Source organism: Gopherus evgoodei, chromosome 3 (genome assembly GCF_007399415.2).
Source record: "Gopherus evgoodei ecotype Sinaloan lineage chromosome 3, rGopEvg1_v1.p, whole genome shotgun sequence".
NCBI lineage: Eukaryota > Metazoa > Chordata > Testudines > Testudinidae > Gopherus > Gopherus evgoodei.
In genome coordinates this window covers 159,406,661-159,458,092 of record NC_044324.1, presented here as the reverse complement: position 1 = coordinate 159,458,092, position 51,432 = coordinate 159,406,661, and the positions used below count along the sequence as shown (strand labels likewise).

At 44.5% G+C, this 51,432-nt stretch overlaps 1 protein-coding gene and 1 long non-coding RNA gene across 3 annotated transcripts; one reads left to right on the top strand and one right to left on the bottom strand.

Moving 5' to 3' along the window:
• Positions 1-8,710: 8,710 nt before the first annotated feature.
• LOC115648883 lies at positions 8,711-11,064 on the bottom strand. The gene is made up of 2 exons (XR_003999683.1): positions 10,754-11,064; positions 8,711-8,783 (listed from the first exon to the last, which is right to left on the bottom strand). It is a non-coding gene; the product is annotated as an uncharacterized LOC115648883 (long non-coding RNA).
• Positions 11,065-11,154: 90 nt separating this feature from the next.
• Positions 11,155-31,448, top strand: FAM98A (family with sequence similarity 98 member A). Of its 2 annotated transcripts, none has more exons than XM_030557149.1 (9): positions 11,155-11,173; positions 11,502-11,607; positions 14,329-14,477; positions 16,777-16,911; positions 19,861-20,045; positions 23,009-23,089; positions 23,950-24,066; positions 28,166-28,333; positions 29,524-31,448. In XM_030557149.1, exons 2-9 carry the CDS (start codon positions 11,555-11,557, stop codon positions 30,274-30,276), a joined length of 1,641 nt encoding a protein of 546 aa, XP_030413009.1. In that variant the 5' UTR covers positions 11,155-11,173; positions 11,502-11,554; the 3' UTR covers positions 30,277-31,448. The 2 variants fall into 2 exon arrangements, with proteins under 2 accessions (XP_030413009.1, XP_030413008.1); XM_030557148.1 differs by lacking the exon at positions 11,155-11,173 and adding an exon at positions 11,220-11,297.
• Positions 31,449-51,432: the final 19,984 nt, after the last annotated feature.

Below are 51,432 nucleotides of genomic sequence, written 5' to 3'. Positions count from 1 at the left end.
GGTTAGCTACTGTACTAGTCTCTGCTTGTAGGGCTCTAGTGCTCCGACTTGGAAGTCCTAGGCTGACTTTGGATTCTTGACTCTAGAATTTCAGGAGTAGGGTTTAGCTTGAGAGGATTTGTTTGTGGTGACTGAGTGGTGCCATACTCGATTACTTCTCCCTGAGATGGCTGTTTGAACATTTTATATGAAGTAGGAAGTTGCCTTTCATGTCATCTTATAAAGTTGTTGGTTCTATTCATCTGCTGATAAGGTGGAATAAGTAAAGCTCTCTGGAGTGAATAATATTGAATACACAAGCTTCTTGTAAATTCAAAGAGCAATGTTTGATACAAGAAGCTGCATGTTTCATTGTGCTATACTGGAGTGCAGCAGAAATGAAGAGCCCTTATCGCAGTGAATTTAGATCAAGCTTACTGCAAAATCGATGGGGCCTTACTAAGCTGCAATGTAACAAGGGAATTCCATGTGAAACCTGCTGGCTTTATTCCTAGCGCTTATCAATGAGCCTAGTATTGGACATATATAACATCTAGCAACGCATGTGGGAAGAGCTAACCCCTTTCAAATAATCTGAAATGACTTGGATTATATTGTTAAATTTAAGTTTGACTTTCTTGATATAACACAATGCAAGAGGACAAACCAGTACATCTCTTCTAAGGATAAATCTTGTCTCTAACCTCTTGCAGTTCTTTGAAAAGGTTAACTAAATAATGACAAAATTATTTAAACTTTTAAAAAGCTATTGAAAAAATGCCTGTTAACCATCTTCAGACGTGAATTCTTCCTGACTACATTTGTGTTTAAGAGATAAAGGTAGGTAGCAGAGAGCTGAGACATAAGGTTTTGGTATAGATTAAAAAATAGGGGTTAAGCAAATAGAGGGAATGTTGTCTGGTTTTAGGCATGGAAAGGGCTTAAAGGAAATCTCACTGATAAGTTGTAGGACTGATGTTTAATATATTAATTATTTGGAAATTAAGGGTGAATAGAGAGGGCAAGATACGCCAGTGAGATACTAGTTAGGTTCCTCAAGCCTAAGGAGTGTTGAGAAACTTCAGAAGTACCAATCAAAGCCAGATAATCTGGCAACCCATGAAATGTCATGTAGACCAGTGCAACATAAAGCATGTTAAAAGAAACAATTTAAACTTCTCATATACACTGAGTTCTGAATTAATGATAATCTCACCAAAAAAACTAGGTGTACTTTAGCAAATATGTATACTTAGCACATCATAATTAATTTAGTGTTTTGCCCTGGGGAGAGAAAAGGCAAAAGAAAGAAGCATGGAATAGGTACTAGACCAGCACTTACCGCACTGCTGCAATGGTGTCCAGTGTTTTCATCTTGAGGGCCAAACTTTTAAAAAAGGTGAAGGCTAAAACCAGTACTCTGAGGCAGCATCTTTGTCACGTGCCACCCTCTTTGCATTACTCAGAAGCACAAAGGCAGCAGAAACCACCCATGAGAACCCAGCAGCCCCAGAGATGACATAGCTCTTTTCTGGGCCTCATGTTGAATTCCAGCTATCTCTATTGTGGCTTGTAGCTGGCGCAAGTTAGAGCAGCCCTCAAGCTGCTGTAACCTGCACTAGAGCTGCAGCACAGAATCCAGAAGCCATATTTGGTGGCTGGTTCAGTCCCCACCTCCACCCATCTCTCCTCAGCTGCCCTGGTGCTTTTGTGGGAGATGGGTGCTGTCCTGTGCTAGGCAGTCCCCTAGACTCAGATAAAGCTAGTCAAGCTGCTCTACTGCTCTTGGAGGTCCCGTAGTCATCAGGGAAACAGGTAATGGAGCAGCCAGATTTGTGGTGTTCCTCTGGGATGCAGCAGGTAGCTAGTGGGGAGCTGCTGAGTAGCAGTAACAAGAAAAACATGCATCAGAGCTGCTTCAGGGGAAGTGATGAGAAGTAGTCACCCTAACCTATTCCCCTTAGTGATGGGCTGATTCAAGACACTTTGGATTGAAAGTTGCACACCGTAGCTCAGAGAACACATTTTAATGTCTTTTTAAATGCAAATTTTCTCCTTAAAGCAGCTCCCTTTGAGAGCCATGGAGTAGACACAGTGCACTGGAAGTCACTTAGATATTATGATGAGTGGGGTATAAGAACCTGAACAGAACAAAATACACAGTCATGCAGTAATAGCCTAACATCTTATTCTCTATTATGAGATAGAGATAATGGCAAAACCGTATTGCAGCTGTTACATAAATAGATGGTGCTGGTGTCATCTTGATATCTGTTGGTTCTGGTTATCTAAACTCAAATGGGGAAGAGCAGAAATTGAAAGCCAAACTGATTGGAGAGGATTCCCAGGGGAGGAGAGCTGAGGTATAGGTGATTAGGACTGTTTAATTTGGAAAATAAAAGATCAGTACTCTCCAGCCAGTTCATTTATAGTTAAATGTTCTTATTGCCATTTTCCACTATACAAGAACTGTTGCCCTTAAGTAATTAAATAGCAGCATTTAAAATTGATTTTAATATTTATACATTGTATAATTAACCTGTGGAGCTTGCTGCCACAGAGTATTATTTCATCAAATGTCTTTGCAAACTCCAAACAAATGTGTTCTTGATTGCATCCGTAGTCACATCATCTAGGAGAAGATTACAAAGGTCAGTCTGTATGCTTCATGACATAAACTGGTCCACTGAGGTCAGGAAGGAATCCTACACCCCATCTGCTATAGTATGTCATAATTTGATGTGTTATGTGGGGATTACACCTTCCTTGGAAGCATGACACATTGGCTACTTGGAATAAGGATACATGACTAGACAACTGGTCTATTCTAACATAACAATTCTTTATAAGAGCTAGATGTTGTTATTGTGTTCTTAGGTACAAAATGACCCCCTACAGCTCCTGTCGCTGCTGATCCCCATTCCAGATCCCCGGAAGGACCCAAGGGACTATATCCTGTCTCAGGTTTGTAAAGTGACCCGAGGGTTAGCATTCCAGATTAAGTAGCATAAGGGACGAGTCCAGAGATTCTTGTTTTCCCTAGTGACACTTATCCCAGTGGTCACCCAGTTGCCTGTTTACTGACGTTAGCACAATCCATGATTGTGTCTAGATCAATTTGTTCGGCTGTTTTCATTCTGCCCTGAGCCCACCTGCCTTTTTCCAAATGGCATCAAGAGAACTGTATGCCAGACGGTTTTGATGTGGCTGGGAAGAAAAGTAAAGGGTGCCACAGGGTTGTGACTGGTATAGACTTAAGTACTCAGCACAAATGTCTGGGATGACAACCCAGTTTGCACTTCTCTGGCTTTTCCCCTTTCCCCTTCCTAGCTTTTGGTTAATTTCCACAGGAGTGATACAAATGTTATCCGGAGCTGTTTGACTGTTGGAATCCTACTCTGAGAAGGTGGGTATAGAACTGCATGCTTTATACAGTTCCTTTTCTTATTTTCCCTTTCTCTCTGATGAGAGTTCACATTGGGGCACAGGGTCTCAGGCTGGCTTAAAGCATTGCTGTAAAAACAGAGCCTATTAATCAGCACTGAGGCTTTTACCCCCAAGTCTTCAGATGTGCTGTCCATGACCTACTTGTGTGTATGTATGTTCTTTTGATGGCACCCTAGAATGGTGTGTATATGTGGACACTGCTCTTTCTGCTATTAAGTAATATATTAAACAGTTAATGTGACATGACTCTGGACCTTGGGTGGTGTTTATTAAATCCTATTTTCAGTGAAGGATTTTTAATTTTTTTTAATTTCATGCAGGTTATTTTATAGGAATATTAAAAACTGTGTCTGTTTTAGGGACTGGAATATGCAAAAGCTGCCTCATTCCTATTGCCTTCCAGCACCTTTGCTTGTGTGCTGAACAGAATTTGACAATGGTGTGTATGTATTCTGTGGAACAACTGGTGGTGGCAGGGGGCAGGGTATTTTAAATTCTTACCTTTCCCTACTTCTTGAGTATTTTCCATGCAGCATGAATCTGACAACTACTCTTAAATGCCTTTGTAAGTTGCCTCTTTTATGTGCTCAAAGCACTTGCAAGAGGTTATTTCACCTGCTTCTGAAGGGGATGCTGCTGCTTTCCACCAAGAAAAATGTCTTGTAATGAAAGCATCATAATCTGTGGCTGGCAAGCACATAAAAGAACAGAAACAAACCCAGGGAGAGGAGTTTTTTATTAAGTAGATTTATCATAGGTGTTAATTATCCCAGAAAATATTGCATGGGAGCTTGCCTTATATCATGTGTATATATAATGCAAGTTGGGCTAGTCCTGCTGAGAGAAGAAATAGCTGATCTCACTTGCCTTTGCTGCATGGGAGAAATTATACAGCTTATTAAGTATCAGAGGGTAGCCGTGTTAGTCTGGATCTGTAAAAGCAGCAAAGAATCCTGTGGCACCTTATAGACTAACAGACGTTTTGGAGCATGAGCTTTCGTGGGTGAATACCCACTTCCTCAGATGCATGTCCTCTGACCACCCCTATCCACAGAGGACATGCATCTGAGGAAGTGGGTATTCACCCACGAAAGCTCATGCTCCAAAACGTCTGTTAGTCTATAAGGTGCCACAGGATTCTTTGCTGCTTTTACAGCTTATTAACAGTCCCAACTCTCCTGCAAACTGACCATCTGAGTTTATGCTACTTCCAGAAGGAATAGTGTTGTAGGGCAATGGATGTTACTTAAGAGGGTAAGAGCTATAGGACAAAAACCAAATTGTAGTAGTAAACCACCAGGCAGATACTGTAGAAATAACCTTGGCTAATCCCATACAAATGCTATAGGCTCAAAGGACAGATCAGAAATAGTATCTGTGCTGCCGCATCCTTGTGCTCGTAGACTGAAACAGCATGCTGCTACCACCCAGTCATTGAAACAATTGAACAGCAGTAACCAAAGAAATCTCAAAACAGGCACCCAAATTAGTATTTGGACTATAGGGGTCAGCTCAGTTCTTGGAGTTGTTTTGCTGGCACCAGTTAGACCAATAGAGAGACTTTCTATCAGTTCACTAACCTTGGATCCTTTATAGAAGCCAAACCTTCCTTCTCCAGGCCAAACAGATATTTGAGCAAAATGATTATACGTTTGGGTGTGTTTAAACTTGTATAAATGGTGAGCGTGGTGTAGCAGGAAAAGGAACTCCCAACAGTAAGAACAGTCTCTCCTCTACTTTTTTGTATTCACTCTTAATTGCTTTTCCTACTGTAGTACCTCCTGTCTCCTCAACATATGAGTTACCCGTATTTCCAGCTGTGTACATTACATCTCCTTTGTCTTTATTCTGCATACTGTATAGGTCTGAACCTCAATTCTCAGACATATGAAGTGTCCCAGTCCAGCCCGAGTATGGGAATTTGATGTTTTACTTGTAAAGGGAAATGTAATGAATTATACTGATAGGAAGTACCACCTCTCACTGGTACAGGCTTATGGCTAAAGATTATTTCCAGATCCCTGTGTTTCAAAGGCCATCCGGTCATGTTCAGATGCCTCTCTCCATCCATAGGCCTATCCTACAGTTTTCATATAACTTTAGACTGCTTTAGAAACAAATATAGTTAAATTGGTACAACCTCCTACTGTGAACACAGCTATAACAGTGCTTGTATTGGTATAGTCAGTGTTTCTCAGCTGGTGGGTTTCAAAAGGCAATCGGGGATTGTGAGGCACTGAAAATTTTATTACAAATCTAAAGCAAAGAAAATAATGGATTACAAAAGCCTTCAAAGTGTGTGAGATCAAATATAGTAGTTTGTATTATAGAGATATCATTATCAATGATACATTTATTACCGTTACTTTTACAATACATGTAGGGAGATCAAAAAATATTTGACTTTGAATAATGGGCCATCAACCTAAAAAGGCTGAGAAATGCAGGCAAAGCTTATTTCCTTAGGAATGCAACTGCATTGAGATAAACCCTAAGTTCTGTTCTTTACTGTTATAGGACCAAATTCTGACCCTACTGAAATCAGTGGCAATACTTCCATTGACTCCAGTGGGACAAAGCTTTGGTCCATGAAGATTAGACAGAAGGTGAAGCAATCTGTCATAAACAGATAGTTAAGGGTTAATGCCTCTTTTACCTGTAAAGGGTTAAGAAGCTCAGTAAACTTGGCTGACACCTGACCAGAGGACCAATAAGGGGACAAGATACTTTCAAATCTTGGTGGAGGGAAGTCTTGGTGCTCTTTGTATTGGGTGTTGTTTCGCTCTTGGGACTAAGAGGGACCAGACGTCTATCCAGGCTCTCCAAATCTTTCTAAACCAGTCTCTCATATTTCAAAATTGTAAGTAACAGCCAGGCAAGGTGGATTAGTTTTATTTTTGTTTTCTCAACTTGTAAATGTCCTTTTTTGCTGAGAGGATTTTACCTCTGTTTGCTGTAACTTTGAACCTAAGGCTAGAGGGGGTTCCTCTGGGCTACACGAATTTTATTACCCTGTAAAGTATTTTCCATCCTGATTTTATAGAGATGATTTTTATCTTTCTTCTTTAATTAAAAGCTTTCTTTTTAAGAACCTGATTGATTTTTCCTTGTTTTAAGATCCAAGGGAATTGGATCTGGACTCACCAGGGATTGGTGGGGGAAAGGAGGGGAGATGGTTAATTTCTCCTTGTTTTAAGATCCAAGGGGTTTGGTTCTGTGTTCACCAGGAAATTGGTGAAGCCTCTCAAGGCTGCCCAGGGAGGGGAAGGTTTTAGGGACAAGAAATGCTCCAGACACTGAAATTTCTGGATGGTGGCAGAGTTACCAGATCTAAGCTAATAATTAAGCTTAGAAGTGTCCTTGCAGGTCCCCACATTTGTACCCTAAAGTTCAGAGTGGGGAAGGAACCTTGACACAATCATTGAAAAATTTGTATCCTTAGACCTGACAAACCATTGTTGACCTCAGCTGTCCAAAACTCTCTGAAGTGTAAGGGCATGTCCAAGTGAAGATGTAGTGCATGGCAAGCCAAGGTGTAAATGTACAGCAGGCTAGTCCAACATGCACTAACAGGCCATGTGGACCCAGCTACCATGCACTAGAACAGAGGTGGGCAAACTATGGCCCATGGGCCACATCCAGCCCGTGGGACCCTCCTGCCCGGCACCTCCCCTGCTGTTCCCCCTCCCCCACAGCCTCAGCTTGCTCTGTCGCCAGTGCAATGCTCTGGGCAGCGGGGCTGCAAGCTCCTGGGGCAGCGCAGCTGCAGACCCTGGCCTGACTCAGCGCTCTGTGCTGCGCGGTGGCGTGACTGGCTCTAGCCAGGCGGCGCGACTAGCGCTGCCAGCCACTGGTGCTCCAGGCAGCGCGGTAAGGGGGCAGGGAGCGAGAGACAGGGGAGGTTGGATAGAGGGCAGGGGAGTTTGGGGGGATGGTCAGGGAGCAGGGGTGTGGATAGGGGTGGTCAGAGGGTGGGGAACGGGTTGAATGGGGGCAGGGGTCCCCAGATGGCAGTCAGGAATGAGAGAAGGGGTTGGATGGCAGTGGAGGGGACAGTCAAGGGCTGGGGTTCTGGAGGCAGACAGGGCAAAAAGGTAGTTGGATGGGGCAGAGGTCTCTGGGGGGCAGTCAGGAAGGAGGGGGGTTGGATGGGGTGGCGGGGGGCAGTCAGGATAGGAAGAAGGGATAGTTGGATGGGGCAGGGGTCCTGGGGGGGCCATCAGGAATGAGAAGAGGGGTTGTATGGGGTGGTGGGGGGCAAGGGTTCTGGGAGCGGTCGGGGATGGGGGGTGGGTGGATGGGACAGGAGTCCTGGGGCGGGGGGGCCATCAGGGAACGGGGTGTTGGATGGGGCAGGAGTCTCAGGAAGGGGAGGCAGTCCACGACCTCCTCCCCTAACTGGCCCTCCATACAATTTCCGAAATCTGATGCGGCCCTCAAGCCAAAAAGTTTGCCTGGCCCTGCACTAGAAGTTCTGAAGTGTGCTTTCACATACAAACAGCAATATGTCAAAATGTACTATAGAACTTTTAGTGCACGGTAGCTGGATCCACAGGGCTAGTTAGTGCACATCAGGCTAGTGTGCTGAAAGTCTTCATGTTGCCAAGCCCAAAATCTAAGAGGCTGGACTGTGGCTACTGAGCCTACCACAACAGAGGCAAAGCACTTAGGCCCAGATCTATAAAGATATTTGGGCTCCTAACTTGGAGAACATAATGCAAGAACTCTATTAACCAAATATATGCTTTCCAATTCTGTTTCTATAAGGAGCCTGGCCAAGTGCCCTGCCCTACAGCAGGTAAACTTGGGGACTTGCACATCTACACTGGAAAAATTACAGTTAAAACAGTGCCCCGCAAATGATCATTCCTATAACCAGCCAATCAGCTCTTGAGAAGGGGAGGCACAGCGTCCTCACAACACATCCACAACCCCAAATAGCTGGCTACACCACACTTCAGGGATATTTAGCTCTTCAGTAATCTAAGCTCTAAGTGAATCCTCATCTGGTTAGCTTAGTTCCACAGAAGACAAAGCTTTGTTTCCTGCTTCCCTCTTTAGTGCTGCTTCTGAAAGGGACTGGATGAGCTCAAGATCAGTTGTTTCTTTTAGGCCACAAGAGCACCTGCCTTGGTAGAGCTCATCTCATCTCAGTAAATTCACCTGCAGAGCAGACTATGTGGAACTTGGCTCTATGCACTATTCTCCCAAGTTCCAGATACACCAACCCCCATGCAGGCACAAAGCAGCAAATGTACAATAAGTTTTTTTCATTGCAAAATAACAACCACTGATCATTTTTATTACAAGAAATAGGAATAACAGTCTCTTTCTGTGGACCAGTCAGTCTGCAGCTCCTGAAAACCACCAAATACAATACAGAGAAAACATGTCATTAATTCATGCACATGTACTACAGTACCAGCTTCACACTATGGCTTCGCTTTTTACCACCTAACAGTGTCTCCTCCTCCACAAGCCACTCTTTCGGAATTCAAGAACTCTCTGCAGGACCCTGGGTACCTGTCCTGTGGCAACACACAGCCTAGCAGTACCAGAACCAGCAGAGGGAATTCTTCTCTCCCCTACAGGTCCTTATTCCTTTATGTTTCCTCCTCTTGCTATACCTTTATGCACATACATAGCTTCCTCTTTGAGGATGTTGCCAGGAATCACTCAGAACCTGCCCATCTCACAAAATTTACCTTGACTAAAAAATAAGGTTGTGTTAGAATATGACCTTGAAAAATGATGTTAACACAATGTTAAACTGTTCGTCTTCATTTGCACCGATTGTAGAGTTCTATTAAACAACAGCAGTGTAATTTGCTATAGGGCAGGGGCCCTTTCCCTTGGTTTGGGGTCCCACTACTTTTTATAGGGCTATATTACATCTTCCATTTTTTGATCCCCAGACTCCAGGATACCATGTAACCATCTATAACACTCTATATGCTTGCACATGTTTGTCCCCTCCCCACCCGACAGAATTTTTCTGAAATGACACTTCCTGTTCAATATCTTAAAGAGTCATGTTAACTAATATGATGTTCAACGGGGCTTTGCAACTACGTAGGCAGGGACTAATCCAGTTTAACGTGTTAATGGGCTTGACTCCTCAAGATTCTTCACTCCCTCTTCCTGGCAAAGGGGTAGTCTCTAACCTCCACACACACTTGCCAACATCCTCAAGGGGAAACATGATTGATTTGCATAAATCTACATAGAGAAAAAAGAGGGAGACCTTTGAGTTTCATTCTATCTCCAACCCCATTCCCCACCATCTTAAATTCATCACACAAGCCTCCAACTGCATTTCATTGCAAACATCCTGCCTCCATTTTATGAGTCTGAGGGGAAGGGCCACTTCACTGTTTGATCTCAAAAACCTGGAGAGTCTCCTTAGCTCTGGGATGGGGAGTAGGGGGGCTGGCAGTGTTGGGAGTTAGAAAAGTTGCAGGAGGAAACTGCTTGTTAGCCAGCCAGTTCCCATCCCTTTAGTAGTGAGCCCTGTCTACTGAGATGTTGAGAAGCCCAGCAGCCCCTCAGCAGAGACAGAGACTCTGACTGGTAGCAGGTCTTCCCCTGGAGGCAGGCCTAAAGGTCCCTCCCCAAGCCTGGACCCAGGAACCAACTGAATGCGGGGGACAACTAATCAACAGGGTCAGGAGTGAAGGTCACAGGTTCAAAACTAGGATCCAGAGGGGAACATTGAGCAGAGTACCCCAGACAGTGCCCACTGCTCCTCAAAGCTGTCCAGGGAGTCAGCGGCCATGGTGCAGAGGAACTCTGCCTGGATGACAGAGACCAGGAAGGAGCAGAAATAGGCCCCAGAGTTGCAGACCATCCTCCTCCTGGTATTGAGGATGGCCATTCTGGCCAGGGCAAGGAGGAGGTTCATGACTTTGTGGGGACACAGACAGGGTGTGAGACTATAAACAGGTGTGGGGAAAAGTGCAGCCACAACGTTAACGGGAGGGTCTGGAGGAGCTGGAATAAGGACTGCAACCTGGTGCATTCGAGATAAGCATGCACCAGGTTTCCCTCACACTGCAAAAGGGGACAGCCTCGTGGGGGTGGGAGGGACGTGGAAGGCACCGGATTGCTACAGCACATGATTTTGCAGCAGCCTGACTCAGGGCTGGCCCATTAGAGGGGGTGCGGCTGCAGAGCCACAGGGCTGGACGTTGTCCTCCCCGCCTTTCCTAGGGCAGCAGGACACGGATAGGTGAGTGAGCAGGCGGCAATTTGCGTTCGCTGCTGCCTAACAGCTCGGCAGAGCCTGCGAGTCCGCGCTGCAGGCGGAGCCACGCGCGTTCTTTCCCACCTGGGTTATTAATTAATGCACGCTTAGCCATGACGAAACGCGCGGATTTGGAATCCAGCGGCCGCTGGGCTCCAACTAACGCTTTGCATGATGGGACTTGTAGTCCTAGGACAAGCATCCGCCAGCCTAGGCGACCTAGGCCGCTATCTGATGAAGTTTGTCCCTTTTCCCGCTCCATATCCTTTCGTTTCTTTAATTTTGCTGTCTCCAGGCGGCCAGAACCCTCCACATTCCAACGTGGGTTCCACAGGAGGGGTCCTTCGTTGCAGGGCTTCTAGACACTGCCTGAAAACAATTTTTTCTTCACGGGGCCGTTACTGCTATTAAAACAAAAAATCGAAAATAAAAAAAAAAATCACCAGTCGCACTGAAAGAGAAACAGAGAGTAGCGGAGACGTTAAAAGAACACAAGGCGGCGATGTGAGTTAGGCACCGCGTAGGGCAGCTCAGGTGCCGGGTGAGAGGGCAGGCCGGGGGCCTGCTCCCCTCCCCCCCCGCTCTGACATGCCAACCCGGCAGTCGGCTTGGTAGCTGCTTGCGCAGAGTGCGTCGGGGGATCCCCGTGCGGCAGGGAAGGGGGCGGGAGCTGATGGGGTGACCCCCGGCCTGGGCAGGAGTGTGGCTGAGGAGCCCCCGGGCCCGGGGCTGCAGCTGAGCGGGGTGGGGTGAGGTGGCCTCGCCCCGGGCCCGGGGCTGTAGCCGGGGAAGGGGCTGGCGCGCTGGTGACTGACTCTGCTTTGCTGCGCAGGTGCCAGCTTTGTCCCTCGCAGGGAAACAGGCCGGTGGGAGCCAGGGCAGAGGATGGAGTTCGAGCTCATGGAGAGCGACATCCTGGAGTCGTTGGAGGATCTAGGGTAGGTTTCCTTCCGCGGGATACACACGTGGGACCGGCTGCCCCCTCTCGGCGCACCCAGCCAGAGCTGCGCTCGAGCGGGGGGAGGTGGATCTGCATCTGGTGGGTGACTTGACAGTTTCTGTGAGGGGGGTTGAGGCTGAAAACTCCTTGTGCTCGTGTTTCCATGTTAGCTCCGGGTGGCCAATGTGACACTCGCCTATTGTTCCCTCGTCCATAGGCACATGTGAGGGGCTCCTCTAGTGGCAGAGGGAGAGGTGGGGTTTAGGGATTCAACTTCTTCAACGGAAAATCGTTGTTCTAGAAGAAACTTGACTTTACAGGTTTTGAAATGTCCTAGAAGCAGGCCTAAAAGAGCTTTCTTTCTGCAGGAGAATTTTTCTGCTGTAGTTCAGCATGTCTGTTGTGTTCTCAGACTTAGTTGTCAGGGTCATGGTGTTCTGTCTGTTGATGGTACTTATTTGAATTCCAGGAGTGCAGTATCTGAGGGATGGTCTACACTGGGAACTGTGCATTGTAATCGCTACATCTCTCAGAGGTGTGAAAAATTGACATGTGTGAGAGACATAGCTATACTGATCTAACCCTGATGTAAAATTCTTCCATCAGTCTAGCTACCAACTCTAGGCCAGCTGGATTGCCTATGCAGATGTGAGAACCCCTCCCATCTGCGTAAGTAGTGTCTACACTGAAACATTACAAGGAGCCGCTGCAGTGTTTTCAGTCATCACTTATCGTTGCAGCATCGAGTGATGAGAGAGTACTATTATACCCATTTTACAGATGGGGGAACTGAGGCCTAGATAGACTGAGGCCCAAGGTCATACAGGAAGTCTGTGACAGAGCAGGGAATTGAACATTGGTTTCCCAAGGCCCAGGGCTAGTGCCCTGACCAGTGGAGAATCTTTCCTTTCTAGTTGAATTTTTAACGAAGGATGCCTTATTACAAATTGTTTATTAGGCACTGAAGTTAAATAGATGTTGTTAAAAACAAATGAACCAAACAGCTTTAAAAAGTTAAATATGTGGTTAAAATTCCCTTCTGCTTTAAGTTACTTAGCTTTCATTCCCTTGAGTCTTGTGATGTCATCACTTAATTAGTTCTTTGATCAACATATGCTTTCATGCTAACAGGGGAGGGAGAAGCAGAAGTAAAACCTTTCCTTCAGAAAAGAGAGGAAAACAAATATGTAGGCTCTATACATTATGAAGAAGAATAAAAGGGGACAAGACAATTTTTCCTTTTTCAGGTCTTCTTTATAGCACGCTGGGCCAAATTCTTTATTCAGGGAGTACATTGATTTAACTTTCAATATCAATAGGAGGTTACACAGATGTAATGGAGGGCAGAACTTGGCCCAGTGTGGCTTTATTGAGCCATCTAAACTAAACAAAAATGCTGTCAAACATGGATTACAAGAGGCTGCAGCAGCAGAAGTACAGCAACCAGAGCAGGGACATTACTGGAGGGAAGAGGAGCAGAAATGTGTGTGTTATGGAGCATGGGGAGGCAGAGATTGAAGTTTCAGTCAGCAACCCAGAGATTGGATTGCTAGCTAAAGAGCTGCAGGAGTGGAGCCAGATTATGGAAGAGATGTTAGCTGGGATGGCATTTCTAGGGAAGGGGGAATTGCTAGGAGAATCAGAGGGTGGGCCTTTCACTTGATAAGCTGCTTAGGCCCTAATCCTGCAAAGATTTACTCATGTGTGTAACTTTACATCCTGTGAGAAACAACCCAAATCTTTGCAGGATGAGAGCCCTCCTATGCTGGTTGAGACATCTGTCATCTTTGACATCTATCAAGAGTTGACTGCACCAGTTGTCAAAGTAGACTCAGTCATTTGAGGTTTTACTTCTTCAAGGTATCAGAGTAACTTCAATTGTTTTTGAGGTTTCTTTGATCCCTTTTCAGACTGTTTTGATGTAATATACCCATCTAGCACCTTTTATATTTAGCAGAGTACAAACATTAATTTGTGCCTTTACAGGGTTAGGGGGAATTGTTCTTTTGTTGTCCAGAAAACTTATCTTCTAAAAGCAGCAAATAACTAAAACGTGTTGCATTTAGAGTTGAATAAAATTCAACTTTGACATAGTGCATACAACTGCCATGGTAGAATTGTGCCTGCTTATGCCAGGACTGAATTTGGCCCATAATTCTCCATACAGAGACAACTTTTCACCTTATTAATGTCCATTTTTAAGTTTACATTCAACAGAAAATTATTCCTCCTTCATTACTTATATAACATCTATATCCAGTGTTTCTAATTTGCTTTGTCTGGCAACCTAGTAAAAATATGGAAGTAAATGACATTTTGGCAATAAAAAAAGGAGGTAGGCAATAGAACAGTCAGGCATTAGTTACTCAGCATATTATGAAGCAGTAATTCCAGAGAGGTACTTTAGAATTGCAGAAACAATAGATCAATAAAGTAATATCTATGATAGAAGTTGCACTCCAAATTTTGGTAGCATTGCTCCAAATGAAAACATTTTGACTCCTGTCACATTTGTTTTACTCAAACATTTTTATTGTCCTGTTTCCTCATAGTTAAACTCATGAATTTTTGTGACATTTCCCTGTATCTTCAACACTTCAGATATAATGGTGATATTCCTTACACGTGCACATAGATGTTTAAAAAAAAAAAAATCTGTAGCAGAATTCAGTCACAATCTAGATGATTATTAAGTTGTGCTTTTAATTTTGCTTGTCAGTTACAAAGGTCCATTGTTAGAAGATGGAGCGCTGACTCAAGCAGTCTCTGGTGGAGCCAGTTCCCCTGAATTTACAAAACTCTGTGCTTGGCTGGTGTCTGAGTTAAGGCTATACTGTAAACTAGAGGAAAATGTGCAAGCTACTAACAGTAAGTAACCACAGTCCTGAGAACAAAATTGTGCAGTTAATGCACTTTTATAGATATGTGTTCCAGATTTGGGCTGCCAGTAGAGTAATGTCTGCATCCTATCAGTTTTTGGATGTTTTCCACCTCATTTTTCAATGACCCAATGTGCATCCAACCGAAGCTGAATTCGTTGTTGGGATGAACTTGCTACTTAAGTTATTTTTTTCCTTTAACTGATTTTCAGAGAGGAGTGTGTTCAGTTATTGAATACTTTCTTGTTTTTGAAGGAAACAAAGTTTTATTAAAATTTCAAAATAACTTTTTTACAACTCTTTGAGCATCTGAGTTATTAAATTATGTTTAAAATTCCACAGTGGATGCTCTAATAACTAGAGATTTGCCTCAATTTCCTATTTACTCTTTATTGTCTTAAAGGGAAGACAAACAATGAATTATAAAATGCTCTGTGGGGGAGGACTTGGAAATCTGAAATTTGTCAATTTTTTAACTTTAATGGGGAAAAATTAAATGAAACTTTCAAGAAAATTTTTAAAACAATTTTGAGTTTTTAATAAGCTCTAATTCTGGCATTCTTCAGACTTACTTTATGTATCAGAATGCATATTTTATCTTTAAAGGGTATTCAAAAGAATTCTGAGTATTTGTGGAATTGTATACACTTTTTAAGCTATTTTTGTTACAAGTAACACCTAACTCTAATATTTTTCTTTAATTTTTCAGTTACAGACTTTTCTGTATTTTCCATTTGTTTACTTTGTACAGTAATTTTCTCTGGTAAAATTAATTTTCCCTTTTGTTAATGAAAGCATTTAACACTTCAACATGAGACTTTTTTTTTTTAAGGGAAATATAAAACCACACAGATTGGCAAATGGACTCTTAATGTAAAAAGAGAGTTTTAACTTGTAATCTACTCACTGTCCCTATATATCTTTTTGTTTCTCAGTGTCCTGTCTCTTTCCGTTTTTTCCTGCTGTTCCTTTTTTCAATATTTTCCCTCATTTCGTCCTCTCTTTAGTGTGTTCATTCCAATAATTCTCTTCTCCCTATATTTTATTAATTTTACTGAGAATACATTACTAATAGAGGTAGTAAAAGATCTTGTATGTTATAAGGTTCCCACTTTAGGGGCTGAGTAAAAATAGAACTAAACTGGATCTTCATGCCTGTTCCTAAATTCTCAGGAGCTTGGGCAATGTAAAGGTTTATATATTTGTAGTGCTAGTAAGTGGTATCCTAATTTTGTCTGGTTTGGGCTTATAATAATATTTTCAAGTTGATGTCCCTTTTATAAATGCTCTAATTTTAAACTTTTTTTTCTATTCACACTTTGTATTTTACTTAGCTTAGATGATGATAAGCTATCTTAGGCCTGGTCTACGCTAGGGGCTTAGGGATAGATCTAAGTTACACAACTTCAGCTAAGTGAATAACATAGCTGAAGTTGATGTACTTAGATCGATTCACCGTGGTGAGTTGACTGCAGCTTGCCCCCCCACCCCCCGTCAACTCTCCTTGCACCTCTCCCTGAGCTGGAGTACAGGAGTCGATGGGAGAGTACTCGGGGATCGATTTATCGTGTCTAGACTAGACATGCTAAATCGATCCCCACTGGATTGATTGCTGTCCGCTGATCCGGCTGGTAGTGAAGACATACCCTTGGTTTCACTCTAGTTCTTGGGCTCTAGCACAAGGAAACACATCTTTTGTCAATCTAAATGTTGCACCTAAGCTACTTCATTGTCCCTCCTACTAAGAAAAAGTAAGTAGGTGAGGATCATAACTGTAAACTTAAAAGGGGTAGGCTTGTGGTACTCTTGACCTTTCTTATCCCGCAATTCCTAATTATTCACTAAGAGTACTTCAACCAAAATCATCTAAATCTAAGATGCCTATCGCTCTGATGTTTAAGTGACACTAAGAGTCCATACAGATTCCAGATCAGGGTCTGTGATATCATTAGTTCCAACTTCTTTATATGGCTACTAAGTGAAAAGTTCCTAGACTGGGAAAGAAAGCAAATGGAAATATAATGTGCAATCACTGAGAAACTACTTGTCCTCAAATCAGTCATGCTGAGTCCCAAGCTTTGAAAACCCAGAGGACATCTGTGGCTTTCACCCACAGCAATATTTTCATTTTGATACTTCTTTAGCATGAATAACTCTCTGCTGTAGCTACAAATTTTTTTTAACCAAATCATCATGGTCTCCAAAGTCCTATAGTTCCTAATTAATTTATCATCACAAAATCAGGAAACTAAATATTTGAATTGCTTAAACAAGTTGCTTTTTTAAAGGTCCAAATGAAGCAGAAGAGTTCCAACTTGAAGTGAGTGGTCTACTGGGGGAAATGAACTGTCCATATGCATCACTAACATCGGGAGATGTGACAAAACGCCTTCTTAATCAGAAGAACTGCCTCCTGCTGCTCAGTAAGTGAAAGGGAAGATTTTTACAGAGGCTTGCTAATGCAAAGATTCCCGCTCCTGTTCATTTTTATGATTCTGAGACAGAATAGTGGTGGTATTGTTCTACTTGTTTCCCTTAAAAGCAGTGAATAATTTTTCGGTAATTCTTAAGAATTTCAGTTACATATTTTCTGTTACATTTCAAAAGGAGGCCAAAATCCAAACAAAAGAATAGAAGAAGTCACATTACACTGCCAAGTCTTAACATTTTTTACCAGCCACTTACTAGTCAGTATCTAGTAGAAAAGATTTAAGGGTGGGAGAGCACCTGTGAAGACCAGGGGCAATGACCTGGTGAAAAGCCTATTGCATTCATCTCTACAAGATGCTGGGAAGAGGGAAGCATGTTGAGATACCTATCAGGGTAAAGCCCTTGAACTTTGCTCAGAGGGTTCGCTTTTTGTATCGGATTCTGACTGGAAGATCTGTCATCAGTTTGAAACCTCTGTCATGGCCTTCAACCTGACACTTGGGACAGAGTGCATAGGTGGTGGATGGTTAAGAACTTTCTCTCTTCCACACCCCTAAAACCTATCTCAAAGCCTGACTTTTGGGGAGAGGAGTAGCCTCTGTTTTTCTGTGTCAGCCTCCTCCATAAATAGCCCCTGTATCTTTTTCTGCTGTTTGGAAGCAGCAGAATAAAATGACATTCTTAATTTCTACGCAGTATCCCCATTGTATTTTGGAACACAAAAACTCTAAATTACTGTTGAGTTTTCTAAGTGAAATTAAAGAGAAAATGTACCGTTAAATATGTCTCATTTTAATTCAAACTTTAAAAATTATGGGAATCACAAACTAAGGTTACATATTCAAATCTGACATTTAAACATAATGCTGAATTCTTATACATAAGCAGACACTTCACAAGATTCTGTTTGTTTATGGGGTTGTTGGTTTTTTTTTGGGAGGGGGTGTAAATCCCTGATTTGCAGTATGCTGTCTTCATGTGAAAAGCTTTGCAGAGTTCTCTACAGTCAGCTTCAGCATCAGTTCCTGCTTTCTTTACAGTGTCTTCAGCTGCGATTGTTTTAACTATTTCCCATTCCTAGCTCCCCAGTTCCTTGGATGATCTCCAATCCTGGTTCCCCTGCCAGTCTTTCATTTATACCTCTAGCTTTCCCACTTTTTGACCCAAGACTTTAGGGAGTCCTATCAACCTGGTTGTAAATCCATATGCTAGCCTCTTCTTGTTTTTTTTCCCCATGTTCCCGATCAACACTGCTCACTCTGCAAAGGCCTTACAGGGGAAGAGCCATGCTCTGTTAGACCAGGGGGTCGGCAACCTACGGCATGTGTGCCAAACATGGCATGCAAGCCGATTTTGAATGGCACGCTGCTGCCTGCCGCGGTCCTGGCCCACAGCCGCCCCCCCCCCCCCCACACACAAGGGAGAACAGAATCTTGGTCCTGCAACAGCCAAGCTTCTCCCTTCCCCCACTTCTTCCCCTAGCGTGCTGCTTTCCTGCCCCATCTCCTCTCCTTCCCTGTGCCGATCAGCTGATGGCCCTTGCGAGGGGGAGGGGGAAGAGTGGCAGTGTACTTGCTGCTCCGTACAGGAGGCAGAGAAGAGGTAGGGACGGGGCCTTGGGGAAGTGGGTGGAACAGAGCATATCCCTTCCAGCCCCCTACCATGAGCTGCAGGGGGCTGGCAGCACCCCCACAAGCCGAGCACCCTAGACCTCTACCCTGACTGTGGAACCCCCACACACACCCAGACTTCTGCCCTGCACCCCCAACACACCCCCAGCTCTCTGCCATGACCCCTGAACCCCCCCAGCCTTCTGCCCTGACACTTGAACCCCCACACACACCCAGCCCTGACACTTGAACCCCCACATCTCCCACACCTCTGCCCTGAACCCCCCATACACCCCAGCCCTCTGCTCTGAGCCCTGAACCCCCCCCCACACCCAGCCCTCTGCCATGCACCCCCCCACATCTCCCAGCCCTCTGCCCTGACCCCTGAGCCCCCCCAGCCTTCTGCCCTGACCCTTGAACCCCCACACACCCAGTCTTCTGCCCTGCACCCCTCCAGCCCTCTGCCCTGACCCCTGAACCCCCCTACACCTCCCAGCCCTCTGCCCTGACTCCTGAACACCCCCTTCCTGCCCCCCGTCTGGGGTCCTGACTGCTGGCCCCTTGCCAGCTGGCGTCCCGGCCGCAGGCCCCACTCAGCCCACTGCCAACCTAGGTGAACACAACCCCAGGCTGGCAGCGAGCTGAGCAGGCTGGCGGCGTAAGAGCAGCATTTTAATTTAATTTTTAAATGAAGCTTCTTAAACGTTTAGAAAATCTTGTTTACATACAACAATAGTTTAGTTATATAAGATAGACTTATAGAAAGAGACCATCTAAAAATATTAAAATGTACTACTAGCACGCGAAACCTTAAATTAGAGTGAATAAATGAAGATTCAGCACGCGTCTTCTGAAAGGTTGCCGACCCCTGTGTTAGACGTATAATAAAACCTGCTGGCGTGGGGCTTCTCAGCAGGACTGCCAGTTGCCACAGATGCCTCTGCCTTAGAGCTTTCCCTTCTCAGTGGTCCCATCAGGACCGCATACTCCTACCCAGTGATTGTTATAAATATGAGCTGTCTTTGGATTCAAAAATTAAAGTCCGAAATCTTTCTAAAATGTTCTGTTTGTGCCTTTATCACTTATAAGTACACCTCTACCCTGCTATAACACAAATTTGGATATAACGTGGTAAAGTAGCACTCCGAGGGGGCGGGGCTGTGTGCTCCAGCGAATCAAAGCAAGTTCAATATAACGTGGTTTCACCTATAATGCCGTAAGATTCTTTGGTTCCCGAGGACAGCGTAACCTCGAGGTAGAGGTGTACTTTAATTCTTAGTAATTTTAAAATTGCATGTATCTTACTCCTGAAATCTAATTTTCTTACCCCAGCATACCTCATCTCAGAACTGGAAGCTGCCAGAATGCTCTGTGTGAACGCCCCTCCAAAAAAAGCACAAGAAGGAAGTGGTAGCGAGGTCTTTCAGGAGCTAAAAGGCATTTGTATTGCATTAGGCATGTCCAAGCCTCCAGCCAACATAACTATGTTCCAGTTCTTCAGTGGAATCGAAAAAAAAGTAAGATCCAAAGGAACAAAAGTACAATATTAGAGGAATATTGCTTTCATTTAAATTAGCTCCATTGCCTCTTGTGAAACTTTTCTAGCATTGGGGGATTAATATGATTTACAGAATGCGCTATGAGTCACAAAGAAATTGCAGATATTAAAGGTCTTCTTCATTGTTAAGACCTGAGGTCAGGGTTCTGTATATCTTGCACAAAGGCTTTGGCTATCTTATTACCATGAAAGGTTCTGTATCCTTTATGCTGCTGCGGGTCTTTGAGTCATCACCTGCTGCTGGTGTTTCTCAGAACCACTGAACTTGGGTCTTGGCAGGTAAGTTAAGGAGAAACTTGTTTTTTATTACTACTTAGCTATATAAACAACTTTTTAAAGGGACCTATCATCTTGAAATCTAGTCAGTTAAAATTATTGTCAAGTGAACTCCTACTCTAGAGTCCTGTTGTCATTTCTTGTGACTTTAATTACATTTGCCTTATTTAAGAAAAAAAAGTGTGTTCTCACCGTGTTGCTCTTTGAAAGAGTAAAGGGAAAGCTGACTATCTGGGGGAAATAGTGAAACTGAATGTGTGGTCAAAAACACAAATGGGGGGGAAAAAAGGAAAATATTTGTTCTTATAGTAATAGTGTTTTTTAAACAAAAATGTAACTTTCTTACATTATCTGTTCCTTAAAGTTTGCATAATTACTAAGGTCTCAGAACCCCCTTTTAGAAGCCTTTTATGAATTTCTACTTCAGCTGAGTCAAAGTTGCTAGAAAGTGACTCCTTTAGAAGTCTTTTGAAAGAGAATTTGGCTTTCCAAACTTGTTTTCTGGCAATTGCCCTAATTTAGGAGGGGAAAGATAGTGTGGACTCAGGAAATCACAGTTCTGTTGCTGGCTTTGTCGTGGATTTGAGACTTCAGGAAAGTCGGTTTAAGATCCCTGTGTCTCCATTTTCCCATCTGTACAATGGAGAAGATGCTTTATCTCACATGGATGAACTCTTTAACATTGGCAAAGTTTTTTCTGATGGAAGGTTCTCTATAGATAATTCTTTGTATTTATGTCTGTATGATCAGAATCTTTTATGTAAAAATGACATACTAGAGTTCATACGTTTAAAAAATTTCATAATTAACTTTCCTTTCACTTTGTTGCTTGGTTCACAATAACGGTCAACACTAAGTCTATTAAGCTTAAAAGGATACTGTTAAATCAGTTTAGGCCCCAAAGTCGTCGTCTTGTGAAAACAGACTGAAAGCCTAATGGGATGTTTCAGTGAATTTTTAAAAAAACGTTAAGCAGAAATTTATTTTTCAGGGAATTTGCAGTGTTTGCAGTCCAAACCTTGGTAGTATTTAGAAACCAAAATGTGAAGCTGCTTAGATACTGACTATAAACAAAAGTGAAATGTAGTGGTCAACTTTCTTTGACAAAATCTGAATGAAAGACAAAAACTAAAATAGCATAAGGAGTGAAAAGTTTAGACTTTACTATACAGTGATAATAGTAACACAGAAAAGGAACCTAGAGGTTTTCTTGTTTGTAATATGCAAAGTTTAATCTGACAATGTAGCATCTGAAATAGAGCTGTATATTCTCTTTTGTGCATTCCAAAGTCTCTACTGTTGGAAATCAGAGGTTGCTGTAGCTGGCAATCTTGTTAATCATGCATATGACAAATATGCAGCTTGTTTAAATCAACCATTAGTTCTGCTGTTCTGGATATATTGGGGTTTTTGAACTACTAAGCAAAACAGATAGGAATTGGCGATGTGTGTAGTAATAAGTAGCACTTACAGTCATAAAGAATGATTATGAAACAGACAGGTACCTAGAATTATAAACTTAGAAATCTTTCAGTTGACATCCAGTTTTCCAGAAACTTCTTTGGAACGGCATTTTGTAAATCAGAAAGATATTTACGTGCAATTCTGATGGTGGTAAAGGGCATGTTCTGGCACGGACAGAGATGGGTAGGAAAAGTTTTCTAAATTTATAAGAAGCCCAGGGTTGCATTTGCCACTATATTGAAAAGTGAAAACAGCTTTCTTGAAATGGTTTGTACTTCATGAAATGTACAAATTACCATCTGGTAGGAAACCATATGCAAAATGTAAAACTTAACAAGGAAAACAAAGAGTTTGGATAAAGTATCACTTCTTTCATGAAAGTGGCTTTATTTGGGATGTGACTTGCAGAGTCACTGTTCACCTACAGTTTCCATTGATTTCAGTGGGAGCTGCAGGTATTCAGCACCTCTGGGAAACCAGCCCTTACATTTTTGTGGGCCACTGAAGAGAGTATTTGCATAAATTCAGAGACATGACTTGCAATAATGGAAAGAGGCAGTTTCTTTGTGACTTATTGACCCAGTTTTCCTCCAATCCAAGTGTTTTATCCCATTTCTATACCTGTGTTCTTAGTAGTTTTGAGATAGGAAAGATGGTATAGTAGCTGCATACAAATTATTTGATCAGCATATCATTTAAATAAACATGTTGAAGAATTATTTTTTATTACAAGAGGGGCCCTTTTTAGATCCTCTTTCCATGAAGTCTTCATATAAAAAACATTCTGGAATTGAGAAAGCTATGAAGTAATTTTTATATATAGGATAGTTTCTGTGTTTAAAAGGGAAGTAGATCTCATCAAATGTATGATTGTCCATTTTAATCACAGATGTTTCATATCTCTGAGGTCATAATGCAGTCTGATCTTTGTATGTATTTTCTCTACCTTTTATCTAAGATTACTATATTGCTTATAACAATAAGAGTTAAGAATTTTCAGACACGTGATTGAGATGTGATTGGATCTTTATATAGCACAATGTATTTTGGACGGTTCTGTATGAAAACAAAGGGCCCCCCTGTGCTTCCTATATAATGCCAAGTCCCTCCCTCTCTAAATCTGATTTTTGAAAAACAGTGTTTATGGCCACTGTAGCATGTTCACAATATATTTTATTACAGCTAAAAGAAACCTTAGCAAAGGTTCCGCCTGGCCATGTTGGAAAACCTTTACTGAAAAAACCATTGGGACCAGCTCATTGGGTAAGGAACCAAGTGTGTAAGAGACTTTTTGTCTCCTGTGTCTGGTAGCATTACCAAATACTTTGTGGGTTGGTTTGTTTGTTTGGTTTGTTTGTTTTGTTTTAAATCAGTTATCTTGAGTACAGACTCCTAGCAAAAAATAGACAAGAATTCCCTTTAGCGCAAAATGTCTGCGTTTTTGCCCTAGCAGGGACCATTGCTTGCCACCCTGGGAAGCCATAATGTTTCCAGTGGTATCTTGTCTTTTTTTCTGATTATGAATCAGAAAGGAACACTTGTTGCTGCATGAGGCTGCCTTGTCTCTGCTGCATCATAGGCTCTAATCAAGATCCTTATACAATATTTCAAACAATTATCCAAGTACTGTTTTTTATTCTTAGCACCACATCTCTTGTCTTAAAGACACCCATTTCAGTTCTGAGGAGCTGGGGACTTCAGACTCCCTAGCACTTGAGGGTGTAAATCCTTGCATTTCTTTGAGTTTATACCTTGTTCATATTTTTCTCCTCCTTCCTTGTTTGCTTTGGAAATACTGGAGGAAGCAAGCCAGCAGCTTGAAAAAAGTGCCAAGTTTCATACCTTGTGAACAACATTGAACACTGTGCCGATAGGAGGCTGTACTTGGGCTGCCATGAAGAAGGTAGAGCTTTCATGGCCGTCAGGGAAGCAGTGTTAGCAGCTGGGGCTTGCATTTGAGCCCCAATTCCATGACTGGAGAAAATTAATAGGTAGATAATTGTGTGCTAAAGTCAAATCTGTGTTTAATATCTGAATATGTTTATACCATTGAGTCTATCATTTATTGTTGCAATTAGAAAATAACCTAGTGTGTGTGTCACACTCATGAATCTTCATTTCAGGAAAAAATTGAAGCAATTAACCAAGCCATAGCCAATGAGTATGAAGTTCGGAGAAAACTGTTAGTGAAACGTTTGGATGTAACTGTGCAGTCGTTTGGCTGGTCAGATAGAGCTAAGGTACAAATTGCTTTCTATAAACATGCTGAACATGCAGATCACTTATGCTTTATATAAAATATCTTTTGAAAATGACATTCCTTTCACTTAATGGAAAACATCCCCTGATGTAATATTTTTGGTTTATGGATTTCTGAAGTTTACTACTGAATAAATTGACTACAAAATTCTGTTTAAAACTGATTATTGTTATATGATTTAGTAACTACATATGTGCCTATAACTATGTATAGAGAGCAAAAAATAAAGTTAAATGGATAAGTAGAAGAAAAAATACCAGGGATGAGAGGGGATTGCTAATGTGGCAGTGAATGAGAAATCTAACAATCTGCCATTAGAACCAAGATTAGAATCTCTTCTTTCCATTGTTTCTGAAGAATTATGTTAGTGAATCCGCCTTCTGACCACCTCTTTACTTAGTACCAAAGTCTGTGCTGTCCACTGAAGCGATGACTTTTCCCCAAAATCAAACTGCATCTGCAAGCCCAGATCCCTAGATACATTATTATGTAAGGCTGTCTTGAATGTTTCCATGCACTGCAATCTGCTCTGTCATTCTGGCTGTTAAATAATATTTTGGTATATATTTATGTTCTTAAATTGTACCATGGACCGTGATGTGACTTCAACCCCTTCTGAAGTTAATTGGGTATGATCATTCTGGTTTCCAAACTATCTGATCTCCCGTATGACAAAATTCCAAATATATTGATAGCTAAAATTAGGAATGATTATTTTAAACATAGCATGACAAGCATTATAAATCCTGGCTTCTGAAATTATCACTGTTGTCTAAACAAGGTCCATAATGGTGCAGTCAGTTAGCACTACCACATAAATTAGGTGGCCATCAACGTAGGTGAGTTTCATAGCCAGATGAAGTAGAGTCACATGTCCAGTGTCTTTTGACTAAATAAGTTACTTAAAAATCAAGATCTTAAAAATAAATTGTTCTGTATTTATCTTCTCTCTGGTTTGGGATCCTCTACCATCACACAGAGAGAGCTATAGGTGTTGCACAAGTGATGGAAGGGAGGGGGGATACATCACGTTTCACTGACAAACATGGAACAGCTGTTTAATACTTCAAGTGTTTCAACAAAAACTGAAAGTGAGCAGTGAGTTTTGGACTGTGTTAAAAACACCTGGGGACTGTGGCTGTGTTATGGTTTTGCAAACCTGCCTTTTTTTTTCAAAAGAAGTGTCTTGCGGGGGCTCCAAGGTTTGATCAGCTGTTCAAATGTAGTTCAGGAAAAGCTAGTGGTGTTCTCTGTATTTTCAGTAGAAATGTATTGAAAGAGCTGTTATGACGGCAACGAGGGATGACTAAGGACTATGTCTGGGCTGGGGAAATAGCATGGACTGCGTGTAAGCTTGCAATTAAACTATGTAGGGAAAACCATGTGCACAGTATTTAAGCACTGGCAATATGTTATATTTAAAATTTATTCTCCTAGCAACTTTCAAAGATATGGAATTAATTTTAAAATATGAACTTTTAAAAACTCTATTTAATAATTTCATTAAGAAGCAAAGAATGCAGTGGTGGTAACTAATTGCTTAATTGTACAGATAAAAACTGAATAGATTTCACATTTGATGACAAATGACCTTGTTTTCTTAGCTGACTTGCATTATCTTATGTATTTGAGATTTGTAAGGTTAAAGAAATAATTAGTGCAAGAATGCTAAAATATTATGGCTGCTCTGTATATTGAATGTGTATTCACCTCAAGGTTAGCTTCATACAAGAATAGCTTGGGAAAAAGAACAGGAGTACAATACAAAGCTTTTCCATTTTTGACCTACAATCCATTGTAGGTCAAAAATTGAAAAACTTTGAATTGTAGGTCAAAAATGGAAAAACTTTGTATTGTACTCCTGTTCTTTTCCCCAAGCTATTCTGTTCTTTCTGTCTTTGCTTAGTGTCAGGTAATAATGTAAGGGTGTCATTCAGTTTTGCTATCTTTATGGTAAACATTTTACCTTTAGTTGCTAATGTAAAAGTGTAAAGTTGTTTAGTTTTCAAAAAGAATATTTTACAGTGCTTTGTTTGTCCCTGAGTAACTACTTTGATCTACCCACTACAGCTCTTATCATTCCTGTTTCCTGCCTTGAAGGGGAGCTATAGGTGGGAAAACTAAAATTTAAGTCACCTTAAAGATGTTAAAATATCAGGAGTTCAGCTAGGAGAACAGCCACTCCCATCCACCTGCCTTCTCCCAGTGTTGTCCTCCCCAGACGATCCAGTGTTCAGTTACACCAACTATTCAGTACACCCCATTATTCCTTTGCTCCACACCTTTGTTATTCCCTCACTGTCCTTTATCCCCAGTTGCATCTCTGATCCTATTCAGTTTGCGCTCAGTCTTGATGATACACTAGTCAAAGCTAGATGCAGCTAACTTGTGGTTGTAGTGAGCATGTTACTTGGGAGGGCGGGGGGACCTTGCCATAGGTACATTTGGAAAGGAGGTCAAGAGAGCAAGCTGTTAATGACAGAAAGCTATAGGGGAGGATGCAAATGAGAAAGTAATAAGCTGGTATTTTCTCCCAACTGAACTTCTGACTGCTCATCTTCAGAGTGACTTACCTTTATTTGCCTGTAATCTCTCTTCTTTTAAGTAGTTTTTTAACTTTCATTACCTTGGTCAATTGTAGCTCCCCTCAAACACAGGAAACAGGAACCGCTGATGGCAGCGGAAGCAGCATGTGAACAAGAGTGGCTTCTTAGGAAAAAAACGAGGTAAAATATTCCTCTTTTAACTAAATGTTTAAAAAAAGAAAGTTACAACCTTGAAAATTGGCATTGCAAGTTACAGGGAAAGCATTTTTCAAACAGATTCTGCAACTCTTCAAAATGTCCAGGTAACCTTACCAGCCCATGCACATCTATATACCTGTAGACTATCATAATTGATAAAAACATGAATATTTTACTAGCCTATCGAACAATTTACACACACCAGGCAGGGAGAAATGTGCAAGGTTGTATCATATATAGTAACCACCCACCCTTTCAAATGAGACACTGACACACTATTTAATTAGAACGATGTAAGGAAACTAGACAGTTATGAATTTCAGTAGATAACTTGAGGACGGTGCCCAGAAGAGGTTTTTTGACCATTCAGAGGACCCATCATCAACTCATTGGTCTACTGACACTTTCGTTCCTGCCCTCTTTGGAATATACCGAGTTTGTTACCCACGGGAATTATACCTAGCAGAGAACAGGAAACAGGATTATAGCAGCAGTTGGGAAGAGTTAAATAGATTCCTATTATTTAGTACAACAGGTGACATATTTAAGAAGTTGTCATATACAAAGCAGTAAATAGCGTTGGCTAATTTAAATAACAGTTAAAACTGAGATGTTAAACACAATAGCCACATATTATCCCAATGTAATGAAATCTGATTATGGTTCAACAAACCATAACAGACCATCCCTAAAATAAATGATCTCTTTCCTTTTTATGACCTCCTACACATTGGTATTATGTAATTAGGTGCTTTACAGACAAATGAGACATCATTTCTGCTTCCGAGATCTTACAGTGTACGGACGTTTATGGCTAATTTATGACTTGAGGGATTTTTTTTTTTTAAACATTGACTGTTTAGGAATTGTGCGTGTGCAAAAGGAAAAGGAGATGTATACTATCCAAATCAATAACTTTAATTGGCGTTGTGTATTAATTAGCTGGAATTCTTTTTCTAACATAGGTAACTGATAATACTGACTGCCTACTCAAGACAAATACATAAATGCAGAATAACAAAATATCTTCTGTCACTTTTAACAATTTTCAGCTGTAACAAGAAAATGTGTGCAAAGTAACATTTTGGCAATCAGGTTAGAATTATCATACTCTTGTGACTAGGGTGAAAAAATAACTTGGCTCACGCAGTTCTTGTTACAGTAATCCTTAAATTCAAATAAAATGGTTCTGAACCATTTTGATATTCCTCTTGTATTTTAATAACGCATTTATTTTTATCTAGTTTGTTTATTGATCTGGATCTTTTGGCTAGACACTGTCACATACTGATTTCTTTAGCTAATTGAATCATTTGTTTTTCTTTTCTCCAACAGAGTCAAACAGAGAAACTGGCTAAAGTCTACCAACCCAAACGTGCCCTCTTAACTACCAAGTGCACTATTTCCATTGCTCACCTCCTGGCAGCTCGGCAAGATTTGTCAAAGATTATGAGGACGAGCAGTGGGTCTATCAGACAAAAGACTGTGTGTGCTGTTAATAAGGTGTGTCGTCAGTGACTGCTCCGAGATGGCAAATGTAACTTTGTACCAAGCTATGAACATTGTCATTTCGTTTAAAATTTTTTAAAAAGATTTTTGTCCCAATGAGAGAGTCAGTGTTTTAAACACAATAATATTCTGTATTTTTCGTCAAAGTAAATGTAAACTTGAAAATATGTGATGAGAAATTTATCTTCTTACTGCTGATCCCTATGCACCAAAGCAAAGTGCGTAGTGTATTTTGAATTAGTTTGTAATTTTAGGAATCGTAACTTCTAATATTTAGGGTCAAATTCTGACACACACACTGAATAATATCATACTCCACAAGCACCCCCTTTGTTTTCAATGGGACTCATCCTGATGTGTGATCCTATTCTGTGTGAGTAAAGGGTTCATAATATCTCCCTTAAACTCAATGTTACAGTTGCACTTGATAGTCAACCCTCACAGGGAGTGAGAAAGCCATGAGGAAGCTACTTGTATATTTGTGGTGTTATCATTTCACTATCAGGGTTGCAGGTGTTGATATTGCTCTGACGTCATTAACCTCCCATCTAGAATAAAGTGAATGTAATCATTTAATTGTATAGATTTTAATTAGATGGGGTATAAATCTGTTTGCAAAATCAGTGTTTTGCTATTTAGATTCTCATATGAGTTCTGATTAGATTAAATTTATATAGTCAAGGTGCATATTGTTTTAAGAGCAAGTGTTGCTGTGGAAAGAATATTGCATACATTAAGGAATTACACATGCTCCTCCAAATCCTTTTTTCCCCCCTGAGAATTCAGGCTAATCAGACTGACTTGTACCCTGAACTTTAGTCTTATTAACATTACATTATAGTGGATCGGTTCTTCGAAAGTTAACATGGAATGTCACCCACGAAGAACTAAAGAAAGTTCTTGTGTTTCAGTAGCACTCAGTGACTGCAGTCAGGATTGGGTTTTGTTGTACTGAACTGTGTACAAACAGTCCCTACCTCAAAAAACGTATATCTTGTGCCTATTTAGACAACAGCAAGGAGGTGTAGAAGCCAAAAGGAAAGAAGTGGGCAGACAAGGATGATAGTAATAGGAACAAGGTTGCATATACTATTCACTAGGAACATAAGATTTGCCATACTGGATTAGACTGGTGATTGCATGATATTAGAACTCCTTAAATAATCTTTTTCTTACCTTTACAGGTATTAATGGGCAGAGTACCTGACCGAGGGGGCAGACCAAATGAAATCGAGCCTCCACCTCCTGAGATGCCACCATGGCAGAAAAGACAAGATGGTCCTCCACAGCAAAGTGGAGGCAGAGGAGGAAGAGGTGGCTATGAATCATCATATGGAGGAAGAGGTGGTTATGAACAAGGGGGTCATGACAGAGGAGGGCGAGGAGGTTATGATTCGTCACATGGAGGACGAGGAGGTCATGAACAAGGGGGTCATGAACGAGGAGGTCGAGGAGGAGGACGGGGTGGTTATGACCATGGAAACAGAGGGGGAGGAAGAGGAAACAAGCACCAAGGAGGCTGGACAGATGGCGGAGGAGGCGGCTATCAGGACAGCAATTACAGAGATAGCAACTACAGAGATGCAGGTTTTCAAACAGGTGGTTACCATGGTGGCGGTGGTGGCTACCAAGGAGGTGGCTATGGAGGCTATCAGTCTTCTTCATACACAGGAAGTGGATACCAGGGTGGTGGCGGTGGCAGCAGCAGCGGTTACCAGCAAGACAACAGATACCAAGACGGTGGGCACCATGGTGATCGAGGTGGTGGGCGTGGAGGAGGGAGAGGTGGCCGTGGAGGCCGCGGTGGCCGTGGAGGCTGGGGAGGCAGAGGTGGACAGAACTTTAATCAAGGTGGGCAGTTTGAGCAGCACTTCCAGCATGGAGGCTATCAGTATAATCAGTCTGGATTTGGACAAGGAAGACACTTTACTAGCTGAGGCTACTAAATCTTACACTTCAGCAGAGCTCAAGTAATAGAAACTTAGTGTCAGAGGCCTGATCTAATGCTTCTTGAATTAGTACAAGACCATATGTGGCTGGCCAAGATCCTGTCTGGGTGAGAGGTCTTGCCTGGTTCCCATACAACTCTGATTTTGTTTTTGTTTGACTGAAATAAATACATTGCCACTCTTCACTGGGATTAACCAAACCTTAAACCAATAGTTTAGCTTTTTAGATGGAATCCCTTTGATCAAATCATTTTGTTCTGAAGTTATTACCCTCCTGTGTTTGCCTTCCATTCTGGGGGTATACATGCTGACGCTAGCAATGCTTTTCTGGTCAGACTTGTAATACACACATAGCATTGAAAATTTATTAAATTATCTTTTACATGTTCTGCATTTCTCTTTTTAAATATTCTTTAGGTGTATATGTTCCAAACGCAGTTTTGAGTATTGCTTTTGATTTACTGCCCTGTCACCTTAATCAAGAAAAGGTTTCTCACTTATGCTGTCACATACCTGCTTTCAAACTGCTTTCTAACTCATAGGTCTGTTGTATCTATTATATGAGCTCTACTGCAGATACCACATTCAGTAGCGTTATCTTCCACTAATTGAAAATTGTATCTCCTGCTCAACTCTGGAGATCTCACCTGCGGCCAGAATCTGCAAAGATCATTTTGAAACCAAGCTAAGTTGTGAACCGATAGTGTATGTAGGACTGTAGTTAAGTATAGCAATTCAGACTGACCTGCATCCATCCAAAACAAGTTGCTCCTCTTATAAACCTAATTTTTACTTGAAATCAGTTAGAAGGAACAGCAAACTGAAATCTGTTTTATGCATGAATTAATACCACTGGCTCAGCAAATTCCGGGCAATTTGTTTTGGAGGTTGCCTTTTTTTTTTTTAATTTTATTTTTTGAAGAAATGCACTACGGCCTGGAAAGACTAATTCCTGCCTGGAGGAAGCCCTTTTACTATTGCTGCAGAAAATGAAGCCTGGCTGAGTTTGATGTCTTGACATTTTTTTCCTTTACTGAAAGCCACATAATGCTTCTTGCTGGGATTTTGTGTACATAAACATTGTCAAGCTGTGAAAGAAAATGGCTGAAGGTGTGCTGTTGTATAAAAGGTGAGCAATAAAAGTATCTGTATGTTCTCCAGTTTGTTTGGTTTTCTTTAAATCATAGTAAGGTCTAAAAGAATTGTTTAGTAGCAGGACATTTATAGAGTTCCTTGCCAGGTATTTTAAGCATGAGATGAGATGAATTCTGCATCTCTTGACATTTTCAAACCAAAACTGACAGTATGCCTTTCTGGAAGTCATGATTTAGTCAGACACAAGTTATTTGACTTAATACGGGGGTAACTGGCTGAAATTCTATAGCAGGGGTTGGCAATCTGTGGCACACGTGCCAGACAGAGCATGCAAGCCGATTTTGAGTAGCACGCTGCTGCCTGCCGCAGTCCCAACCCCCCCGGCCCACTGCTCTCCCCTGCAGGGGCAAGACACAGAAGCTTGGTCCTGCAGCAGCCAAGCTTCCCCCCTACCCCACTTCTTCCCCCAGCGTGCTGCTTTCCTGCCCCTCCTCCTTTCCTTCCCTGTGCCAATCAGCTGATGGCCCTTGCGAGGGGGAGGGGGAAGAGTGGTAGTGTACTCGCTGTTCCGTAGAGGAGGCAGAGAAGAGGTAGGGATGGGGCCTTGGGGAAGTGGGTGGAACAGGGCATATCCCTTTCAGTCCCCTGCCATGAGCTGCTCAGGGCAGGGGGCTGGGAGCACCCCCACGAGCTGAGCACCCCAGCTCTCTGCCCTGAGCCCTGAATACCCCCCCACACCCAGTCTTCTGCCCTGCACCCCCCACACCTCCCACTCCTCTGCCCTGACCCCGAACTCCCCCACACCCAGCCTTCTGCCTACACCCTCCACACACCCCAGAACCTCTGTCATGACCCCTGAACCCCCCCTCACACCTCCAGCCCTCTGCCCTGAACCCTGACATCCCCACCCCCAGGTATGGGGTCCTGGCTGCTGGCCTCTTGCCAGCTGGCGTCCCAGCCACAGGCCTCGCCAGTCTGTTGCTGGCCTAGGTGAACACAACCCTAGGCTGGCAGCGAGCTGAGCAGGCTGGCAGTGTAAGAGCAGTATTTTAATTTAATTTTAAATGAAGCTTCTTTAACGTTTTGAAAACCTTGTTTACTTTACATACAACAATAGTTTAGTTATATAATGTAGACTTATAGAAAGAGACCTTCTAAAAATGTTAAAATGTATGACTGGCACGTGGAACCTTAAATCGGAGTGAGTAAATGAAGACTTGGCACAGCACTTCTGAAAGACTGCCGACCCCTGTTTCATAGCCTGTGTTATATGGGAGCTCATACTAGATTAACCTATGAATAAATGTGCTCATTTTATTTTACATCATTGTTACCTATTGTTGATCATAAGTTATAGCACCTGAATACAGCAATTCACAGCATAATGAATATAGCCGGACAAATAGTATGAATAGTCACTCACTACACTAATCAGAAGACAGAGCCAGAAGAAATTCAAATTATTCTCTGGCCACTAGGTGTTGCTATTGATACACAAGTGAAGGTCACTTCAGAAGCACCAATAAAAAATATATAGGAATCTAGGTCAGTGTTCATTCTGTTCTCCTTTAATGTATGGTCTGTACAAACAGCTCGATGGAGCAAAATGCTTGTTAGAGCAGACAGGAGCTTACACAAGCCCTTTTTTGTGAGCCTAGTAATGGATTTGTCAGAGTGTGAGCTTGGTGCTGTTAAATTAATTATGAACTTCCCGCTACAGCTGAGCACTTTCATTTCACAAATGTACAGATGGCTTCTAGAGTCAGGCAGTTTGGAGTTGATGCATTTGTTTTCTGATGGACTATAGTTCTTGGCCCATAGCAGTTCCTGCTGTCAAGTTAACTTTATTTAAAATTCTTCCCTCCCCGCTCCACCCCTCCAAATGATTCTCAGGAGGGTCTGAATAGCTTTGGATTAGCAAAAGAGTGTTGAGCCTTTCACTTCTAAGGTCACTGGTTCAGATTTGGTTCAAGTTGGTGGTCGCTACTATTCATTGCTATCTGCACTTCATTCTGTAAAATGGGTTGGTGGTCTCAACCTCCCCATTTGCAATTTGCTCCTATTTGCTAGCTGCCAAAGATGAAAGGTGCAAGCTGGGTTTGTTCACAGTAGCTTTTTTTTCCTCTTCTTTGCTCTAGCAAGAGATTACTTCCTCACTCTACTAATGGGTTAAGTAACAGGTAAGTAGGTGAATAGAATACCATATTGTTAGTACTTGTCTAGTAGCCATGGAGCTCTCAAAACAAAGAAATGTAAACAGATTAGTTCTCCCATGGCAAGGCCCGCTTATTCCCTTTCAGAAGCAAGGTTTTCACTAAGAACTGATATTTACCAACTTCTAAACTTGATATGCCCACCTGCAATATCATTTAGCTTAACTTTCCTACTGGGACCTTCAGCTTCATGAACTTGTGTGTTCAGGCTGGAATGGCATAATCAAACAAATGGCACTTGTTCTGAATAATAGTATGGAAGCTTAATCTTTAACTCTCTTCATAGCTTTAATATTTCTGGTTTCCAAAACTTATTTCTATCAAATAGATGGTGAGGAGAATCATGTTGGTAGGGTGTGTAAAAGGGTGTGAGAGTCTCTCAAGCATTAGGAGGGCAGAGATCTTGAGGGAGAGCTGTGCCAAGGGAATAACAAGGCATCTGCTAAGGGAGGGCAGGCAACAGAAATTGTATGTGTGATGGGGGGGGAATCAGAATTAAATGGTGCTTAGGGGACAAGAGGGAGAGGGGGAAGGAGATAGGAAACCTTCCACTCCCTCTGACCTAAAGTGGACTCTTCCTAACCACTCCTCCTCATACCTGCCCAATTGTTTTCCTTTCCCACTTTACAGAATGAAGGAGGATGAGATTGATAGGGAACAAGAGTGCCCTCTTGTGGTGGGGGTGGAGCCAAGAATCCTAGCAACACTCATCCAATTCTTGTGTATATAAGTGGGAGTACATGCTGAAGGTGTGGGTGGGGGGCCCCCAGTCATATGGGGAGTAGTGGGAGCAGAGTTGCTATGTGGGACCCACTGATGGGTAGGAGCTAATATCTGCTTTCTGTCATGTGTTCCCCTACGTGCCCCATGTGAAGAGCTAGGAGCCTGGATGCCTTTAGCAAGTACTCTGTTTCCCATGGATGTAGTAGTTTCTTGTGATCAGAAGTTGTTGGCAAAACTGCGTGTTATATATTGGCTGTAAAAGACTGCCATGTTTCACTGGTTTAGATTTTAATTCTATCAATGATATTTAATTGCACTTTAAAGGGGGGCAAGAGTGTTTGAAGTAGTTCAGGTCTCAAAGTAATGCAGCCTGTGCCTACCACCTTATTTACCATAGCTTGTAGACACTGATGGTCAAGACTGTATAAACTAAACAGCAGGTTTTATTTTTCCAACAGGAAGAACAACACTTTCCTTCTAACACTTGCTATGTTTTTCCTTAATGCTCTATTATTTCCCCTGTTATGTTGCAGCTCCTTGGTTTTTCAGGAAAGCAAATATGTTGCATGCTCTAAATCAGCAGTTCTCAAACTTTTTTGAGCTGAGCTGTTCCCCTCCACCCAGACAAAAAATAGACCCAATACCTGCCCCTCCCCCTTCAGGCTTTTGGGATGGGGGAAGGAATGTGGGATGGTCTCTGTGGGTGGAGCTGACATTGAGGGTGGAGGCTGCTAGGAGCAATGGTAGATGTTGACATTGACCCACAGGCTAGGTGGTCCGCTGAGGTGAGTCAGAGGGTCAAGGTGGTGCTCAATCCCTGAGCCTCCCCATGCAGGGCTGGCCTGAGCCACTTGGCTTCGCTGCTCATCCCCCCGAGCGTTCCTCTGTGCCCCCCACTTTGAAAACCTCTGCTCTAAATAGAGAGAAGGGAGAAGCCTTGATTAATGGAAGCAAATAGGGATTGGCTCATTACTGTCTGTTTTGTCTAAGTCTCTCTCACTTTTCAGTCAAAATATTTTTCTGTGCTGTTTCACCTGTCTTATTCTCCTTGAGCTGGCAGAACTCGAATCAGGAACTTGCACTGCAGAGTAAAGGTGTCAAACGTCTGTGGGGTGGAGTTTCTTTGTCGGCTTGGATATATATTCTGTATTTCATACTTCCCTCAATCCCTAAGCAATCTCCCACTATGTGTTAGAGGGAGGTTTGCAGAGCGATCAAGGGGAGAACACAGCCTTCACATATGACCTAAACTTTAATTTATTTTGTCTTGTCAGATTCAGCAGTACTCAGTGAGAAAAGCATCTATCTTTAGGCTGCTCCTGCTCCTGCTCCCTTTCTTCCTCGCCCCCAGTCTTGGGCAGGTTCCTCTGTTCTTTCCTTCATATTTCTGTCACTACAGCAACTCCCATTTCCTGGTTCCCTAAGGACTTTGTGCCCATTCCCTTTCCATGCCATCTGCTAGAATGACCAGCAGTGGACTACTTTAATGTTGACCTTAAAGCTGACAGTTTAAAGCGTAATGAGCTGATTGGGAAGCAGTGCAGTTCACACCCCTCAGAGCTATTGTAGCAGGCTGCCTACTGACTCAGTGACACCACTGTCTGTTTAGACTTGGGTCACATTTGGAAGTTTTTCTATGCAACTGTTGAGGCTAGAAACTTAGGTGGTTTTTTTTCCCCTTTAAATGAAAACAGAGTCTGGTGACTCTGAATATGTTTGGTGACTGGATATATTATAAGTAATAGGAAGTAAATGAAAATAAAGTGAGGTACCTTCATTGTTTTTGTAGTCTAACTTTCTTTTCGCAGACCACTTGAAAAGTCCTCAGGGTCTCAGCGGATCACTTAATGATCTTTCCTAATATTGTTTGTACCGTTAGTTAACTATTGTAAAGTGCTTTGGATAAGAGCGCTTTATAAAACAAACATAATAACCTTTCCTCAGTCCACCTGAATCGAGTTCTCAGACCACAGTTTGAGGACTTCTGGTCTAGATGAACGCTTGTATTTGCATTACAATAACATGAAAAACGTGTAAAAATAAACTATAGATGATGCATGAATGGAAAAATAAAAGTTAACTTCCTCTGAAGAAACGTACTCAAATATTTATTCAGATGATTTTGTAAAGAAAAAATGTAGGAAAAAAACTATCAATTAAGTCATAAGTAATATTTTGTAGAGGCACTTTCAATTGTCAATATTGCTGAACTTGTCAAATGTTCCTGACTCATTGTATTTCGCAAATAATTTTTAACTTATTTCAATACAGAAGAAGAACGTTCACCAAAAGCATTTGTGACACGTATTGTTCAAAATATTTTCAGAATGGCTTCTACATTTGGAAAGGCTGCCTGCAAACCCTCAAGTACAAGTCTATACAAATCAACTGGTGATCTCGAAGCACAGACCTTACCATTTTAGATATGAATGAAATGTTTCACTTCATCTTCAAAAAGATTTGTGTCTGAGTCCTCTCAGTAGAATTCACTTAATTTCTTACTGTAGTGACTATTTATCCATACTTCTGTGAAAAAACATGCAAATCAACAGTTTTCTTTAGAGATTCACCTCTACTCTGCAATTGCACTATTGTGTCACAAATAACACTGTCTCTTTCCCTTTTAAAGTGATTTCATTGTCTCTAGTTTCATCGAAAAATTACTTCCTGGTTTTTTTACGCTTCTCATCAGAGATATCAGAGGAGCCTATATTTACTGTTAATGTTAGTGCCACTGCTTTCACCCAGCTATAGTCATTTTGAACTTCCATGACAAAACTTGTAACTGAGGCTAACAATTGTGCCGCATTCAATAAATTTGTATCAACTTTTTGCAGCGATTGGCTGACTGCATTATTAGTTCTTTGAAGTAAACAGTTGCACAAAACTTTTCTGCAAAGGCTTTTGCTTCAGTTTTCGCATGTGTTTTCAAAGCCAAAACACTATCTGCATGAGCAGACCACATGGTGTCACAAATTCTTTTGACTGTCAAATGTTTTCCATTTGCCTGCTCCAAGTGTGATTGTTGCATACTCCACCGATGTGTGGAAACTGAAAACTGATGTGTGTTTTGAACAAAGTCAAAAAAATTCATAGCTCCCTCACAAGATTTGGCTGCAGCATTGTAGATTAAATTCAAGGAATGGCTGGAACATGGTACGAATAAAGCAGTCTTGCCTGTGGACCTGAATATTTTTCTGCCATATTTGCAGCGTTATCAAAGCTCTGCCCATGCAAATTTAGGCTTGGAGATCAAAAATTGTCAATGATTTCCAAAACAGTTGTCTCCAGACATTCAGAAGTGTGGGATTTTAGCGGGACAAAACAGAAGTTGCTCTAAAACTTCATCATTGCCAGTCACATATCTTAAAATTGATGTTAATTGGGCTACATGACTCACATCAGGTATTGAATTGACTATTATGGAGTAGTACTTGGCATCCTTTACTTCATCAGTGGATTGGTTTCTGAGCTGCTCTGCTATGATAGTGATGAATTCATTGTAGGTTTGGTGTGTTAAGAAGCTGGTCTTCCCTGAGCCACAATACTGATAATTTTTCAAATGTTCATTTAGAAAATTGTCAAATCCACTAAGATTTTCAAGGCAGATTAAAAAATTACCTTTTTGATTTGACAGTGATGACTCAGTTTGACTGTGACAACATGTCTCAGCACTTTCCTCCAATAAGAAGATGCCTTTTCAAACTGAGCTGATAACACAGACTCAATTCTTCCAAATACTTTACACCTCTGAATGAATTTACACATAGCGTTAATATGAGCTTTGGATGTTTCATGATCACCAATATGTCTTGCAATGTTTCTCCAATTAGATTGCCTGTTGACAAACATTTGTTTTCCTTTACTATGATCAGGGAATAATTTGCAAACATAATAGTAGACTGCCTTGGTGGTTTCTGTCCCCTGACCCCGACCCTGTGGGCTGCACCCAGCCACCACTGACCAGGCAAGAGAGCAGGGATGGAGGCTCAGCCTCAGCGGAGCAGGTGGGAGGTATGGGTGGCAGCAAGTGGCGCGAACAAAGGCCAGAGGACTCAGGAGAAGCAGGGGGCAGCCACACAACCAGCGGCTGGAGAGAAGTGGCGGTTTCCCCTTCAAAGCGCTGCTTCTCTCCAGCTGGCTGTGCGGCCACCCTGCAGGTGAGCCTCCTTCCCTCCTCTCCTACTCCCACAGCTTCTGTCCCTGCAGTCCCTGCAGGGCATGGACTGCCCAAGTTACATTGACTTAAAGCTCTGTCTACACTGCACTATGTTGGCAAGAAACATTCTCCCATCCACATAGTGTGTCCTGGCCAGATGTGCAACATTGGCATAGCTGCATCGATGCAGATGCAGTGCAGTAGCAAAGGCAAGCCCTTGGAGTTTCCAGCCCTTCCCTTGGGAGATGGTTCCATAGCTTAACACAGAGATCGCACTGCCAGGAAGGTTCCCCTGATAGCTTTGTGTTTCCCCCTCTTAATTTCGTCCTTTTACTTGGACTACTGTACTGGTTTGTGCAAAGCAAAGCAGGGTAACAGCCTCAGGAGTCACCTTCCCAGCAATGTGAGAGCTGCACACCAGCCTCTATCAAGGGGGATCCTCACCTCCATTATCTTGGCGGGAAGGTGTCTGTTGCACCAGAGAATGGAGGGAGAAGGATGTCATGCCCTGGACTCTGGAGAGAGGATAAACATGGGGAATGGTGCAGCCATGCTTGTCTTCTTGCAGGCAGTTTAAACTGCAATGGGGATGTGTCCTGGGAAGGGAGGAGGCCCAGCTGAGTGGAGAGTTCTGGTTGTGTCTCCAGGGGATGCAGGTGATCCCGAACTGTGGACTGGATATGTCCAGGAGCTCCTGGTCTGTAGAGGATGTATCCCTCTGGAGCGAGGGGAATCCAAACTGTAGAGAAGGTATCCCCCTGCAATGGGATGATCCTAGGCTCAGAAGGCAGGTGTCCCAGAGGATATTGAGCTCTGTGGAGCAGTGCAGGATGCGGGGTAGCACAGGGGAAGGCAAGGCATAGGCTACCAGAGCCCCCAGGATTGGCTCACTGCACTCTGGCCCCTGCCCTCAGCACTGCAAGTGCCACAAGCTGCAGGCAAAAGTTGAAAAGTCCCATGCCAGCTGCTGCAGGGAGAAGAGCCCAGGGGAGCTGCAGTCCCAGCATCACCCGGAGCAGAGTGAGAGAGTAGGTGCCTGGGAGCCCCCCCCCCCTCTAATGACACTGCAGAGAAAGCTGCTAGGAAGCCTGAGCACTGGGGAGCATGGGCAGTGGGTGAACTGGCTGTTGGGGGAGGCTCGCTCCCAGCCTCTCCCCTTCTGCCCCGCCCCCCACCCCCAGGAGCCCAGAGCACCCCCCACCACAGCTCCCAGCCCCCCAGCCCCAGAGTGCTGGGTGATGTGGTCCCAGCACCGCTAGCCTCAGGCCTTCTCAGCACCAGCCCCAGCTGCTCCGAGTCCCAGCACAGGGCAGCCTGCCCCAGTTAGCCTGGACCACAGAAGAGTGGGAACTTCAGGAGGGAGCCTGAGGGTGAAGCTTGGGCAGGGCCACACCAGGCTGCTTGAGAAGTCTCAGCCTACCCTGGCCTATGATACCTGTTGCCCATGACTGGGGGTGCCAGAGTCTGCTGGGATGGGGCTCAGATGAGCCACAGCTTTAAACACTGCCTAAGGGCAGTGAGAGCTTAGGTGGGCCCCGCAGGGGCAGTTGCATCCCCTTCATAAGCATTGTTTGACTGCTATATTTTTTGTGGGGCAAACATATGCGTGCTGAAGCCAATCCCCATGGATCACTGGGTCTCCCCCCCACCCTGCCTGGAGTGGTACCTATCTGTAGCAGACAGCTTAACGGGGGAGTGGGGGTTGCTGCTGTGGCCACTCAGGCAATTCAGACACACTGTGCCTCTCCCCACTCCATCCCCTTTCCTCTCCACAGTGTTCTCTGCCACTCAATCCCTCCTGCTCCATCCTCTCTCCCCACTCCCCTTCTCCCCACCCCGTTCTTTTCCGTCCCCACACAGGCTGAGCAGAACTGCTCCACAGTCACAGAAATCGGGTGGGGAGCCAGTGGCACATGACCCCACATGCATCCCTCATGCCTTGCCCCTGTTGGGGGGAGGGAAGGGGGGGGAAATGCTCTCCCCAAACTATGTCCATCCCCTCTCAGTCTCCTACCACTTGCAACCTCCCCCTCCCCTGAGCCAGGATCCCTCTGCCCTGAGCAGGACTCACCTGCTGCCTGCAAGGCTGTGCTGGGCACTGCAGCTGCACATGGAACTTGCCTGCCTGGCTGAGCAGGGGTTGGCGCGGATGAGGCAGAACTCCCTGCTGTCGCCTGCCCCTAAGGCAGTTTTAAGAAGTGAGTAGCCATATCCTCCCACTTTGAAGGATCATTTCTCCCCTCCCCGGCACCCTGTCTGGGGATGGAGAAGGACACAGGCTGGAGGCTGCTCTCAGGCATCCCCACTGCCCCACCCAGGGTAGGTGGAGGATCCAGGGCCCCCCCCCACAGTGACCTGCGCTCTCTGGGTGGCTCTGGCTCAACTCTGGCTTCTGGCCTGCAGGGGGGGAAGAGAGGAGGAGCAGGGGGTGGGGTCATAGTTCCAGTGCTCTTGGGGGCCCCCAAATTGGTTGGGACCCCTGGGCTCAAGCCCATGGGCCCTGTGTGGTAATCCACCACTGGATGTAAGTGTAAGGGGACTGTTGGCCCCTCACTAGAAATTAGTGGGGGGTTCTGGTTGGCCCTTGAAAGGGGAAGGGCCGATTGGAAAGGGGAAGGGCCGATTGGAAACCAGGACCCTGAGACTGACGGTCCCCAGGAGCAATGGGGAGAGGCCAATGTTCCAGGTCTGCCTGATTGACAGGACAATCAGGCCAATGAGGGAGTCAGGAGGCCAGAGGTCCTGTCCTCCATGTGAGCTGGAGTTGCCTGGGCCAGAGTGGGTCTGAGCTAAGGGGAGAACAGGCGCCTGAGCTGGGGAACAGGGCCGTGCCAGCCAGAGGGGAAGCCCACGGAGCTGTGCTGGAGGCAGAGCAGCAGCAGGCAGAGTGGTCAGCAAGTAGATACGTGCGGGAAGAGAACCACAGCAGCCAGCCATACCAGAGGAGCACCCCAGAGAATAGAGACGTGTGGGGAGCAGCCGCCCAGGGAGCTGCCCTGGAGGCAGAGCAGCAGCAGTGCCAAGGCAGAGTGGAGCTGGAGCAGTACAGAGCCAGGTGCGGTGAGCAGCTGGGAAAAATGAGGGGGACCCTGGGCAGAAGTCCCGGCACAGAGCAACACCCCGACCCAGAGGCCTTGCAAGCCAGACTGGGAGGAGGATCATAACCTCAATGGGGGAGGCCAATGCTGGGAAAAGGGCCCTGTCACCCAGACTCTGAGGGTGTGTGACCATCGCCAGAGCAAGTGTCCAACCTGCAGCATCCCTGCAGCACAGCCAGGGCGTGGGCAGGAGGCCTGGGACGTGTGAGGAACAGACTGTGAACTATCCTTACATCCCAGAGACAGCTGGTTGTAATATCGCTATGCCACAGAGCTGGGTTACATGTTTTCCTTTAACCTTTCCCATTTTTTTCTTATTTTTTAAATTGGATGCTGTTTAATAAATTGTATTTGCTTGCTTGAACTTTATCCAATGGTCAGTGGGCCAGGGAAGCATCTAGAATGGAGAGATTATGCCCTGTCCTTATAGACCATGACAAGATTGGGGTTGAGCCCCAAAGGAATCCTAGGCCCAGCATTGTTGGGATTACAAGGACTTTGCCACACAGGAGAGTTGATGGGGAGTCCTCAAGGACAAGCTGGCCTCAGGGTAAAGGGAGTGGGAGCAAGGACTCAGATCCTTTTGCTAGCCAATTCCACTGATGTAGTGTATAAGCTAGGAAAGTTCCTCACAATAGAGGGACCATTCTCCTGCTTATGTAGGCACCAGACTGATAGGCTGGAGGGAGCTGCTTAGCTCAAGGTGGGAGTATCAGCTATGAGGCTTAGCCTGGAGTTAGGTCCCTAAACCAGAGCAGCCTTTTCTTATGAAAAAATAAGACACAACCCCCTTGATAGCCATTAGCAAGGGTACTCACCTGGGATGTGGGAGACCTGTTTTTCAATCATTACATTGCCTGAGTTAGAGCAGTGACTTGAACCTGTAGCTCCTGCAGTTCACTAGACTATGGGATATTGTGAAGTAAGGGGACTGTGGGGATCTCATTCTCTCCCGTTGAAGCTGTTGTTCTGTGTATTAACTAGTCAATGGCAAGTGAAAGGAAAAGTAAGTACACCTCTACCCTGATATAATAGGGTCCTTGGGAGACAAAACATCTCACTGCGTTATAGGTGAGATGGCGTTATATCAAACTTGTCAAGTATCAGAGCAGTAGCCGTGTTAGTCTGGATCTGTAAAAGCAGCAAAGAGTCCTGTGGCACTGTCATAACATATTCCCAGATTTGGACCTTAGTGTCCTAAATATGGGTGTTAGCATGAAAAACATCCAAGCTTAGTTACCAGCTTGGACCTGGTAAAGCTGCCACCACCCAAAAAATTAGAGTGTTTTGGGGCACTCTGGTCCCCCCAAAAAACCTTCCCTGGGGCCCAAAGACCCAAATTCCTTGAGTCTTACAACAAAGGGGAATAAACCATCTCCCTTCCCCCTCCTCCCCTCCAGGTGGACCCTCCCTGGGTTCCTGGAGAGATACACAGAAGCAAGCTCCGTGAATCTAAACAGAGGGATTCCACCCTCCCTATTTCCAGTCCTGGAAATAGGTACCGAGAGAGAGAGCCAAGCTCCCCCCCACCCCCCTCCTTCACCCAGAGGGAATGCAAAGTCAGGCTAGTAAATCTAACACACACAGATTTCCCCCTGACTTCTTCCTCCCACCAATTCCCTGGTGAGCTACAGACTCAATTCCCTGGAGTTCCCCATTAACGAAAAACTCCAACAGGTCTTAAAAAGAAAGCTTTATGTAAAAAGAAAGAAAAAAATACATAAAAATGGTCTCTCTGTATTAAGGTGACAAATACAGGGTCAATTGCTTAAAAGAAATATGAATAAACAGCCTTATCCACAAAGAATACAATTTAACACATTCCAGCAACTACACACATGTAAATACAAAAAAACAAACCTATGATCTTCCTATCTTTGTACTTACAACTTGGAAACAGAAGATTAGAAAAGCAGGAGGCAGAAAAATCCTCTCACAGTGGAGAGATTACAGGCAGAAGACAAGAACAAAGGACTCACACACAAACTTCCCTTCACCCAGATTTGAAAAAGTCTTGTTTCCTGATTGGTCCTCTGGTCAGGTGTTTCAGGTTACTCCTTTCCAGGTGAAAGAGACATTAACCCTTAGCTATCTGTTTATGACACGCCCCCCAAATTGCAGACAGTGGGGAACCTCACTAGCGGCGATTTCCTCCTAGAACTTTAAAATAAACAGATTAATACAACACATGCACCTTTACATATACCATTAAGTATATAACTAAACAGACTTTTAAGAACACTTTTTAACTACTGGATTCTGGGAAACTCTCATGGGAGAGAGCATCAGCTACTTTGTTAGAAGCTCCTGAGATGTGCTGAATTTGAAAATCAAAATCTTGGAGAGCTAAACTCCAACGAAGAAGTTTCTTGTTGTTCCCCTTGGCAGTATGAAGCCACTTTAGCGCAGAATGGTCAGTTTGTAGCTGGAACCGCCGTCCCCAAACATATGGGCATAGCTTTTCCAGGGCGTACACAATGGCATAGCATTCCTTTTCACTGACTGACCAGTGACTTTCCCTCTCAGACAGTTTCTTGCTGAGAAACACGACAGGATGGAAGCTGTGATCCGTTGCTTCCTGCATGAGAATTGCTTGTATACCACGCTCAGATGCATCCGTGGTTACTAGGAATGGCTTGTCAAAGTCCAGGGCCCTGAGCACAGGGTCAGACATGAGCGTTGCCTTAAGTTGGGTAAAGGCCTTTTGACACTCATCAGTCCACTTAACTGCATTTGGCTGGGTCTTTTTGGTCAGGTCGGTCAGTGGGGCAGCGATTTGGCTGTAGTGTGGTACAAATCGCCTGTAGTACCTGGCCAAGCCTAAGAAGGATTGGACCTGTTTCTTTGACTTTGGGACAGGCCACTTTTGGATAGCATCCACCTTGGCCTGTAGGGGGTTTATGGTTCCTCGACCCACCTGGTGCCCCAGGTAAGTCACTGTGTTTTGGCCTATTTGACACTTTTTGGCTTTAACAGTTAGTCCGGCCTGCCTGATGCGCTCAGAGACCTTTTCCAGGTGTAGTAGGTGTTCAGGCCAGGATTCTGAAAAAATGGCCACATCATCGAGGTAGGCAACTGCATATTCTCCCAGTCCTGCTAGTAGACCATCTAGCAGCCTATGGAAGGTGGGGGGTGCATTTTGCAGCCCAAAAGGAAGGACATTAAATTCATACACCCCCGCATGGGTGACGAATGCTGACCTTTCCTTGGCAGGTTCATCTAGCGGTACTTGCCAGTACCCCTTGGTTATGTCTATTGTAGAGATGAACTGGGCACGTCCCAACTTCTCCAATAGCTCATCGGTGCATGGCATTGGATAGTTGTCCAGACGAGTTACCGCATTGAGCTTACGGTAGTCCACACAAAAGCGTATTTCCCCATTTGGTTTGGGTACCAGAACCACTGGAGATGCCCATGCACTGGTAGATGAGCAGATTATACCCATCTGTAGCATGTTTTGGATCTCTCGTTCTATAGAAGCTTGGGCATGAGGAGACACCCAGTAGGGTGGGGTTCTAATGGGATGAGCATTACGTGTGTCAATGGAGTGGTATGCCCGTTCAGTCCGTCCTGGGGTGGCTGAGAACAATGGGGCGAAGCTAGTGCACAGCTCCTTGATTTGTCACCGCTGCAGACGTTCCAGGGTGGTTGAGAGGTTCACCTCTTCCACGCCACCATCTTTTTTCCCGTCGTAGTAGACATCGTCAGGCCACTCAGCATCATCTCCCTGACTGTAAACTGACAAACCTGTAAGTGTCTGGAATAGAAAGGCTTGAGAGAATTAACATGGTACACTCTAGGCTTTAGTGAGGAATTGGGAAATGCTATGAGGTAGTTCACAGTTCCCAGGCGCTCTTGGACCGTGAATGGCCCTTCCCATGACGCTTCCATCTTATGGGCCTGTTGCGCCTTCAAGGCCATAACCTGGTCTCCTACCTTGAAGGAATGTTCTCTGGTATGTTTGTCATACCAGGCCTTTTGCTCTTCCTGAGCATCCTTTAGGTTTTCTTTAGCAAGAGCTAAAGAATGTCGGAGGGTGCTTTGTAGGTTGCTTACAAAGTCCAGAATGTTAGTTCCTGGAGAAGGCGTAAACCCCTCCCATTGCTGCTTCACCAACTGTAATGGCCCCTTAACTTCGTGGCCATACACAAGTACAAATGGTGAAAACCCTAAATGGGATGTGGTACAGCCCTGTAGGCAAACAGCAACTGCTGCAACACTAGGTCCCAATTATTTGAGTGTTCGTTGACAAATTTACGTATCATGGCCACCAAAGTTCCATTAAACCTTTCCACCAGGCCATTGGTTTGATGGTGGTATGGGGTGGCAACCAAGTGGTTCACCCCATGAGTTTCCCACAGTTCTTTCATGGTCCCTGCCAGGAAATTAGATCCTGAATCTGTAAGGATGTCGGAGGGCCAACCTACCCTGGCAAAAATGTCTATTAGGGCCAGGCACACAGTGTTAGCCCTGGTGTTGCCTAGAGCTACTGCTTCCGGCCATCAGGTAGCAAAGTCCACGAAAGTCAGTACGTACTGCTTTCCTCTGGGTGTCTTTTTTGGGAAAGGACCCAGAATATCCACCGCTACTCGCTGAAATGGAACCTCAATTATGGGGAGTGGCTGGAGAGGGGCCTTGACCTGGTCTTGGGGTTTTCCCACTCTTTGGCATACCTCACAAGACCGGACATACTTGGCAACATCCTTGCCCATCCCCTCCCAGTGGAAGGACTTCCCCAACCGGTCCTTGGTTCTGTTCACCCCAGCATGGCCACTGGGATGATCATGGGCTAAGCTTAAGAGCTTCCCTTGGTACTTAGTTGGAACCACCAACTGTTTTTGCGGCTGCCATTCTTCCCGGTGTCCACCAGAAAGAATCTCCTTGTATAAAAGTCCTTGGTCTATAACAAACCGGGATCGATTAGAAGAGCTGAGAGGCAGTGCGGTGCTCCGTGCCGCCGCCCAAGCTTTCTGAAGGCTGTCATCTGCTTCCTGCTCAGTCTGGAACTGTTCCCTTGAGGCTGGGGTCACCAGTTCTTCCTCAGACTGGGGACTTGGGCTTGGTCCCTCTGGAAGTGATGTAGGTGATGGGGTTGTTTCCGTTGCTGGTGAACCGCTCTCCGCTAGTGCACCTGAGGGTATTTCAGGCTCTGGTTGAGCCTTTTGGGTATGGCTGTCTGTTGCTTCTGCCAGTTCTGGCTCGCTGGCGCCCTCTGGCGTTGAGTTTGAAGATGTGGTTGCCATTGCTGGTGCTGGTTGCTGTTCCAGTTCCGGGCCTGGGACTGGAGGTGCTGTGGCTGTTTCAGTGGTTGGCATGGAATCCGGGTCCACTACCTCTGTCTGGGTCTCTGGTAACACAGACGGGGCACCTGTGGACGGCTCAGGAACAGGAATGGGTCTGAAAGCTTGCCTGGTTTGGCTACATGTAACCATTCCCACTCGCTTGGTCCGCTTCACCTGGTTGGCCAAGTCTTCCCCCAGTAGCATGGGGATGGGATAGTTGTCATAAACTGCAAAAGTCCACATTCCTGACCAGCCTTTGTACTGGACAGGCAGTTAAGCTGTAGGCAAGTATACAGCTTGTGACATGAAGGGGTAAATTGTCACTTGGGCCTTTGGGTTGATGAATCTGGGGTCTACGAAGGATTGATGGATAGCTGACACTTGTGCCCCCGTGTCTCTCCACGCAGTAACCTTCTCTCCGCCCACTCTCAAATTTTCCCTTCGCTCCAAGGGTATTTGAGAGGCATCTGGGCCTGGGGATCTTTGGTGTGATGGTGGTGTAATGAACTGCACTCGGCTGGCGGTCTTTGGGCAGTTGGCCTTGATATGTCCCAGTTCATTACACTTAAAGCATCTTCCATCTGATGGGTCACTGGGTCGAGGTGAGTTACTGGAGACTAGTGAGGTGGAAGAATAGGGCGTCTGTGGCTTTACTTGGGTTGTATGTGGGGTCTTTGGCTGTCCTCGGTTGTAGGGTTTATGGTCGGTGTGCCCTCTGGGGTATTCGTTCCCCTTGACAGTAGTTTTCTTGCTTTCTGCCACTTCCATCCATCTGGCTCCAATCTCCCCTGCCTCGGTGAGATTTTTGGGTTTTCCATCTTGTATGTACCGTGTTATGTCCTCAGGAACACCATCCAAGAACTGCTCCATTTGTATGAGGAGGTGCAGTTCATCTATGGATTTAACATTGTTTCCTGATATCCAGGCCTCATAATTTTTCCCAGAGTAGTAGGCGTGTTTGGGAAATGACACATCTGGTTTCCACTTTTGGCTTCTGAAACATCGATGGGCATGATCCGGGGTTATCCCCATTCTGTATCTGGCCTTGGTTTGAAAAAGTTTATAGTCGTTCATTTGCTCCTTAGGCATTTCAGCCACCACCTCTGCTAAAGGTCCACTGAGCTGTGGCCTCATTTCTACCATGTACTGGTCTTCAGGGATGCTGTACCCAAGACAGGCTCTTTCAAAATTTTCCAAGAAGGCCTCAGTGTCATCACCTGCCTTGTAGGTGTGAAATTTCCTGTGATGTGGAACCATAATTGGCGAAGGGTTGTTAGGATTGGCTGGTGCATGCTGCCCAGCCTGCGCTAAGTCCAGTTCATGTTTTCTCTGTTTTTCCTTCTCTTCACTTTCTTTTTGTTGTTTTTCCATGTCTCGGCGGTAGGCTGCCTCTTCTTCTTGTAGTTTTCTGTGGTGGGCTGCATTTTTGGCTCCTTCTTGTTTTTGTAGCCTTTCCATTTCTTGTTTGTGAGTTGCCTCATCTCTGGCCATTTGTGTTCTGAGCAGTTCTATCTGTTTTTCCATTGCTTCGAGCTGTACTGTCTGGTTTTCATGACATCCTGTTTTCTTGTGTTGGGGTGCCCTCCGGTGTTTATCTTCTGAACTGCAAGTTCTCTGTTTCCTCCTGGGGTCTGCCTAGCAACAGTGCCTTTTTCCCTTTCTTCCTCTAGCTAATCTTTTAAATGTAAAGTAAACCAGAAAAACCACTTTATTTGCATGTGTGTTGCTGGTTACTTGTCTCACAATGGGAGTGCTATTGTGTGACAAAAGACCCATAATAGTTCCTTAATGGTTCCTTGCTTAATATGCAAGCCAGAAACTGCAAGAGAGAGCAGATAAAAAAAAAATCTCTCTGGTTCCTTTTAAAACCAAACTGTTTCTCTCTGCTTAAAAGCCCTAGCAGAGAAAAGAAAAATATAATATTCCTACTGGCTTCTGGATTTTATCTATCTCACCACTGCACACCATGTCATAACATATTCCCAGATTTGGACCTTAGCGTCCAAAATATGGGTGTTAGCATGAAAACCTCCAAGCTTAGTTACCAGCTTGGACCTGGTAAAGCTGCCAGCACCCAAAAAATTAGAGTGTTTTGGGGCACTCTGGTCCCCCAAAAAACCTTCCCTGGGGACCCCAAAGACCCAAATTCCTTGAGTCTTACAACAAAGGGGAATAAACCATCTCCCTTCCCCCTCCTCCCCTCCAGGTGGACCCTCCCTGGGTTCCTGGAGAGATACACAGAAGCAAGCTCCGTGAATCTTAACAGAGAGACTCCACCCTCTCTATTTCCAGTCCTGGAAATAGGTACCGAGAGAGAGAGCCAAACTCCCCCCACCCCCCTCCTTCACCCAGAGGGAATGCAAAGTCAGGCTAGTAAATCTAACACACACAGATTTCCCCCTGACTTCTTCCTCCCACCAATTCCCTGGTGAGCTACAGACTCAATTCCCTGGAGTTCCCCACTAACGAAAAACTCCAACAGGTCTTAAAAAGAAAGCTTTATGTAAAAAGAAAGAAAAAATACATAAAAATGGTCTCTCTGTATTAAGGTGACAAATACAGGGTCAGTTGCTTAAAAGAAATATGAATAAACAGCCTTATCCACAAAGAATACAATTTAACACATTCCAGCAACTACACACATGTAAGTACAAAAAAACAAACCTATGATCTTCCTATCTTTGTACTTACAACTTGGAAACAGAAGATTAGAAAAGCAGGAGGCAGAAAAATCCTCTCACAGTGGAGAGATTACAGGCAGAAGACAAGAACAAAGGACTCACACACAAACTTCCCTTCACCCAGATTTGAAAAAGTCTTGTTTCCTGATTGGTCCTCTGGTCAGGTGTTTCAGGTTACTCCTTTCCAGGTGAAAGAGACATTAACCCTTAGCTATCTGTTTATGACAGGCACCTTATAGACTAACAGACGTTTTGGAGCATGAGCTTTGGTGGGTGAATATGCATCAGACGAAGTGGGTATTCACCCAGGAAAGCTCATGCTCCAAAACGTCCCTTAGGTGCCAAAGGATTCTCTGCTGCTATATCAAACTTGCTTTGCCCCTCCTCCCTTCCTTGTTTCCTGATCACCCCCTCCAGAGACCGCCCCTCCCTAATCACCTCCAGGACCCCACCCCTACCCAATCCCCCTGCTCTCTGACCCCTATCCACACTCCCCACCCCCGACAGGCACTCACCGGCAGCAGCGGGAAGCGGAGCAGCCCGCCCCAGTCCGCTCCATCCTGCCAGCTCCCAGCCACGGCGCTCCGCTTCCTGCCGTCGGTGAGCGTGGGGAGGTTGGAGAAAGGATGCGCCCCCCCCCCCCACCTCCGGCGGGAAGCGGAGCAACACGGCCCCAGCCCGCTCCACTTTCCTTACCCTGGCCCCAGCCGTGTCGCTGGGGATCGGCTGGGGAAAGGTCCCGAACTCACCTACAGCGAGAAGTGGAGCGCCATGGCTGGGAGCTGGCGGAGTGGAGCTGGCTGGGCTGCTCCGCTTGCCGGCGCCGGTGAGTGCGGGGAGGCTGGGGAAAGGATGTCCTCCGCACTCACCGGCAGCGGGAAGCGGAGCCAGGCGGCCCCAGCCCGCTCCACTCTGCCATCTCCCAGCCACGGTGCGGGTAGGTTGGGGAAAGGACGCCCCCCGTTCTCACCTGCAGTGGGAAGCAGAGCGCTGCGGCTGGGAGCTGGTGGAGTGGAGCGGGCTGGGGCCGGGCTGCTCCGCTTCTGGTGAGTGCGGGGTAGATCCCTTGCCCCAAGCGACGCGGCTGGGGCCGGGGCGAAGGAAGCAGAGCAGGCTGCTCCCAGACCCCGCTAATCCCCCAGGCCACTCTGGGACTGTGGGGTCCCCAAAAGTGCCCTCCCACAGCTCCTGCCCCTGAGACCCTCGCGGGGGGGAAGCCCCTGACCGCCCCCAGACGCTCTTCCCCTTATCAAACCCTTAACCCGCTGCTCAGAGCAGCATGTCAGAGCTTTACCATGTTATATGCGAATCCACCTTATATCTGGTCGTGTATCAGGGCCGGCTTTAGGAAGTGCAGGGCCCAATTCGAACATTTTCGGTGGGGCCCTGGCAGGGATGACTGTAAAAAAAAAAAAGCCTTTCATTTCTTCCATGTATTATTTACTTTCCATAACTATATAAATAATATAACTATATATTATGTACATTGCATCATATATGCTGTTGATTGCTTATTAATAACTGCCATTTCACATGTGTGGGTCCCTGCCACTCCCTGCGGGTGTGCACGTGTGAGTCCCAGTTGCTCCCCTCATTGAAGCAGGTGTGCAGGGTACTGCCCTGGGAACTGCAGGGCAGCAGTGGACATGGGGCTGGTTGGAGGCAGGGCAGGGGCCGACTGGAGGTAGGATCTAGCTGCAGGCAGGGAAAGGGGTGCAGGGCTGGCTGGAGACAGGGGTGTGGAGTGGGCTGGCTTCAGGCAGGGCTGCAGCGGGATGCAGCAGAGGTTGGGAGGGCTGGAGACAGAGAAGTGCAGAACTGGCTGGCTTCAGGCAGGGGAGTGCAGCGGGGTTGGCTGGAGACAGGGCAGGGGGTTTGGGGCTGGCTGTGGGC

Excerpts from the sequence above, each read along its gene's own strand:
- FAM98A (XM_030557149.1), top strand. The coding sequence starts at position 11,555 with ATGGAGTTCGAGCTCATGGAGAGCGACATCCTGGAGTCGTTGGAGGAT. Across the intron at positions 20,046-23,008 it reads TCAGTGGAATCGAAAAAAAA|CTAAAAGAAACCTTAGCAAA; the intron begins GTAAGATCCAAA and ends ATTTTATTACAG. Across the intron at positions 24,067-28,165 it reads GCTGGTCAGATAGAGCTAAG|AGTCAAACAGAGAAACTGGC; the intron begins GTACAAATTGCT and ends TTTCTCCAACAG.